Source organism: Diadema antillarum, unplaced genomic scaffold, assembly GCF_040938485.1.
Source record: "Diadema antillarum isolate AM-2024a unplaced genomic scaffold, OU_Dant_1.0 scf00000071, whole genome shotgun sequence".
Taxonomy (NCBI): Eukaryota; Metazoa; Echinodermata; class Echinoidea; order Diadematoida; family Diadematidae; genus Diadema; species Diadema antillarum.
The window spans coordinates 3,578,161-3,650,249 of NW_027270960.1; the positions used below are offsets into that span (position 1 = coordinate 3,578,161).

General features: G+C 37.6%; 1 protein-coding gene across 1 annotated transcript; it reads left to right on the top strand.

Annotated features, from left to right (window-relative positions):
• The first annotated feature begins 23,077 nt into the window (after positions 1-23,077).
• Positions 23,078-52,308, top strand: LOC139716985 (nose resistant to fluoxetine protein 6-like). The gene is made up of 16 exons (XM_071628503.1): positions 23,078-23,126; positions 25,010-25,249; positions 29,064-29,203; positions 31,296-31,377; positions 31,728-31,815; positions 32,448-32,635; positions 34,108-34,287; positions 36,139-36,235; positions 41,709-41,801; positions 43,820-43,991; positions 44,844-44,923; positions 46,455-46,565; positions 47,486-47,618; positions 48,276-48,477; positions 49,791-49,933; positions 52,038-52,308. The coding sequence occupies exons 1-16, from the start codon at positions 23,078-23,080 to the stop codon at positions 52,146-52,148; spliced, it is 2,109 nt and encodes a 702-aa protein (XP_071484604.1). The 3' UTR covers positions 52,149-52,308.
• Positions 52,309-72,089: the final 19,781 nt, after the last annotated feature.

The following is a 72,089-nucleotide window of genomic DNA, read 5'->3' on the forward strand; positions in this document are numbered from 1 at the left end:
ACATCCAGGATAATGATCACATTTAATGGTTACTTAGCTTTATTATTGGATTCAGAACGCCCTGTCATGAAAATGAATGGCTTCGAGTCAATGCTGTTCACTGGACAATGTCACCTTATCCGCAATCACCGATGTTGACGCTCTTCTTTTCATTTTATTACTAATATTATTATAACCAGAACAGCCGAATAGTACGGATAATGGCATCAATGATGCTTCCCTTCCTTTCGTCGTTATTGATTAACAAGATTACTGCAGCCGAATACGGATGCGAATGGGATCAATATTGGCGCTCTCCTTTTCGTTGCTGTTGATTAACAAGATAACTTCAGCCGAATATTACTGATGAATGGCATCACTCTAGCACCAGCTCTCATGACGGGCCGACGACTCGAACAATACTGTCAAAGTCCCCTCCGAAGGGTGTCAAACACTATTATATTACTGTGGGGAATATTTCCAGTAATTGGACGTTCGAAAGAACTCAAAGGACAGACTCGAAAGAATGACCTTTAAGTCATAATGTTTGAATCGACAACTGGTCATAATTATCATATCATAATTGTTGCTATTATCTTTTATTGATAAAAATTGAACTTAGACCTGGCTTAAGAGTCACAGTATCAAACTTTTCCCCGTACGTCATTCTTTTTTCTTTTCTTTTTTTTTGGTAATACTACACGAATACTCCAAGAATGTTTTACAAGATGTTCTGTCCTGTCTTCAAGTTCTATTGCAAATGATCTCGAAATCTGGATTATGAACATGGCATTTTTGTCACACGAAAACCAGAAGGACGTCAACTCCGCAAGCTTTACTCGGAGTCAACATCGCTCTGGTTTTCAGCTGTAAAAATGGTATTTCATTTCATCTTTCAAATATGCGAGAATTAACATGTTCTACAGAGAGTTAAGGTATTATTTTGGAAGTCTGAATAATATGCTATTTTAATGTTTTATATTTTGATATTGTTGTATATGGCAAATGTACACTCCAAAAGGATAAAGTTGATATATTATATAAGAAAACTGATATGCATAAACCAATATCATGTTATATCCCAAGCTATGCAGTTTCTTCGTGTAGACATTGTAAAGAAAAGGATTAATGCGAAACCGAACATAATTATATACATGTAGATTGCTTTCGATGAACTTTTGAAAGTTTTGTAGTCATAGCTAACTTTTCGTTATTTTTCCTTGGAGATGTTATATCTCGGCATTCTCTACCTGCGATACTTCCCGATGTGTATACCACTACCCATTTTATATTTCTGTCTCTCTATATCTCTCTCACTTGTCTTTGTCTCTATGTTTTCTCCCTGACAACGCGCTAATTTCCTTGTCTTTCTGTATCGGTCTCCTCGTTTGTTTCCGAGCTAAAAAAAAAAAAAATCCTATCCGTCTAAACATGTTTCCCCACTGATTTTCCCTAACAATTCCCTTCTTATTCATCGAAGGAAGAAACCGCCAAGGGAAATTTCCTCTCAACTGAGAGGCAGAAATCATTCTATTGTACAAGGACTTTGTTTCGTTTTTATATCTCATTCGGTTGATATGCAGAAGAAATAATGATCGCAATAGAATCAGCTTCACCAAAAGTTGGAGTTTGAATTTAAAATGATTTCTTACTATCGCGAATTGTTGTTTGTGGATGTATCATTTATTGAATATGAATGTGTGATGGTGACTTATTAAATGACATTTCATAAGAAACTGTTACTGCAAACACATTCCATGACTCGCTAGTACATTCTGTACATATAACTACTGTATGTGTGTTGTCTGTTTTTTTTTTTTTTTTTTTTTTTTTTTTTTTTTGCGTGTTATCCGGAAATTAAAGACCGGGTAGCGTGGGGACTTATGGAGTGGGAAGGCTGACTCCGTTCGGATAATATTCGAGAATCTCCGTAACGAATTGTGTATAGCTTTACCACTGATCTCTATGTAAGTACACACACAGCCGAAGAATATCGACTGGAGCCGATCATTACTGATGAGGGTTATCGTTGACTTGTGCTATTCTTGGTTTTTCAAAATACCCCGGTGGGCAGCGAATTAATTGGGCAACCCATGAATCCCCACTCTACCGCGTCTTTAATATCTGCTCCGAAGGTTATACCGACCGAATGACTAAGGTCATAATATACAGTATTCCATTTTCGTATTTACTTTACTTGAGTAAATTCAAGTTCACAGAACATACAAGTTTTAGTGAAACTTTGCCAAAGGATGAAAATATTATGCAATCTTAAATTTTTACACGTTTTCATGAAATGCTGATGTCGGCCAAAACTGCATGACTCGAATTATAAATAAGGTGAGAATGTTACCGTCTCACCATCTTTTTTTACGTTTCTGAATGAAAAATCGATTCAAATTTCCTTTTTTTTTCTAAAGGAAAGAAACTGTAACTTTCTCTATGCCTTTACGGTTCCATGACATTTGCTCCCTCGACAGTTTCTCCAATGATATTATACATGTTAAGCCAATTATAAATTCTACCCACAAACACATCCCTAGCCTTAATCCTAATCCTCGCATTAAACTGAATCTAAAACCTTATCACAACCCTACCCTTAAGTCAGTGGAGAAAATGAGACCGGAGCATTTGTCGCAGGAGTAGATGTCGTGTCACCTGCCATTAGAGCTACTGTACATGATTATAATTGTTAATTCAATGATTCCGAAGGATAAGTTTCTTCTTTTCAAAAATGAACTTTGGAAAGTACAATCATGGGGCATTTATAAAGCAGGAAATTTATATATATATATTTTTTTCAATTTCATGATACATGTCAGTGTGACAATCTAATGTAAATGGTCATAATGTTTTTATTTTCTGTCCGATTTTTAAAGCATCTACGTGTATCTCTATTGTGCTTGTTTAGTCTCAATCTATTTATGAAATTCAACTTGAACACTGACTGGAGTTCCATTAATTATAATTCCACATCATGGTCCGTTTTGATAAACAGAATAAAATTAATCTAAAAGAAAACGTATTAGATGTCGGGAAAGGTCAGAAAGTTGTGGAACACTAAAGTTTTACCTTTTTTTCGAGCAATGACATTAGTAGAAACCACATAACCTATTATGGGTGGAGGATGAGGTGATTACCAAACATATGTGATATTATTTTTGGCAATGGGACAAATGATATTCTTCTCAAAAAAAGATGACACATATTTGGATGCCACCTCATGGAGACAGTACATGTTTTTTACATCATTACTAATTTACTGTATTTAATGCCAAGCTTTCGACCTTTTGACGGTCTTCTTCCGTGCTCCTGGAATTCACCATAACGAAAAGCAACCAACTACAACCAGACTTGAACAAAATCATAGTAAAGCACTAGTAAGCACAAACAGAAACAGCAATATGACATAACTTCATCATTGTGTGTATACTACTATTATCATTATTATATATAAAATATATATATATATATATATATATATATATATATATATACATATATAGATATACATATGTGGTGTGTGTGTGTGTGTGTGTTTGTGTGTGTGTGTACAATGTTCATTGTAAATATGGGCCTAAAATCGAATGAAATTCAATTAAAGAAAATCATAAAACAAAACAAAATGTTTCCACTAATTTCATCCAAACCAGCATTTTCGTCAAAGCAATTCCCTGTGAAGTTCTCATTTGATTGCTCTGTAGTTTTCTCTTTTATTTGAGCGTTTGACCTGAAATTACACACATGTAATTACTGTGGTATGTGGGAGTGCAGACCCACTTTTTGTAGTTGTAGGATGGTATGAGTTGTCGTGGTGACAGGTTTTGTTTTTATTTTTATTTTATTTTATTTTATTTTTCTTTTTTCTTTTTCATGTAGGACCTATTTAGTTATGTAAATGTCATTTGTTGTAATTGTTACCTTGCTTGTATGTGTTTACAGAGCCCCCTGGAAAAAAGTATTCGATTACTCTGGGGCCAACCTGTATAAATAAAACGAAATAATAATAATGATAATAATAATAACTTGAACACAGTCTTGACCAGCACTTCACCTCACATCCGGGGATTTATTTGAAACTCGTTTCTAAGCACTTCACGATGTCTACACAGCTGAAAAAAAGAAACAAATGTACGTGCAGTTGTACTCTTGCAATGTTTTCAAGACATTACCCCATCTTCATTACACAAGCTATAGAAGTACATGAAGAGTTTGTTCGCAAAAACCAATAAGTCCATATTTGCCAAATGGAGATATTTGCGATTAAAGGTCAAGAAAAATAAAGAGAATAATAAGAAAATGTTTGCTTCTTTTGACCATTACTTCAAAATATACCTTTATACGTAGTGACCAACATATCATTTAAAAGGTATTATTTTGCACTTTATGACAGAGACCGTACTTCAAAATCTTCAAAAATGGACTTATCGGTTTTTGCGAACAAACTCTTCACATGTATATATGGGTTTTTTTTTTGTTGTTTAATTAATTCTGATCTGCCATAGAAAGATGCATCACAAATATGTTGTGTACTTGCGAAATTGGACATTATTCCATGCGGCAGAACTGTTCAATATGACATGACGTAGTAAATGGTTCTTATTACGTTAGCCATTTTTTTATTCATCATGATTGCTTCATATAATATGAATTGTCACTCCCACTCCATGCATTTTATACTGTAGCTCGCAAATCGTTTTGGCACCGCCAGTGGTGAGGACCTTACAGTTATTGTTGACCCCGCGATCTGGCCTTAATCCTTTCTACAAAGGCATGAATAGACTGTCCGGGAATTGGCAACGTTTATCCTCGTTGGAATTATCCCCATTCAGTTTGAGTGTGAAAATTCACATATTCTTTTCTATGTCTGAATAAAAGGAAAATCCAAACAAACAAGCTCTTGCGTAGATCGGCTACGGTTATCCAAGAGCAGATGAATACTAGGCCACTATTCTGTTCACCAGAAAGATAATAATGATGAAAGCGTTGAGTTTTTGAGGTCAGGTCACAATGGAGGTTCTCTACGCAAGCGAGCGCGGTCATTTCGCTCCCCCTGCAGACCAAGTCGTGCCTAATATACGAAACACGTATTCGGCGACTGACCTCCGACAACATAGAACAAGTGGTACAGCCAGTGCTTGGATATGTATAACAGTATAAAATGTCAATGTATACGTCAATGTTACGTCAACGTATAACAGCTTCTTGGTTGACCAAAACATGGTTGGGACCTAGTCATAGAATCCTGCAAGAGCTGCTGTCCTCCATGTTCTTGGTAACCTCTCTTTATCGGTGTTACATCACAGAAGACGTGAACTCTTTCTGTGCCATTAGGGACTTTCAACGGGTGCACGTCACGAGACCGATACCCACGAGTCATACAGCTCACAAGTCAAACAGCCCATGAGTTATACATCTCACGAGTCGTACAGCCCGTTAGTTCGACACTAAGCTAACAAGGCCCACTAGGCCGACACATTAAGCCCTGTGTTGTATCTGTTGGCCTCGTGGGCTGTTTTTACCTGTGTCGAAGTCATAGGCTTTATTCGCCCAGTGTTGAACTCATGGGCTGTATGACTCGTGAGCTGTATGACTCATAGACCTGTTTTCAATGTCGAACTCGTGGGCTGTATGACTCGTGGGTGTCGGTCTAGTGGGATGACTCCCTTCGACAATGTGTAATAGGGTTTTCTGTACCAATTGACACTCGAAATACACAAAGGATTGACAATATCGCTGTGTTGGTTTGCATCTCGTCTTCAACACTGAATCATGATTACTCTATCAAAAATGATACGAACACATTGTTGACTGCAAAATGATCATTTGCATCTAATGAATGTGTAAAGAATGTGTAAGAATGTATGTTTACACATTTGGAGGCAATTACTTCCTGGAACTATTTCTTTTTATTTTAACTGTCATATCACAAGCGGTGCACCCATGAAATTTAAGCTGAATTATGTATTTATTTTGGAGCAAGCGCCATGAGCACCTGACTTGGCGGATACCGGCGCTATACAAGACTTCATCATCATCATCATCTGTTGTTGCGGTTCTCAAAGTTAAATAGTGTGTAATATCTTCCGGTAAAAACCATTGGGTATGCTGTAATATGTATTGCATAGTGACAATTCGATCTTGACAGCAACATTTTGTAAGTACCTATAATATTACTATTTTTAAGGCAATGGGGTCGATCGAGCTGATTTTACCATATCACACATTTTCCGTAGACACCTGCCCAAGTATACCAGGGACTAGTCTTCAATGGGTTAAGTCCCATAATTTTCTTATTTCGATGTGTAATTTTAATGGAACGTTTTCCACTTTCTTTGTTTCACTTTACTTCCTTGTTGTTGTTTTTTTAAGCCAACGAAGATTGGAATCGCACTTTAGATTCTGTCAATGCATCGCTGTGTGTTGTGCTTTTGATTTGCAAATTGTGAAAGACGCGCTGAAACTCTCCCTCACTTGAACGTTCTACAACTTCATATCTCAGTTTAATTCTGTTCAGAAGATTGAACATTCTGAACGTATACTCAGAACTAAATTCAAGCAATAGAATACTTCTTTTCAACGCCTACCAACTCAGACATTTCCAATTTTCTTCACCCTCTTCCCCTGCAGTATTTCCACGAAAGTTTTCCTTGCCAGTACTCACAGGACAATAATAAGTTATGTCATGCATTGATTTCTAGGAGACTACATTGTTATCTGTAACTTGCTTTCTGCATCATTTGAAGTACATCCATTTCACACTTCGATAATATTATACAAACTTACACAAGAGTTATACGTCATTTTGGCATAATTATGACAAGAAATAGAAGACAAAGAAGGAACGAATGAGCTGGGAGAAAAGGAGAGATATATAAAGAGAGAAGGAAAAGAAGAATAGAGAAATATGAATATATTGATAGAGAGAAAATAGACAGAGATGGGGAAGGGAGGGGAAGAGAGGGAGAGAGAAGAGAGAAAAGAGAGAGAGAGAGAGAAAGAGAAGTTGTCCGCCTCCTAATGAAGGCACTTCACTGTCCATCGATTTCCAGACGCCCGAACCAAACCGCATGAATGAGTTGTCTCCAGACCATGAGCTAGCGGCTAAACTCCACTAATTGTCCTCGATGAGCCATGAAATGTAAGCTAAGCCAATACATTCCATTCACACGTTATTCTCATGTCCAGCCTGCATGAACTACGAATATCCTACGAATTCGCCATCCAGTACGAATAAAGAAATGGTCGCTCCTTTCATCATCGTCACTTACGTACAACTGGGCATTGTTGACGATTTTATTTTGACAACAAACCCAACGTCAACTAAACAAAGTAGTATCGCAGTAGACTGGGCATATTTGTGTGCTAGTGTGTGTGTGTGTGTGTGTGTGTGTGTGTGTGTGTGTGTGTGAAATGATGTTTGCTTTACTTTCCAAAGACTTTAACTTCTACAAGTATCAAAACTCTTAGGAATGCTAATGATGTGATGAGATGACAATGATGACGTTTTGTAATTATATAGATAATTTCGTACAGTATATTCAAAACTATACTGAGATATGTAATGTATCGCAGATGACGTTCTAATAACCACTGCTTTGGTGTGACCTTCCTCCCCAACATTTCCTTTCTATTCCCTGGTTTGTCATCATACTCTTTTTCTTGTTTGTGGTAGCTTTCACTATGTCAAACTGTAACGCACAAGCATGAGGAGTTCGTTTTGTAAATAAATCCACGGGATAATCACATTTCATTTCACGCTTAGAGTCATCTTGCCGTCTGGCTACATTTCGACGTCGCCTACGTAATCATGGCCGTATGATAAGGTGATCCGAACGAGACGACAACAACAATGACCACGACCTTCATCGTCAATAGCCTGATTATGATTGTAATATATTATAAATAATATTTTATTCTGATGGCCTCACTGGCGAAAATGCAAAAAAAAAAAAAAATCAACGCAACAATGACGAATCAATTATGAAATTAATCCTGCAAATAGCATGCCCATTTTATTTTTGAATTACACTTAGGCCTGATATTCGGCATTACATACATGCCTGCCCCACTGAAATAATCATGACATCATAATTATGTTGCATTAGTATAATTCTTATCTATTTTGGAGAATTTCGTTTTTGGCCTTGCATCATATCTGTCGCTAGGCTACGTACTTTCAGATTTTATTCAGAGAGAAAGTTACGTTCATTTCCGGTGTAGAGTTATACGGACAAAAACGAAATGCTCACTAACCACTCTTTTCGGCAATGATAATGATGTTAAGACGAGGATCTACATAAATCTCACTGCACCAAAATGTAATCAAGCATGTCACGAACCCCTTTCTTGAGGTTGTCTCGAACAGTGAGCATTATGCCCCGGTATACGGGATGTAGTGAAGAGACAAAGGGTACCAGGAATCGATACTAAAGTGAAAGCCAGGCTTTCAACTCTCCGCCACTTTTCACCTCTTTCCGGCGTGCGACGAAGAATGCCCCAAAGCACCGAATCGACCAGCGGATGACACCCCTTGAACCAATGGCTGGACAGCTGCTTGTCTTGACCATCACTTCGAGGTGCAATGTCCAGCTATCATCACCCACGGTGACAGCGGAAAGAATTCATAATATCTCGGGAGTTCGAATCGAACGAACGATTGCGTCTCCAGAGTTTGTGCTTTCTTCACTTTAAGTTGCTGTTGTTTTTTTTTCAATAAAGGTCATTGAGGGAATTTCCGCCCATTCATTACAGACCAAATTACATTCTGTATAGTCGACGAGAGTGGCTAGTGAGTGTTGAATCTTTGAGGAGTACGCTCTATAAAGTTGGTCGGAACAGGAGCGCAATGCGCTACGAGCTGATGAGGCTGAGATGTATGGACGCCTTTGGAACTTTGGAGAGTTCTGCTGCTGAGTCACCAGAAAGACAAGGATATTATTCTTACACCTCCTCAGAGTACTCCGTCCTCGCAGGTAAACTTGACTTGACTACTTACATTTTGTACTTAAAGTTATCACAGACGTAACCCAATGTGATATCAAATGAAGTTTATTTTGTATCATAAACCTGTTTATTTTGTATCATTATCAAGGCATTGAAATGAAGTCAACATTAGCCATTTCAAGTATAATAATATCTTATATTTTGTATCAATAAACACGACGGATTCATTCAATCGAAATAAGGACATCGTACATGCACAATCTGTAAATCCGCTATTGTTGATATTGATTGGGTAAACAGTATAAAGCGCCATATAAATGCAATTATTAATATTATTATTATTATTATTATTATTATTATCATTATCATTATTATTATCATTATTTCATTATCATTATTATTAAACATAATGTAATTAATTTACCTATCTAAAAATTCACCACACCTTTATCCCTAAAGACCTATTGATTATATTCTGCATGTGTAACGTTTGTAATTGGGTGTATACAGTAGCTGCTTTATCATATCCCTTTACCATGGTCCATGACATAAAAAAGTGTTCTCTTCATCAAACCCCTTTATCTCCATCACTATCTTTCATCATTTTTGTATCAGATGAATAATGACACAGCAGTCTATTGTTTTCTTTTATTTTCTTGTAATTGTTGATATTTGTTTTGTTCGTCAAACTACAGCTGTACTATTGCTTTGAACAAGAGTATAGATATCAGCATACTAGTTATACTACACGATGTTTACAGCGCCATTCTTACATGTCCATCGTCTCCTATATTCGTTTGACACTGTACCCCTTCTCTATCCCTGACACATTCTATGCGTGTAAACAGCATTCGGACCTGTTTGCTTTCTCAAGGTGATGGGCTGTTGTGCATGTCAGTGCGTGCGTGCAGTTTCGCACATGAGCGTTTACCTTCCTTCACAATACCACCATTAAACTTTCTAATAAGGATGAACAAAAGCTTTCCGTTCACATAGTCGACGATTAACTCCTTTTGTCCACTTATCAAAACACTTGCCCCTTCTTTTGCTTTCGACACCCCCCCCCCCCCCCAACCCACCCTCATGCATTGTCCACAGATAATGGTCTCCGCCGTTCGCTCGGCGTCTGCAGCGGCTAAGATGAGGCTGGACGAGAGGCGCGAAAGTATCTTCCGAGAAGCTGGCCAACTTCGCTCAGAACTGGTAAGGAAGGACTGTAAGAACTAATCCTTTGAAGGCCCTTTTGAATGATTACGGGCTGAGAACAGGGACACCAGTCAAAATTTGAGTGATCAATTCTTTGTCAGATTGAGCAACTAATTATAGGTACGGGAAAACGATCAACGCAGTATAAGATATCTACATATTCAGTTTCCACAAAAACGTAGCCTTTTATTCCGAGACGTTTCCATTTTCAATGCCACAAGGAATAATGTCAGTGAGTTTCTCTGACATCACTTTCATAATAAATACGCCATTTTGCATGCTTCAATTTGCACAGGATGTTACAAACATCCTCTTTTAAAACGCTGCTCTTTGAAACGACATGAAGAATATAACGTCAGTTTCTAATGACATCCATTATACATCATAAAAAGCCTAAAGATTTTCAGTGTCCACAATATATTTTGGCATTTCTCAACAAACCTATAGCTCTTCTTGAATGACATGCACAATTTAAAGGACGTGTCGATATCCACTGGAAACTGATGTTTTAGAAAAGTAGGGCCTATTTTAGGAAGGAGGAATAGCTGGTGGTTTATTTGGGCAAAGACTGAAATAAACAGCTGCACGAGGGCAAGACGGCCTTTTCTATGATCACTCACTTCTTAATTCGTAAAAACAAACAAACTCGTTTAGGCTTATAGTGTTCTTTATGTCTAGTTGATTAAGTACAATGTATTTCATTGAATCACAGAGAGTTAAAACGTTGTATCACTGCAATCTAGATTGCTCTGAGAATGTCAGGAGAGTCTATATAGGGCCTAATTCTGTCTGTGGTGTGAAGAATATACAAACCTCTTCGTGGCGAACAACCCTTGAAAAGATATCAAAAGCAATCATGCGGAGTGGTTCTTATGTACAGTGTATGTTCACACTTATTGTGAGTTGCAGTCACTTGATTTATCAGTGCAACGACTAACTGTTCACAACTTAAGTTTGATTCAATTAAAGCCCAGTCATGCCAACTGCTATTGAAATCTAGGCGTGTTCTACATGTATATCTGATATAATCACAAGCAACAAATTAAACTGATCACTGGATTCGAACGCTATGCAAGCTTACTCTGGATGACAACATTGATATAGTTTATTATTTCTTTTTTTTTAACTTTTATGTCAAATGATCAAATATTAAAACATTTTTATACCTTAATAAATACGCTGAATCAGACGGCGTTACGCACATCCAAATTATTTTATATCCAATGGAGGAGAGCAGAGCATTTTACCTTTCTTTAGTGTGTGTTTGCTTTCATACAGCGGATTCATGTACTGTAAATTAAACCTAATACAAGTACATGAATAAGCATCGCCGGAAGAAATATCGTATTATGAAAATATCTGCTCTTTTATTAAGAAACGTCACTTGCAATCACATTCCTTGCTTCTTCTGTTTTAATTCACTGGTACACACTTGATTTATGTCGTGTTATTCTTACATGTGTTTTAACTTGTCTGTTATCTCTCGGGTTTTTTTTTCATTTTCCTTTCGTCTTTTCGGTTTTTTTTTTTTTGCGCTGAAGAACACTGTATTAAGCGCATTACAAATGTAACGCATTACTATTACTATTACTCGTCGCTTTACGATAAACATGTTCTCTTACGAATGCCACCGATTAAAAGTACGACAGTGAACAGGTGAATGAGTTATCATTTATGACGCAGGCAATATCAGCTGTCTGTATCCTGTTGGGGTTATGAGAAGATATGATGTAGCCGATGTTACTATGCAACGGCATAAAGTGACTGAGTTATATCGTTAGGTCGATACTCTACCGTGTTGAGACGCCTTCAATCTCCATGGTTGGTTAGTCTATCGAGGACACATTAATCTCCATCATATCGCGCTCGACGTAATGGAGCGACTCCTCCGCGAACAAGCGAGTTTTCTTTGCCAGATCTTTCCTCCCTGCTGCGATATTGTCGCCGAGTAATTATCCTAATCGATGGCATGATGTTCTCCCCACTCCAGCCCCATCGACTCAGGTTTGGTGGATGGGTATCTATCGATCATATCTCTCAATCCAACTGGTAAAGTACCATTATTTCATGACGCGCCTTCGATTTCTTATTCTGTCTGTTCAGGTGGATAACAGGATTTTTACGACTTCAAAAATCGATTCAGTCTTTCTGCCAAAAAAGAACGAATACTGATGCACAACGAGTGCATTGTCGGGAGAACTGGAAGTTAAACGTTAAATTTCATCATTGGTCCATCTTGGCGTACTCCTTTGTAACTTTTCAATATCTTGGTGGAGAATTTCGAATTGACAGCAATTATCAGTTAAAAATTTGGCAAACAGGATTACGAAAGACAAGATTATCTAATAGTACCCAGTGAAGAGCTCAAGAGAAGATGTTTGAGAAACAGAGGTATAGAAGAAGGAGAACATGACTGAGAGAAAAAGACTCAACGTGTGCTTTCATCACTTTCCTTCTGATATTTCATTGTAATCAAATATCAATTTCTGATACATGCACCACATCGCGATCTAGCCGATCTTATAGTATCATTAATGTCTAGAGAACGGTCATACACTGCAAAAAGTCCGGTAATAAATAGTGAACACCGAGCTGGTGTTAAATTTTCGGTGCTCATTTATGGTGTTAAATTAACACCTCCGGGTGTCATTTCCAAATTTTAAACTGTTTTTTGAAGAGTTTCTCAGTAACTGCACTTCTTGTTGATTTTTAATTGAAACAAGACGATCAAGAATTTAACATTAAGATACTAGATTTTTGAAAAAAAATATGAAAATAAATTTACACCAAAGTAACACCAGCTGGTGTGGTCTCTTATTGAAGCTGGACGGGTGTTAAACCATTGATATTAACACTAACAAATATCAAATCAACACCATGTGGTGTCATTTTTGAATTAACACCAGTACAGTGTCAAAATAACACCAGGTACAGTGTCAAATTAACACCACGAAGTGTCAGGTGAACACTTTTCAACACCATCACAGTGCATTTTTAACACCTGTGGGTGTGGTCCTTTATTGAAGTTTGATCGGTGTTAGATTTAACACCCGTGGTGTTAAATCTAACACCGATGTTTTACAGTGTACCGTAGCTCACAGATAGTTCACAGAGATCATCCCAATGAATCGTTACCTATTCATTGTTGTGTTTGGGTGTTGTTGTTATTTTTCCGACACAGCTCGTCATTGCGTACCTGTTACTTATCAAACTAGATATAACAGAAACAAATTTGTTTCATCTTTCCACAAAACATATCACGTAAGAAAATTAAAAATGATCCTGAGTATGCAATAGCTGCCTGTACGATGAAATTACAGGTAATGAACGAAATAAAAACATGTGTAAATTGTTGATTCGCAGTTGATTCTGGGCATTTGATAGCCTTTCTTCTTTTTTAGTTTTTCTTGTATGTATATTTTCGTTCATATTCTTTCTTCTTTTTGCTAGTCTTACGTCCACCATTCAAATTATCACGTTCTTGTTAAGTGTATACACGCTACGATCTTTGCCATCATTTTTTTTTTCAACTTTTGATCATTCATGTACTTATTGATTGATTGATTGATTGATTGAAACCAGCAAAAAAACACTTTCTTACAAGGAAGAAAAAGCGTTTCTGGTCTTGCTGTTTTCCAATGTCATTAATTCATGATAGTTTTCGAAAGTGATACATAATTATGAATAACCAGCAAAATGTCATATGTTGTCTATATCTGGCAGATGATAAAAATCCGAATTTGCGCAGCCTAAGCATTTTATGGAGTGTCTTCATTCAAATGCTGTCTTCTCCGCCCTCTCGTATATAGAATGTGAGGTCATACCATAGAATCAATGGATGCTGAATAAAGAGCCTGTATCGATCCATTTTCCTCACACGTTGGTCACGATGGCTGAAATCAATACACCTTGAAGAATGAAACACGTGTGATGTATCTATTCAAAGGAGCTAGTTTTGTTATGAATGAAAAAAAGACTAAAGAAAACATGATCCTTGAAGCGACAAGACAAAGCAGAACAAAACAAAGAAGATTCCTATGATCAAACTTTTGCTAATTTAATAATTTTCTTCTTCCTTTCGTCGTTTTTATATCCCCAGTGACATACATGTGTATTCATGCTTGGAGTGTCAGGTTTTACTTTTCTTTTTTTTCTTTTTTTATTGTAACGCACAATATCATCGTGCGGCACACTGTGCTTCAAGATCACGTTAACAATTGCACAGAGTATGTCATTTTCCTTACCTCTAAATAGTTTGAACCTGAAAATAGTGCTTGCCGGTGCTTCTCAATCATATGTAAAGAAACATAGATGCATAATACGTAGGCCACATTATGGAAAGTTTCCATCGACTCAGCTCAAAACAGAACACGACGTGCGCTTGACATGCTTCTGCTCAGTTGATTCAATGATATTGAATGATGAATATATACATATACGTGATTTCCGCATGCAATAGCTTTATCTATTTCTTTATTTCATTTGCTTAGTCCTCTTTATGCTCCGCAACCTTTTCATTGTGCCAAATTTTCTTCCAATTAGGGATACCTGTAACCTGTTCATATTTACACAGAATTAGGGTTCATCATTAAATGTCGACAAATCATTTTGATGAAAATTTTTAAGAGAAACCATGATCTCTTTTTTTTTTTCTTACCAGTACGAACTTGGCATGCACGTGATGTTATTGTTAAATGAGAGATAATTTGGTTGAAATGATACAGATCTGTATGCCGTATGATGGCAATAAAAGTCTGATGATTAAGCTTAACCCGTTGTCTACCGGAAACGGGTGCCCCTGTTTTAAAGCAGTGGGAAATCAAGTAATCCCGGAAGCAATGGGTTAAATGCCAGCTTTATTGTAGAACATGCATGCAGAGGAACCGTTTAAGAATGCACAGCACTCATATGATGAAAAGATGTATTCTGGACTTGAAAACCTCTGTTGAAATTCACGTCCGGTCCTTTACTGCTGACATGTTGTCATGACTTTTTAAACTATGGTGGCAATGATAATGAAGATCTTATATAGCAATAATCATTATCTTAAAGTCACAAATTCGTCAGTCCAAATCTTGGACCCAAGACAACGTGATTGCTCCGACAAGAGTCTATACCAGTAGACAAGGTTCCTTAGATATAATACTATGATTGCTTCACCTTGTAATGTAGGCATGAAAAGCGCACGGAATACAATTGAAACATCAGGCTATCATGACATACACCACCTAATTAGATATCGATTCTTACTCGCGCATAACCTCCTTTTCAGACCCTGGCGAAGAAATAAAATAATTATGTGCCTAAAGTAGTACTGCAGATCCGTTTTTTTTTTGTCTGTTGTCTGTGTAAAACATTGGTATACATGGTCTTCCAGAAGCAAGCATAGGATTCCTGGCCGTTGTATCCTCATCCTGGTAATGTCATTTAGGTATGGGGAGGGTTTATTTTTCTACTTCGGTAACGCTCTGGCACAGTGCGTACTGCAGAGTTAGCTGTAAAATAACGCCACTTCTAGTATACTATTGTTATTCTATAAACCAATCTTATAATTCATTCCTCTTCACTGATTGTTTAAAAAGTTTGTATACTTAAATAAGATTCTATCACTGGTCTTCTGTCTTTAAGGGTATGAAATTTCACCTGGTTGTGAATAGAGCCATGAACATTATTTTATGATAATTTTTCTAGAAACAAGTGAAAAAAAAAATGAACTGAAGTGGATGCAACATTATCAGTTTGTAGTACAACGCAGGGTGATTACAGCCAGGTGAATTGCTTTGAATTACATAATTCATTAGATGTAAAGTCACAGCATTTCTCTGCTACTTCGCTTGAATTCTTTCCGAGGAGTCACTCAGATTTCATTGCTCTCATTAACGAAGACTTCTTCTTTTATCGGGGGAATTTTCCATGATTTATTTTAGAGTGTTTCATTATGCCTTTTCATGTGCAATGTTCCCACGGTCGACTCAGTCAACGGCGTGCCAAGTTCGCATATTTCGCTAAAACGCACAAACCCGCCCAATCCAATGTATATATCGCTAAATGCCACAGTACAATGAAAGCGTCACTTGCGATTCCATTCTTTTCACATGTAGCTTACATTATGTGGTTATTGAATACCAAGCGGTGTTACCTATATGATTATGATTTTTGAGTAAATTTTCAGTTTCTGTCACTGTTTTGTGTGCAAAAGTCATGCCTGGACAATAATGTAACTACTGGTAATTCAATTAAAGATTTGTCAAAAAAAAACAACAACAACAAACCTTTCATCAAAGCATAGCTTGGCATTTTCTCCACAACTTTGCCTATTACTGTCATGTCAAGCGTAACAAAAATCCATAAAAAGATGCTCAGATTAAAAAAAAAAAGAGGTTGTTTTCCAAAAGTATGTATACGTTGCCGTCTCAGAATATTGTAGCACACAGGTGCTTTGCAACATGCCGCGTAAAGAGTTAACGATGCTTATATCTAAAACCAAATTTTAAAGAGGTCACATCTTATTTCGTATTTTGCTCCAGGAAAACATCAAGGATGCACACCGACTCGTCAAGAAGGAGATTAAAGGCATCCGACGAGCGATGGGGCTCTTGGTGGTTAGCTGTCGGAGCCAGAACAACGGCGAGAGAAGCCGCGAGTCTCACAATCTTCAGTCCAACTGCAATCAGATGATCAGATTACCGACAGAGTTTAGCCAGAACATCGATATGGAAGCAATGTGTACCGACATACCCATGCTGGAGCCGCTGTCTGATGATGACATGATTTTTGGTGAATATGACGAATATGATAGTCCGCCTCCGGATGAAACATTCCGACACATGTACCTACAGCGTCGGCAGAGCTATCAGTTTGGATCGCCCTCTCCAGAGCGCGCCGTTTTCAACGCAAAGCGCGTCAGCCCAACTCGCGCGTCTATTCACTTCGACAGAGACTTTCGCGTCAGTCCGTCTGCCGCCGGCACAGTCCATGGTCGAAGATCTAAGCTTGCCACGATGCGCGAAGACGACCATGACGATAGTTCGTACATGAGCAGTGAAACCGATGTTGAAACGGACTATGCTGGCACGGAGAGTAGCGAAAGCCAGGATTTGAGTCCGCGCTCGTTTGTTCACCACATGGATGGAACTTACGCTCATTTAAACCATGGACAGGTGCCCCATTCGAAACGACGTGGTTCGGCTGGTATGATAGACGCGGAATCTCTCCGCTGGAGCAGTAGTTACGATACGGATACCAGGCAGTTCGCTCTCGAGTCAATAGCCGAGTACAGAGTGAGTTTGAGTCGAAAGCATCCTCCTGTTTTAAGGCGTGGCTCAACGCAACCTAACCTATACGCCTACAGCCGCCAGACAACGAGCATGAAGGGAGCAGCAAACTCAACAAAAAGGCATCACACAGCGCCGCCATCACCGGCCGATAGTTCCAGGAGGTTTTCGTTCCAAATTCCGGCGACAAGCAGCAGACATGCTTCGACGTCGCCGAAATCCTCGCCACGACAGACAAGGAGCGCATCTGTGTACGCCCAGCAGGAACTCATCGGCTCGCCACTGACCATGCGGAGAGGTTCGGCGGCTGCAGCTGCGGCGGCCGCTTTCACGTCAAGAAACTATCATCTTGAACGACGAGTCACAGAAATTGTCTGAAAAAAGGGAAAGGACACTCAACGGAGACACATCTAGACTAAAAATTGCAATTACATTGACAAAGCACTAATATTTCCGCAGTCTAGTTTGTCTGAATACAAACAATGAAGGCTGGAAAAGCAAACAAAGAATGGATAAAGATTAACGAATGATTATTGTAACATTAGGATTCGGAAGGAGTTAAACTATATTAAATAAGAGTTCTTCACGACGTCATTATTTCTAAAGGATTAAACTTTGATCGAGCTATAGAAAACAACATGTTTCATAATTAGGCCGACTCATGGAACCCAATATCACTTGTGTTGTTTCCTTTTTCGTGTCAAAAGTTTCTCTTTTATTTTCTTTGTATGATTCACCATGTCATTAACTCTGCGATCACATCAATCTCTCTTAAAGTACACCTGTACAATTGTACCTCACGAATACTATTATTTCCGAGATTAAAAACATTTACAAAAATGTCAAGCGTGGTTGTAGCCATTCACCGTCATTAATGTTGAAAAATGATATGACTCGGGTATTATAACATAACTTTCACCCTAAACCTGATACACTGCTGTTGTTATTTCGTCGTGGAATGTTGATAGGATTATGTCGTCGGTTGAGAATGATAAGGGTGTTAAGTTGTCGCTAAACCCATAGTGTTCAAGACAAGTTAACGCCCTTCTCATTCTCAACAGACGATGTTATAAGATGAGACAGTGCAAAATCCGATTATTGATCTCATTGACGCTTTAATTACAAAATGATTTGCATGTTGTTGTTGCTGTTGTTGTTTTGTTTTGTTGCAATGGAGCGATAAAATTCTGCGTCCACGACAGATCATGATGTGCGTCTCTCAGCACTGCTGAGAATAAGGCATGAATATGTGCTTTCCGTGCAGTAACCACTGAGGGCGCTCGACTAGAAAAGTAAAGCTCCATGGCTCAGCCAACGGTCTCTTTTGGATAGTCATTATTCCGTGTATTGAATTCTGCTGATGTGCAACAGTTCACAAAATTATACGAGTGCTAAATCAAAACATCTTTTGCGGCTTGTCATTATAATTGTTGTTTTTTTTATTTTCTTTTGCGTTTTCTGCAATCACTGATCCACTCCTTACATCACCCCTACCCCCCCCCAAAAAAAAAAATATGGATATATACTGTAATAAATTTCATGCCTTACATAATGTCCTCAACAAGTATCAAACTTCAGCTGAAACACGCATCACTTACCTTATGATTTGCATTTACCTTGACTAATGCACAAATTCAAAATAATAAACAAGTCTTAAAGAATCACGGTTCAGACATTATGGTAGCAAGGCCCCCAATGCTACAGTCGTATGTGAGAAAAAAAAAAAACAACTCATGTCCGGGTTAAATTTCACTGGAGGAAAAGAACCGTGAAACGGTATTGTATGTAGCCTGTGATTCTGTATGTGAGCTGGTGCATCTGTTACAAGACAAGTTGCCTACATTAATAGGGTGTTGTTATACACGTTGTACCTATTTCAACTGATTTCACTATTAATAACATTACGAGGCAGGATAGACTTTTTGAGCGCTGGAGCTCAGTGGGTACGGAAAGAAGTAAAATTAAGGAATCCTGAATGATATACCTATTCGGATCATTGTGACGGACGCAGGACCGGAATTAAGGTATTTTGATGTCTGTGGGCCTATACTGGTCGTGGGTATGAGATTCGAGCATACAAGGAGTTACTAGGCGAGCTTGGTACATCTACGGCTTTACTTACACCCTGCAGTCAGGGGGTTGGTGACCGTCGGTCTTACTGACTGATGCAAGCGAAACATATTTTTTTTTTTTTTGTACTCCATACAACAGGTGATACACTGCATGGCTCATTCTTGATCACGGTTATAGTGTGGGGTCCTTTTGCTTATCACGCATTGGGTAGGCATAATTATTTGGATATTCTGTTGGTGGCCCCTCTCTTCACAATAGCAGGGAGTTTTCGCATCATTGAAGTTGAATGATTAGAATAGAAGCCGAAGATCGAAATAGCTGCGCGTTATCAGGCACTTTTCTATACAATGTATCATAACCGGGTCATCAGGCATTTTTCTACAGTATACTACGGTGGATTGTATAACCAGTATCATGCTTCTGCACTGTTTCCGTGCTAGTAGTGCTGTCATCACGAGGACTTTCATTGCTTTGTGCACAAAAAATACAATGAAATTCATGATGTTCCGTGGATAATTCAGCAACGTCAACCCTTTAAAGGTCGAAACTGACACTTTCATCATCGTTGCAAGGTTATCGCAACACAGCAAAAATTCTGATGCAAAGAACAAATTGCATTTCAATTTTCGATTTCATTTCAAAAACTTAAAGAGAACTTTAGTGTAGATTAGAAGATAAGCCAACCGGAAACTCCCCGAGGTCATTTCAGCTAGTACCATCACGTCATTTCATATACACATACTGTAGTTTCTGCTTATATCAATGTTTTCAGAGAAAAAAACAAACACGTGAGACTGTAAATTTCCACATCCGGAATATTTAAGTTGATTTTCACGAAATATCTACCAATATCCCTGCTTGATTTTGCAGTGTTAATATCAGTGCAAAGATCAAACTTGGAAATACAAAGAGCAAGAGATTATTGCAACTCATTCGTTAAAGTCCAGGGCCCCGTTGCATAAAAGTTACTATTGTGGTAATTTTGCCATCCAATGGTAACTACCATGGAATTCTCGATTTTGATTGGCTATTGAGTATTGTTACCATGGTAGTTACCATTGGATGGGGAAGTTACCACAATAGTAACTTTTAAGCAACGGGGCACAGAAATATTTTGCCCTTGGACAACTAACTTCCTGGCAGCGCAGTAACTTCCTCCATACACCATTGAACTTTATTTATGATTTACCACCAACGCTCCTACATGCGTTGACGTATTGCGATATAGGTATAGTACTATTCTGTTGCATGTTTGCGATCTAGACCTACCGTATCATACGAACACGGTAAATCCTGAATGTGTAGGGATATTATGCTAACACCCTTTGATGGTAGTCATATATATATCTATGTTTTCGAAGGAACCGTTCCATGCATGTATACCATATTCAAGAAGGAAGTAACTGAAGAGGGCGTTTCATAGCATAATCAGGAGTTGGTTTCATGACATTTGTTCCTGCGACAATAATTGCTCCCACAAAATATGTGCACGCTAAGCCAAAAATGAATTCTACCCTCAAACATAACCCTATCCCTGATCCTTTGATATGACCACATCAAACTAAACATAAAATCCTTTCACAACCCGAACCCCAACGAAAATAAAACCAGCGCAGTTGTCGCAGAGGCGAATGTCGTGTCACCATGGAGTTCCATAGCAAGTCACAGAGGAAGTATTAGCAAGGGTAATTATTATGAGCAAGAATACGGCGAGGCTATCGACCACCATGGTTGACTTCCCATTATGAATAATAAGATGTCACGTAAAATACCGCGTTCGCATGGTTGACTTCACACTTTGAAATGGTGGTAATATTTCCTCAGAGTGCTTTATTCACTGAATATGTTTGGAGTAGCGCTCTTGAACCTAAAAATCGCTGTGCTATGATAACTTGAAAGAGGCGAATCCAGGAATTCCACAAAGGGGGAGGGGGTGGGGGGGGGGGGTGGGGTGAGAGGCGCACGCGTCCCCCGGCCTCCATTTTTTTCTTTTTATGTCATTTGGTTTAGCAAAAAAAAAAAGGGGGGGGGGGGCGCCCGCTGCTCCCCCACCTGTATCCGCCACTGTATGTAGGTTATAATATATATCATGTATATATATATATATATATATATATATATATATATATATATATACTATATACTATATGTATATGTATATATATTTATATGTATAATCATGTAATTCTGTTTTACTGAACTAATTTGTTGATCTGACTGACGTCTGTGAAATGCACGCAAACGCTTGATTGTAGTAGCATTGTAAAACTCAAGTGTTTAAAATAATCATAAGGAATAATCGTTTTCACTCTAATAATCAACTTTTACAGATTGCACTCACGAATGTAGGTGTGCGTCATTGTCTGTATAACGAGATACGAAGTAAAAATGTGACCACTCACATGGGTTTTCGATACAATACAAAAATACACAATGAAAGATGATCACATGGGAAAAGATGAAGTCACACGTTTCCAAATGTCTGACAACAACAAGAAAAAAGATTTTTACTGTAAGTTTATGGTGCAAGTCATAAACACCAAAGACGACAATCAAAAATGAAAAAAAAAACAACCAACAACAAAATCTCATGAATAGAATACTAGTTTTATAGACCTACCAATAAATTTGAAAACTTGTGATTATCATATCTACATCTAAGAACACTACTACACGAGTGTAATCCAAACATCACTCAAGCTTTCAAATAGACAACCCGAATGGATTTCGGATTATATGTAACGCACGTATTTCGACACCAGTAATGGATTATTGATGTCAGTGTTCACCTTTTTACAACTATGAAAGGAACGCCGAGGTACCTAACAGGGGATGTTTCCCTATCGAGACCCTTTATAGAATACACTTGTATAATATCGTTCAAAAACATCATGATAATGCAACAGGAAAACACATGATAATGGCTTTGCAGATATGTCGTTCTTGAAGGAAGGTGTTGTCACTCGTAATTGGACGATTCTGCAGTGATCAGACAAACCAGGGAGGTGAGAGTAGTTCTCTCACCTTCCCAGTGGATAACCAAGGAGATATGTGATTGGACAAGCCATAGCTCAAGGTACATGTTCGTTGTACTTCCCAAAACGTGTATCGTCTGCATGAGATATACATCAGTGATAATACACACGCAGTTTACACGTAATGCCGTTGTTGCTGTTGTTGCTATTGTTTGATTTTACTCGACCCTAAACCACGAAAAGACTCCTGTCCCTATTGACCTCGAGTTATTCACTCGTCGAATCTCACGGCTAGACTCGCACACGAAGGCACTCTTCCGTAACTATTCTATACTACCACCTAGTCTGGTTTCCAGACCCTTTGCCAACTGCCAACGAAGTCGCCGCCCCGCGACGAAGTCGCCGCCTCTGCCGAAGGCAAACTGCGCGACAAAATCAACTTAAACTATACTAGTTTTTGACGTTGAGGGCGTCAATATCATGAATAGCGAAATAGTATGGGCAGAGGGTCTGGAAGCCAGACTAACTACCACCATGAGAATGGAAGAGCTAGACGCTCAGACGTGAAAAGCAATGTTGTACGTGGACATCCCGCCCGCACGTACTGGCAGACAGCAGTGAGCCATGGTGATGCCGCCGTGTAGAGGACTGGGGTACCGACGCTCCGCTGGAGGTAGGTTACACTGATTCATTTCGAAGTGCGGGATATTATGCTCGTGGGGGATTGTTAGGGTAGAGGCCTGGTGCTGTGTGAGTCGCATGCGGTGTATTAGGCATTTTGTCAGTTGAAACGATGTCTTTTTTAGAGAGCTTGGGTCCTTTTAAAGCGTGATCTGAAAGTACAGCAAAGAGATTATAGAAACTGAATACTATAAACTGTGTGTAACATACCTTTGTGAATGTAGCCTGAATTTGCACCTGATTTAATACTATCGATCACCGGCCCCTAGACCCTCACATCAGCACGGCGGGGAGACGTGGATTGCCCTGTAACGTCTGGGTTCGCTCCACAGAGCAGACACCACACAGAGAACTTGCTTTCCGTTTCACCACGGAGGTTGAAACCTTCCTGGTTTCAGCTCCTTACCCTTCACATGCATAATAGGGCCTATGGGATGGGCAAGTCATAAAATCCTCAGTAAGTTGAGTAACTATGTAGCATGGTTCATCTCCAGACCAGAAAAAAAAAAAATCAATGGAGACAATAGGGTGGACTGCACGTTAAATAAACTTGTTGATGTGTGTTCTTATCCTGCGAGTGTTACATATGTGAAGTTATGGAATGATATCCGATCTTATCAGATCCGATCTTATCAGATCCGATATTATCATATAAGTATTATCTTTAACACAAGATAAAACTGATCAGTTGTTGCTGGCATTGTATATGATGGGATTAGAGTTATTATGATACTGTACTCTTACCTATTATATACATAGTTTTGTTTTCTCGTCTATGTATATTTCAATTCTACTGTGGTTGTTTGTTTGTTTGTTTTTTTGTCTGCACGTGTCGTTATTCCTACTCCTTTTCTCCATTTTGTCTTCATTTGTGTCAGTGACTTTGGCTACCTGTGATCGTGCACCCCCCCCAAAAAAAAAACAAACAAACAAACAAACAAACAAACAAACAAAAAACGTCAGACATGGCATTTTTAGTTCAGGGCAAATCCTGATGAGCGGGCATAATACCCTCTCAGCTTTCAAATAATGTATAACTCAGTACAAGTGAACCTTCCAAACCTATAATGGAAAATTTAATTGGAAACAGAGCTTTCACACTCCAAAAAAGTATAAAATGACAAAGAGGTTTTCAAGTTTAAGGTCTATCCGAGTGCTTAATTTCACCAAGCTGTGTGCTGTGTAATGAATGGGAAAAGATTTCAAACTAGCATAGCAATCATAATGACGGGATGAGATTATCAGATTTAGCTAAAAATTTTGCACACTCCATCAGCACATTCTGTTCATGACTATAAAGCGAACTTCCAAAGTAGTACAGCGTCATCCTTTAAAAGGTTATTAAAGATGAAACTGAAGAGTGCGTAAAGGGTTCGTAAGAAATGAAAAGGGACATCTGAACCGTACGTAATCACATTAGTCTACATAAAAGTGCTATAAAAACACGTTTTGCAATTTCCATTTCTGATTTTGATTTTGTTTGATATTGTATAACTGTGTAATAGATTTGTGTAGGGTGTTGTTTGCGTCCGCTGTACCTTTCATTGAGATAATTATGTAATTGTGATGCAAGATGTGTTTGTATTGTCATTATTATTTTGGTATAGCGTAACGTCAATGGAAATAAAATTTCTATATCTGGCATAGACCAATAAAGATGATTGAATGAATTAATGAATTTGTTTACACCCTGAACTTTGAATCATATAGAAGATTAGGTATTTCTGTTTCAGAAAATATACAAAATTAGAGATTGACTATATAGGCTGGTATACTAAACCTATTTTTAGTCCTATTTTGAATCGAGGTGTGCGACTTGTTGTTTTTATGTTGCACGGTCTCATTTGCCTCCTGTCGCTTTATTCACTATTGTAGGAGCCATCGTGTTCCTCCTGTGCACTGTGTTGGTGGGGACGTCTTCTCAGATCATCAGTGACAATTCGTTCTTGCTGGTTTCCCGTCAGTGGGATTTCTTCCTCGAAAGCAGCGGGGTGAAAGGGGTGAAAGGGGTGCAAGGGGGCGACATACTTAGAGCGGCGCTGAGCAATTATTCAACCCCGTGCACACAAGAGCTCGAACGCGCCTTCGCCGAGGGGGGAGCGAAGAGAAATACGAGTAAGAACGCAGATTCCGTAGCAAGCAAATTATTGTATCTGTGTGGTTACAATGCATTCATTTTCTATTAGTCATATCTCCTTGTTCCCTTGAAAGCTCAGGGTGAGTGTTCCCCCTACGGCAAACAATACTCATTCGTTAACACTACAGCTTCCTAAATGTTCACAACGAATGAGAGTACATTATTTGCAGACCAAACATACAATAGATCCTTTTTGAATGTCAATATTATCTCTCCTCTGTCTGTAAGTCTTTCTTTCTTTGTCTTCTTTGTTTCTTCTTTCTTGCTTTCTTTCTTTCTTTCTCTCTCCTTACGTCATGAACCGTGATCATTCTCAGTTTAAGCAGGGAGGTGGGAAACAGACAGTGGTGTGATCGTTGCGTGCACTTTGGCTGATGTATAACCACAATCTTCAAGCTGGTTTCTAGAAGTACCCCCTTTACCGACCGAGGAAAATGGGTTAAGATTTTGACCCCATATCACAGGCTTTTAGAAGGGGAGCCATCAAAAATTACCTCCCTATTTTAGGGTTTTGGAAGGGAGGCCAGCAGAATTGCCCCTATCTCATGCTTTTGGAAGGGAAAATTACTCCCTATAGATGAAGGAAGAGTGCTGAGGTAAATAGTGTCTACAATTTCAGAACCTGCATGGACAGGAATACATTATTTAGAGACGTTCTCATGCTGAGTGTACCCGAGAAGATGTACTTCCTGCAGCACTTTTCCTTCACTCAGGGTCCAGGCTTGGATTTCTACAGATAGACATGTCTGAACGATATTGGGAAATATTTGTAAACTACCCCCTGATTATGAATATTTCGGTGGAAATAATGAAAGACCCCCTATTCTAAGGAATTTGGTAGATTTTTCCCACGAGTTGAGCCCCGATACTATGCCCCTTTCCCGAAAAATCGGGAACGCGCATGCGGTACAGATGACCACCAGATTGTGAGTGGTGAGGGGGAGGAGGAGTGGGGGTGTAGTTGTAATGTATACTGGGAAATCATCACTCAGATATTTTGATATGCGACATGCGTGTATCTCCCTAACACTATGAAGCAAATATTTTGATAGGTTGATTGTTATTTATGATCTATTTTGCCCCAATTTTCGCACATCGTTTCATTTCAGAGTAAACATGGACAGTAACGGTAGACGGCATGATTGTGCATTTATATATTGAGATACAAACTTTGTCATATTTTGAGGTTTGCTGCTCCCCATCTTTGCTGTTCATACAAGGGCAGGCTAGTCTGAAAACGCACCTCAGCCAAATAAAACAGGGATTTGGAAAACAGTTCTTTTGTCAGTGAAAAAAAACACTCTTACACATTCGTCATTGTCCAAACATCTGATCAGCTGGCGACGGTGATGATAGGATGGAAAAATAAGAAGACATTCGTTCACAGTCCATTATTGAGTGTAGTAGGTCCATGGTCTACCCATGGTCTATACCGATAGTATGTAGTAAGCGTATTCTAACACGAAATATCCTTCATTTTGTAATTGCCACTGTAGAAAATGGCGTTTTATTTAGTCGCCAGAAGGGATAAAAATATAGCTGTTGCCCTTTCATTGAAAGACTAGTTGTGACCTTGCATCACAAAACCAACAAAAAGTCGCCAAAGATGGATTTTCAGTTAGGGGCAGATTCTAAGCTTTAAAATGATGTATGACTAAATTCAAATGGACTCTCCTAAAACCTATCTAAATATTGGAAAGAAATCACACGCTCTGGAAAAGTGTGAGCTGAGAAAAGAGGCTCTGAAGTATAAAGTCTATTCGAGCACTTCATCTGTACCAAATCGTGCAGCTGTGTGATGAATGGGACAAAATCCAGGCTGTAAGCCACCGGAACAACATCAGATTAAGCTGAAATAGAGCATGCTCTATTAATTAATACATTTTTTCCACGATTAATGCCCACTTTCAAAGCAGTAGCGTTTTTGTTTGTTTGTTTATTTTATTTATTCACGGTTAAAAACACATACAGAGTGTGCCCGCATTCAGCTAATAGCTGTTTTTCAGCGAGGCCGTGATATACATTAAAACAATAGATAAAAACAATGAAATACAATTAAACAAAACATAAACAAGATTGAACACATTTACAGTATTGAAAGGAAGAAAAATACAAGGAAAAAAAAAACCAAGAAAAAGAAACCGTAGTAACCATGTAGTGACATAAGAGGACATAGGTTAATATTCAATATCTACATGATGAAAGAAGAGAGCCGATATTTTCAATTTTACAGATCTCTTTACCAAAAAATTTCAAATCTGTTGTAAGTCTGAGATTGTTGGGCAATGTATTAAAAAGCTTTGATGCATGATATAATGGGCTAAGTTGAAGAAAATTTGTGTGAGGTCTTGGAAGAGCAATTTGTGAGTTAGCATGACGAAGGGCATAGCCAACATCACTATTGAATTCGATCAATGAAGATAAAACAGGTGGGCCGAGATTATGAAGTAAGTTAAACAGATTAACCAAAGCCTGTTTGACCCAGTATTCTTTCAGCTGATCAATCTTGAGGGTTTCAAAGAGAGCTTCAGTGTGAAATCTACTATTCACTCCAAGTACAGATCTTAAACATCTATTTTGTAAAGTCTGCAGCTGTTTTAACCGAGTTTGTCGACCATTCATCCAAATAGTGCTGCAGTAAGTGAAGTGAGGCTGGATTAAGGTTTTGTAAAGTATTAACGCTATCTTTTCATCAGTGAACTGTCTTATTCGCTTTAAAGCAAAATACATCTTTAAAACCTTTTTAAAGGTTTTAAACGTTATCCTTTCACCCAAATTCTGAGATTTGCAAGTGCACAGTTGTAGAAAAACTGGTGAAAACACACTTTCCCATTCACTTTATGATCCCAAACTTTAATAGCGGTAATGTAGAAAAAGAACGGCTCATTCTAAAAATAAGAAAAACCTCAAGATTTTGATGTCCTCAAGTAAAATCAAGGCGTGCGCTTTTGTTGGTTTTGTGATGCACGATCACAGTCAGTGGTACTATTTGGATACAGTGCAGGCGAGTAAGGATGATATGGGATGGGTTCGTCTTGCCGGCTGAGTCCGTTTTAGACCGCTTTCTTCTATTATACTTGTGGCCTACGTTAAAAACGACAAACCATCCAACATAGAGTACTTAGTCCTGCATGCGACTCAGAACGAAGAGTTTCATGGCAAAATGGGCTAAGCGTCATTTTTAAACATTCTTATGATAAGTCGATCATCATCAGATTGAGATTAGTAAAACCCTTAGTGATACCTCAAGTAACATAATATGTCCCATTTTTGTATTTTTCTCCTTTAATTGTAAATATCGCAACTCAATTAGAATGAAGTTACCGCTTTCTGCGATAAAACTTTTCAAATAACCTTGTCATCGTCCTGCTTTGCTATCACTCGCATTACCCGGTGTAGTTTGCTTTAAAAAAAATTAAAAAAATCTCCCAAAAGAGACGTAATGCTAAAATTATACGTATCTGTAACTATACGTCTCTGGCGATCTACGCCATTCAGAATAAAATCAGTTCTTTTCTGTCTGGTCAATGTAGAGAAGGTTCGATACGAATTACTATTTGTGGAATGCCTTTGTAAAGCTAAGTTGGCATACATTTTATCAGAGAAACTGAAGAAATCAGAGAGAGAGAAAAAAAAAAGAGATGTTATGATAGGTATATAATGGTATGTTTGCATCCACAACCATTTTGGTTGCGGTAACACAATATAAGAAATTTCAGCAACGCTATTTTAGCATGTCAAGCACCTTTGTAATTATTTGTTTGGTGTGCATATCGTTTGTTTTTGTTCTAGTTCTCGATGCAACGGGTAAACCCAGCGCAGGTGTACTTCTGGGCTCTCTCTCCTGGCTGGGTGACTTCAGGCAGTGTAAAGATGCTAGCAGTCTACACTACTGCCTCGCCGATATCAAACAAGAGGGTGGGAGCAGCCGGGTAAGGGTTTCATTTTAATTTCATGGAACGTATAGAAAATACTCCATTTGACTGCGGTGTCCGATGAGCGCGCGCGTATGCTGAATGCATGATATATTGCGGCTGGGCGAGCCAGTCGCAACATCATGCGCGTAATGCGTGCGCGCATGGGACACCGTCTAAACGGCGGATTTTGCTGCCAGTAGGGTGCTTCTTAAAGCTGTTACGAACGACTTCCGAGCGACTGGTGATCATTTCTTGTGCTGAATTACTGAAATTCTGATAAGTAAAGCATATCACAACTGATCACCCGTCGCTCGTAAGTTTTTCGTGACTTTACGAACAGCTTTATGAAACAGAGGCCCAGGTCCGATCGGTCTTTATAGTAGCACTCTTTAAGTTGCAGCAGGAAAAGAAATAAGACCAAAAAAAAAAAAAAAAAAATAGAAATAAATGCAACCAGTGTAACAATTTCGGTCGATTTTTCGTAATAAGTTGCAATAGCAATGTCATACGAACAAACTGACCAATAAACTTCAGGGGCCCGGGTCTTAAAACTTGTCATCTGTGACAACTGTCACATTTCTATGACAAATTTTTAGCCAATCAGCTGCAAGGATTTCAGTAGCATCTTTTTCTTGAAAACCCTATCACAAATTTTTACTAAACTTGGCAGGTAGCATCCCTAGTGAGATAGAATCACAATTCCATCAAATGGGCACCATGCCCCACCTGGGGGCCCCCAGGGGTCTCACCCCCCCCCCCCTCCTGTAAGGGATCTTTACAGATTTTCTCTGGAACCATAAATTATTGAGCTAAGTTGATACAATGAGTCAGTATACTGTTGGTGCCCTCCCCCACCCCACCCCCGTGGGACCCAAGGAAGCGGGATGAGATGGGGGGGGGGGGGGTCCAAATGCGGGCCTAAATGTTCGTCTTCTTGCTGAATATAACATCATGGATTTTCACCAAACTTGGCAAGTAGCATTCCCACGGGGATAAGATCTCAAAGTGTTTGATTGGGCACCGTGCTTTCCTTGGGGGCTCAGGGGGTCCAAACCTCCTAAATTAATGAATATTCAATAATATTTTTCTCTAGTTCTTATCAAAAGTGATAGGGCTTTAAGTCTTTTTCCCCCAAGCTTCATAATCCAACATTCTATAAAGTACAGTGTATTCGGCAGGTATTTTCACCAGTGTGATGGAATATTATGTAAACGGACACCATGCCCCCACTCTTAAAGCTACCCCCACCATAAGTTTCCAATGTTCTCAGGTAAGAGGCTGCAAGAATGCATGGAAGGTGAACTAATGATACTCAGGTGAGCGCGTGACCCCCGGATCTCTTGTTTAGAGAGTATGGACGATATCTTAAAATTTCCATTTTGTTTTGATCAAACACAGTATTCTCCAGTCTCAAATTCTAATATCTTATCGATTATCATTCTAAATACATTCAGCCAGGAATAGCATGATGTTTTACACTAAGAAAACAAATGAATCGAATTTTCGTTTTAGCATGATGTTTTACACTAAGAGAACAAATGAATTGAATTTCGTAAGTTCTGTGTTGTTGTTTTTTTTGTATAATGGTTATGATCTTTGGAACATTGGGAGGTGATGACATCATCAACTCACTCATTTTCATGTCTGTTTTCGCTTTTACCATTCAATACTGTTACAATTACTGTTATCATTTTAAGTTTCATAACTTCCTCAATTTTTATCCGTTTTTATCACATTGTATAAACTGTCGTGCTTGTCAAATATTATCATACTCTTCTAATTCATGAAATTCTTATTTCTTGATTATTATAAATTATTACATTTTTTCAGACTCCCTACTGTTGTGGAATTTCCCTTTAACAGTACCTTGAATTTGAATGAAATCCAATCGGAGGAGAAAAAGAAAATGACCGATCATTTCCTAACATGACTTTTGCATTGTTGTACGGAGCTTACACTGAACGGTCGTTATACTGAAAGGGAGAATGTTATATCCACTTGGGGATATTATCAATGTAAAGTCATTTGAAATATAGGGTAGCATTCACAAAGGAGCACATTTAGTAGTAATTCGCTTTCTCTTTTCCCATTCTTTAACTTACTGTAGCTATCCCTTTCTGTAAAATGGGGAGTATGCGTGCCGGAGGAATGTTCAGAGATAGACATCAAAGACATACTACTACATGTTGGTAAGTCTGTAAGCTTGTTTGCTTTATGTATGTTTATAATGTAACCAAGAACGTAGTCCCATATTTTGATCTCGGTAATGTACTTGCGCGCTTGATTTATTTAAGAAGTCAGTCTCTCGTACTTGCGATAAAAATCTAATCCGTCACTAGATCAATCGACTTGTTCAGAGATTTCCTCAATCTTAAGACGATTTGTTTCCTCTTAGTTGATTATTATTTTTCCAGCGTTAATTCCCTCAACTGTGTATTATAATCGGGTTCTCTACATTTATGGCCAGGTTTAGGGGATAAAGGAGATTCAATTCTTGTTTGTTTGCTTTTTATCTCTTTCTTTACTTTTTTTCTTGCAGGTAGGGAAGTCTTCCCTGACATACGAGCTCAAGTCACTTGTGAATATACTGGAGACCCCACAACAGACGCTGGGTTTATCGTTACTCTGTAAGGGTTATTAGATTATCCCACCCCGGTGTATATCATGATAATGATAATAACCATAATAATAATGATAATAATAATCATAATCATAATCATAAGGATAATGATGATAATAATGATAATAATAATAATAACAATAATAATAATAATAATAATAATAATAATAATAATAATAATAATGATGATAATAATGATAGTAATGATAATAGAACGAAATCTTACAAAGCGCTCATTCTACTACAAAAAGATACTCATGGCGCTTTGGAACAGGCTACATAATATATCACGTTACAACAGAGCATCACAGAAGGTATAAGACAATGAACAAACAAACAATATATACACACAGTCATATTTACTTACATACAAACGTATATGTATGACGTATGTGTGATATTTTACGTGCCGGTGATTTTGCTGCTCAATAAAATAACAACTCCAGCAATAACGGAAAAAGAAAATGCTCGCTCTTACGGATTTACGGAATAGAGCATTACAGAGGAGTAGAAGCAGCCCTAAGGAGCCAAGAGGCTACCCTGGATAAAGAAAAAACATTATTCTTACCCTGGCACCAACTGGTTTTAGTAGCCATCTGGATCGAATAAAAGTGTCTTTCTTGCTGTCCACCTTGTCAGGATTGTCATCTCGCTCATATGCCTGTTGACTCTGTGCGCTACTGCCATCGATTTCCACCTGAGCAGGCGAGCTATCCAAGAGGAAGAGGTTCCCATCCTCCAGAGCAGGGTGGCTGAGACCAAGGACGACATCCACGAACACAGCAAGTCTTGTAATGTCCCAACTGATGGAAGCAAACTTGAATTAGGTAATGTATCTCTGAAGGACTGTCCAATAGTTCAGGCCCTGGTTCGTAACACTCACATTCATTGCCGGGTTTCCAATATTATTTACTCGCCTTGATAGATAAACCCAGCATTATTTCGCCAAATGTATGAACTTTCATGTCCCCCCCCCCATTATCAAAAAAAAAAAGAAAAAAAAAAGAAAAAAGAGGAAAAGATAGCGCTATTGTCTGTCGAGTTGAGCAGTCAGTTTGTGAAATGTTATAAGCATGATAGGTGTGCTATTGATTGTTATGTTGTGGTAAAGCTTTGACATTTGAGACCTTTTTTCCTGCAGGTATTATGATGAAACATTGTTCCTTGGAATATCCCCAAATTTGAATTTTACTTCAAATTCCATTCTCATATCCAGGTTGAAGATCTATGTACAATGTATCCCTTATCATTCCCATTGTTAAACGTGTCAAACGCCTGCATAGGGAAATGGTACAGCAATACCTGTGTATCTCGGACAGATTGTGTTGTTACAATTGCAAAACAAATTGCATTGTATGATCACCAGCCTCAGTCTGAATACGTGAAAATCTTTGCAATGATTCAGATGCGATGCAACAATTGTAACCTCCCATACAGTGCTATTTACTTGTGGTTGGTTCAGTTTTTTTTCCACAATTATCCAGCAATAATTATGTTATGATATTAAACAAAGCACCTGTTTTGTCATGTTGATCTCTCGTGCAACAACTATAGATATAAGTTTTGAAATCATGCAATGACATTGTATGTAATCTTTAATCAGCTCGGGATTATGTGTTATTGCTGACAATCATGTCATACCCCGTGTTTGTTTTTATTTTCGTGGCCGATAGTCAAGCTGCTCGCGTCTGGGAGAATTAATCGTTGTAACTTGGTATTCTATAAAATCTGACTTTTTTATCGTTAACGCAGACTCATCTCTTTACCATCTATGTGTAAATATGTATACACTGTATTTGAAACTTTCAGAAAATGGTTAACAAGTCAATGTTTAGCACACACTGCTTCGCCTTTTCAGGACTTCAGTTCGTGCTAGCCAATTGCTAGCTAGCGCTACTCGTATCACTTATACAGTATGTATATACCCGAATACCCGCCTGCATGCTTTTCTGACTGGCTTGATGAATCGCAAGCGATGGGATTTGTGACGCTTAGTTCGTGCTTGCCCGTATAGGCTCTACGTAGTTTTTGCCCATCGGCAAATTGAGCCATGGATTTATGACGTAATTGGAATTTCGTCCATTGCATGAGAATTTACTACCGTCTTGGAATTATGATACTATGAGATATCTCACATTATGCCCAGCATGCATTTAGACACATGATTCATTGTGAAACTGAGAACGAGGAAGAATGGCAAAGTATTTGTGAACATAATTATTTGAAAAAAAAAAGATACTCCCTTTGAGTCAGCCATGTGCTATTTAGAGTTTACAAATGATTACTATTGTCATTCCAGTTCTACCGACTTGGAAGCGGATCTTCCTTTGCTTCTCACTTAAGAAGTCGATGTCTTCTCTTATGAACACTTCCGGGTCAAAAGACGACATTCGATGTATCCACGGGATACGGGTCATCAGCATGTTCTGGATCATCCTGGGCCACTCGTTTAGCTTTCAGCAGAAGAGTGACGCAATAGGTGAGAGACATACAGCTTGGCCAACTTTTGTCCCTTTGAAGAACTACAGGTGTATAGGCATTGGTTCTTCAGCAACGCTGCACACTGGCACTTGTCCGACTGTCCCTGACAAGTAAAAATCATTTTCGGACCAGGGATAATTTTTTTTTTCAGGAATGGGCTAGTAAAAAGAAAAATGAAAAAAAAAAAGTGGGCATTTATACTGATCCGACGGACGGGCCGAACCAGTAGAAAAATGGGTTAGTGTGCAGCCTTGCCTTCAGTCAGGATTCTGAACTAATCTGAGCTTTCTATCCTCGCATTGTATTTGTCATGTTGTACACCTCTCTGACCAAGGTTACGACTATCGGATTACAGAGATTAACACGTAAAGCGGTTTCACCCCAATCGAACAGCCTTTATTATGTGTGTGCACACAAAAAGTGATAACAGTTTCCTTCGAACCTTGAAAAACTATATCCAACCTGAATGTGGATTTGGAAGGACGCATTTTTGTCCTTACTCTGTTTTAACACACGCCAAATAAACAAACACAGATAAGCTCGAAATCCAAGGACAAAAGCTAATAATCTGCGGAAGGCCTGTGTGAGATGTAATGCAAAGCTGAAAGTGCAAACATTGAAAAACACCTCGATTTCAGCTAAGAGGGCGCTGATCTCATGATGTATTTTATGTCCGAAAGAGACTATAACTTTATAGATGTATTATTCCAGTTTCCAATTTCTTCCCATTCAAGTTTGCTTTGAATTCCATAGATTAAAATATGGATGACAAGGCTCCTAATTCCCCCTTTTTTTGACAGTATAATGTAATGAGCCTTTTGTCAAATTTCGCACGATTCCCGGACTGCTTTGTTCAAAAATCTCATACAATTTCATAATTACAAGGAAAAAAAGTAATTGTAGCTAGTTTAGTACAAGACATCAATAGCATTGGTTCAAGAGATGAAACTTGTTCTTTCTATAATTTCTTATCTGGAAAAGGAAGTGAAGTGAATGTTCAGGTTTTGAGTAGACTGGACAAGACGTTAGTCATGATATCATCACCCCAAATTGTATTTGTGATTACCACCTTTACCACTACCTTGTTATAAAGTGGGAAACATTGAAGGTAAGCACTGGTTTGTTTGTTTGTTTGTTTGTTTGTTTTGTTTTGTTTTTTTTTTGGGGGGGGGGTTTACTTCTAGAATTTTCTACTCTTTGTTTGACTTTCTCAAACTGCTGAGAAGACTAGTCCAAGTATAATCTGGCAGGTCTTAACGGGAAATGCGTTTTATAGCAAATTAAACCCACCCTCAACGGGTTAATCAAATCTATCAAACGGAGTTGCACTTTATAAAGTTGTCCATGAATAATGTGTCACCTTGGAAGACTAAGATGGCAGTAAAACCTATGAGTTTCAGGTAGAAGCCCAGAGACAGTCACACCAAGCAAGATAACTAAATGAATAGATAGATAGATAAATGAATAAGTTAATGAATAAATTAATAAACAAATGAGTGAATAAAATAGTGTTATATATATATATATATATATATATATATATAAATATATATGTATATATATATATATATATATATATAGAATATATACTATATATTTATATGATATCCATGTATTATACTAAGGATATATATTTAATAAACATTACTGAATAAACAAATAACTAGATTACGATTAACCAATTTACTAAATAAGTAAATAAACAAAATTAAAAATGAACCACCAAAACGACTAAAACCAACAAACATGAGTATAATAGTTCCGAGAGGAAAGGAAATCCATCTTTGAGCTGACAATTTCTTCTCAAGTCCTCTAAAGCTGATATCATTTTTTTTTTGTTCCCTTCCAGGTAATTCGGTTTGGTTTATCACCGTTCAAGCCAAAAGGTTCACCTTTCAAGTGGTATTAAATGGTTACGTCGCTCTCGATTCCTTCTTTTTCATCGGGTAAGATAATTATGAACGACAGTTTTCTGCTTTCACAAAATAAGTTTTATTAAAAAAAAATAAACATGATGAGCATTTCACTGCCTCCCTGAGCTCTCTCTCTCTCTCTCTCTCTCTCTCTCTCTCTCTTTCTCTCGTCAGCTGTCTCTATTTCAATTCTGCTCCTTTTGCCCGTAATAGGGAGCTTTAGATTTATGAATCAGACGTTTGAGAGGACGATTGCGTTTGACGTTCTCCTTTCTCCCTGCGTCGTGCTCAAAAATAGGGAGTTTTCGCAAGCACGACGCGGCCGGGAGTTGAGCGTGCTGTGTACAAAATTTACTTCTGCGCATGATCAAATCCGAGAAACATCCCGTCCTGGGGAACACAAGTACGGTACTCGGCCAAAATCGCGTTCGGTCCCGATGCTGGGCAGGGGATGAGCCCAGCCAATTAGCGATCTTGTCCCCACGCCTCCTTCCTGTACAGGGAAGCGAAACTGCATAGCTATGGGGACGGGAATCCGAGTACAGGGACTGTCACAGGTGATTGCTTCCGCGTATTCTCGGTCTTCCCGTCGTGTAGTGAAACTCCCTTTTAGTTTTAGATTACACTGGGACGTAATCTGTAAAAATAAAATGGCGCCCCTAAATGATCCTTGCTTCAATTATTAGCTCTCTGCATCATGAATTGAGCGGACGTAAAAACAGCCCAGAACGCGCAGTGAAAACTAGACTACGCAAGCTATAATAAGGTCGATTTTGATAAGCGCTTTTGCGCATGCACAGAGCAGGGGAGTTTTTTTTTTCCTCTAAAAGTGCGCTTCGCGGAAATCTAAAGGTCCCTTTTATTATCCTGGGTTACCTATTAGGATTGCATCTTACCATAATGTCCCGTATTGCCAATACCCTTCGTTTTATTTGACGACTTTTAGCACAAGAAAGAGACTGCGTCTGATTTGATACTTCCTTCTTTTAATATTTAACATTAAAAATGATTTATTTTGTGTGTGTTTGTGTGACATACATCAATTGTTCATAGGGAGTTTTAGATTTGTGGCGCGGACATTTGAGGCGACGCTGAGCTGGACGTTCTCCTCTTCCCTGAGTCGTGTTGAAAAGTAGCAGAGACGCTGAGACGCAACCTATAAAAGATAAATAGGCGTCCGCGATATTAGTAGAGCAGATAGGCCGAAAATTGTGCAAATTTTGACTAAAGCATTTCACCAGTGTTAGTATATGTTATAGGATTAATTTTAAGATCGGGAGGTAAGTCTGAATTGACCTCTGATGACCTCCAAAGGTCAATGACCTCAAAATTTGATAAAAATAAATATTTTGCATCATTGATGAATGTTAAATATGGTAATGATGTACTAGAAACTCATTTTTGGTTATAGTGGAATTGTCTTCATGTTCCATAGAACCCTGACAGGTTTCTACCTCTGACCTCTGATGACCTCCAGAGGTCAATGACCTCAAAATATCAGAATATTGATATTTTCTCATTGATTAATGATAAACACGGCAATGATGTATACTAAAACCATGTTTGTTTGTTTTTACAGTGGAATTGCCGCAATGTTCCACCGATCCTTGACAGGTTTCTACCTTTGACCTCTGATGATCTTCAGAGGTCAATGACCTCAAATTATCAGGTTTTGATATTTGGTGCAATTGGTTGATAATAAACATGATAACGATGTCTTAAAATTCATTTGTGTTACAACTGAATCGTTTTCCTATCCGTCAGATCTAGGGAAATTATTTACATGTCTCTGCCTTTGACCTCCGAGGACTGTGACAGGTCAATGACCTCAAAATATCAGGATATTGATATTGACGTATATTCAATGGTTAACCGTATACCTGGTGTGCAATCATGCATTATGCTATTAGCATTTATGCTACAATAGAAGTGTCTGCTTATCCACAGAACATTGGTCATTACCCTGTGTATATCCAACTTTGACATCTAAGGACAATGTGAGGTCAAACTTTTAGAACATCAAAATTTGTTTAGGATTGCAAATATTTATGTTTGGCTTGATTTGTTTAATTCTAAAAGTTTAATCATGTACAAATCACGCCTTGACATTATAATCAAAGCATGTACGTATATTCCACAGAGCATTGGTTCATAGTAAAAGGTCTCAGGAATGTGAGCGGTCGATTACTTCAGAAATGAAGCTTACGTGTCTTCAGTGATGGCAGTGACGTCAATAATGTTTGGGTTAGTAATGCAGCCTAGCTTGCATGAAATTATGTGCAACATTATCTAATTTGCACTGGACAAAATTTATACGCTTAAACATGGAAGGTGGGGAGAGGAGTACCATATTTTGGGTTGATGCTTAAGAACAGGTATATGGCAAAGTCATCCGTAGGCGTTGTGGTATAGAGCGGGATCTGAACATCTCTCACGAAGAGAGACTTCTCTTTTCTTTTCCCACTAACAATGTGAAACAAACTATTGTTCTCTTCAAAAGATAGCGTGCCAATTAATCTGTACTTCGGTTGGTGCTCTAAACAAGACATTCCAACCCACCTCAAGCTTAGATATCCGTAGGCGTTGTGGTGTAGACTTGATCAATAGAACGAGACTTCTCTTTTCTTTTCTTTTCCTCACTAACAAATAAGTTTAGCGAGAAACATAGAAGCATTCGCACATACTGTTTACATTTTTCATCACATGCATTTAACATCGGAATTTTCATGTACAAAAGTTCCCTGGAATTTTGCCAAGAACTTTTCAACACAATACATGTTCAACAGAAACCATTTGGTTCATACATAATTTGATTAAAGGGGCCTACTTATTACCGTCCACGTACTCGATCGAGCAGTTTTCGTTAAAGATACAAGTATGTTTACAAGTCTGCAAACAGTAGAATGATTTGCCCCTAAACAAATCAGACTACATGTCTTGAAATGTCTTCAAACGTAAATTAAATTCATTCATCTTAAACGATTTCTCTCTTATATATGATACTTGTATTCCGCGTGTTGGTACCAGTACTGAAAAGATGACAAAGTAGGGTGGTAATGCATTTCAGTCCAACAGTGCTATTTATTCAGACCAAATTTTCGACGAATACATTCGTTTTCCTCAGGGTCGACAATGACAATTGTCATTATATATATATATATATATATATATATATATATATATATATGTTTATATATATATATATATATGTTTATATATATATATATATATATATATATACATATATATACATATATATATATATATATATATATATATATACATATACATATATATATATATATATATATATATATATGCGGGACCAAGCAAAAAATTGCAAGTATAAAATTGCAGGGATAAATTCTCGCAGGAGGGCGACCTTCCAGCTCAGAAGATCATTTATGTTTGGGGATCAAAGGGTAAAAACTCGCCATCTTGTCATTCCCCGTAATTTGGCGCGGGACTTTGGGGATGGAGAGCCATTGGAACTGATCACTAGCGGGGAAAGTAGTCAATAGCTAACTTATAAATTCCTATGACCATAGAATACCAATAGAATATTTTTTGTTTGTTTTCAAAACCCCCTCTTTGGAGAGGGGGTTTTGACAAAAAAAAAAGGAAATAGCTGGAAGAAATATAAACGTTTTCATTAACTTCAAGAAGGGGAAAAATACTGAGCATATTGACGTCACAGGGTGATTAGGAAAACGAATGCAGTGTTCTGTTTTCTTTTACCCTCTATTCTATTCTATTCTATTCTATTCTATTCTTTATTTTATGTGCTAGTAGCCATGTGGGCTACAATTGTAAAACAGATACGTTTGTTTTGTACATCCTCTAAAGATCACCAGAGGTCAAAGGTAGAGCACTGTCCGTGCTCTTTGGAACATGAAGACAATTTTATTGTAAAGCAGATATGCTTGTTTTGTACATCGTAACCATGTTTATCATTCACTAATGACACCACTGATCAATATTATTATATGTTAAGGTCATTTAACCTCCAAAGGTCACCAGAGGTCAGAGGTAAAAATCTGTCTTTGCTCTTTGGAATATGAAGACAATTTCATAATTGTAAAACAGATATACTTGTTTTGCACATCTTAACCATGTTTATCATTAACTAATAATATCACAGATCTGTGTTATGGTATTTTGAGGTTATTGACCTCTAATGGTCATCAGAGGTCAAAGGTAGAGACCTGTCAATGCCCTGTAGAATCGGAAGATTTGTAGTACAAAATCAAATGCATATTTAGTGCAGCGTAACCAAGATCTAGGCCTATCATTCACATGTGCCTCCAAACATCAATATACTGATATTTAAAGTTCATTGACCTCTGGAGGTCATCAGAGGTCATATCAGACTTACCTCCCGATCTTAAAATGAGTCTTATGGTATGTACTAACATTGGTGAAAGTTTCATGCTTTAGTCAAATTTTGCACAATTCTCATGATTTTGAGGGCATAACTGCTCTTACTATAATTATGATCGGTGCGCAAAATAGCCCTCTATGACGTCGTGAATTGAGCGGACGTAAAAGTAGTGAAAACTCTGGCGCTCCGCGATTCTGCGCATGCTCAGAATAGGGTTTTTTTCCCTCTGAACGTCCCCGTCACGAAAATCTAAGCTCCCTAATATAAAGAACATGACTCCTTGAACGATCAGATGTCACGACATTTGCTCCGGTCTTACTTTTCTCCCGTCTTACTTTTCTTCGGACTTACAGGGTTAGGGTTGTGATAGAGTATTGTCTGTTGGTAAAGGTTGTCATGGTTATGTCTTGGAGCAACATATTTCGGGGGAGCAACTGTCATGGTTCCGAACATTCAATTTAACTTGTTGTTTCTGATCAATACCAATAGCTGTAAAACATGCGCTAGCATACATTCGAATACTTTGAAATTATTGTGATAGAAACATATTTTATTCATATATCAAGGTCCACGGCATTGTAAAGGCCATTAAGCTAATACGAATGTTGTTTTATCACTTTGATCTTTTCCTTGCGATTTTGTGTCATTTTGGATTGTTATCACTTCATGATATCCAAACCGTGGCTTTCTTCCTCTTCGATACTAGTATTCTTTTCTACACTTCTCTTCTATCTAACTCCTCTTAGATATCCAAAAAGATGAGTATACGTTGCTAGACTCAATGCAGATTCATTTTTGTCCTAGCTACCTAATTTAATAGAGATTGGATGGAGACTGGAATGCTTTTAACAAAGATTTATACGTGTGAAGTAAGAAATCTATTCGAGTCAGGTTCCTTATACGCGTGTGTACCGGATTTTCCCTATGTATTCACATTATCAAGAAGAGATGTTTCGAGAAAAAAATCATGATAGAAATGGCTTTCTGCTGTAACTATTGGCCGATCGGGCTAACGAATAGTCGTGAAATGATGCAAATGTATTATGCAGATTAATATTGCACGGGTGTTAGACTATCATCATTTTGTGGACATGTACGTATGCTTGTCTTTGTTATCATCTGCAGTGGTCTCCTGATGTCCTACACCGGTCTCAAGTATCTGAATAGACGTGCTGGTCGAGTTAACTGGCTTGCAGCGATAGTACACCGCTACTTGAGGTATGATCCAATGGCTGTGTGTGGTTTTTTTTTTATCCCCCCCCCCCCCCCCTTGGACAGCTGTTTCGATATTACACCTTTATTTATTGAAGTAAACTTGAAATGAAATGAAATGTCATTTAAACTATAATAAAATAATGATTGTTTTGAGTGCTCGTCGACAACTGAATCATTTTGGCGCTATAATGCAAGAATTAGAAAAAAGAGAGAATCATCTTGGAGCTAGCCATCTTATACCCCCGTCACACCAACCTCCTCGGCAGAATGAACCGGAATGCCGTTGGAATGAAAATTCTTCCTACCTTCCTTCATATTCGAAGTGCATTCTAAAAATTCTGACGACATTCTGTGCGTCCCAAACATTCGGACCATTCTTGTGGCCAGCCCGAATATTTTAGGCATGCTTAAAACATTCGAGGAGCATCCGAAGTGGAGAAATGAAGATTTTTATTCGAAGGGTATTCTAACTGGACTCTGATCGCATTCTAGATATTCCTACGGCATTCTAAATATTCTGACGGCATTCTAACAGCATTTGAAACAATTTGATCTCATTTGAGGGCGAATCGGAACGGTGTTGCACCTCAAATTCTGCCCAAATATCTAAAATGCTCAAAATTAATGCTCATACAATTACCCCCAGTTAAATACTGGTTAATGAAAAGGTTGGAGTAAAGATAACGATTAGGGTTAGCTTTAGGGTTAGAGTTTGGGTTAGGGTTGGGATTAGGTTCAGGATTAGGAGTAGATTTAGGGTCACGGGAAGGGTCTGGGGCAATTGCCCAGGGGGTAACTAGTCTAGACACTCTCTTTCAAGTAGGTCTTGCTGGAGGACAGCAATCTGTAGCAAAGCAATATGGTCCAAGGATGATTGGGTTGAGACTGGTGAAAATCACCATTTTATACGTTATCGGAGATCGTTCTGGCGGCTTTTTTGACACACACGGGACATTCGTGTTGCATTTTAAGTACATTCTAAGTGTATTCCAAATTTTTGGGATGCATTCTGTTTGAATTCGTGAACATTCAAAGTATATTTGGTAGCCATTCCTGGAACGTTCTGACCGCATTCGAAATGAGTTTATACTGCATGCGAGACGCTTTCCGACTATTAGACCTCGGGCAGCAATCGAACCGCGCTCGTGCGGCATTCGAAGTGCTTTCTAAAGATTCTGACCCCATTCCAACAATATTCTGAATATTCCTACAGCGTTCTAAGTACATTCGAGAGGCGTTCGAGAGCTAATTCATTCGGAATGTGCAAAAATGATTCGAAATGGATTCAAAGTCCATTCTAAGTACATGTACATTTGTATACGAACAGCATTCCCTACCAAACTGTTAGAATTTGAAATTTTCTCCCGAATGTGGCACGAATGTGGAAAATCTTTAATTCCGGCTGGTTCTGCTTGATTCGTGCTGATTCCGAATAAGTGTGGCGGGGATGCTGGGGATAATTGTTCCAATTCTTGTGGAATTCATTTAAGAGTACATTATATGTTTATTTTTGTGTGAAACTCATTTGCTTCAGAATGGTCTTATATTTAAGTAATGTGCATTTTAAAGGTTCCAGGGTAGCATGCCTGTCAGTGACGGGCATGCTACTGCACAACTGCACAATACTTGAATATGAGACCATTCTGAAGCAAATAATTTTCACACAACAGTAGATATATAATATACTCTTAAATGCATCCCACAAGAATTGGAACAATAATCCCCCAGCATTCCCATTGATTCCCATTCATCAGTTACTATAGCCATCCCCTTTAAGTACTACTCCAAAAAACATTTTTGAAAAAAAGGATTTTGAAAAATACTTTTCAAAAATCTTTGAAAAAAAATATTTCAGAGATTGATAATAATTTTGTGGTCATCATAGCCTTGTTTGTGTTTGTTTTGTTTTTGTTTGTTTTGTTTGTTTGTTTGTTTTGGATTTTTTTTTGTTTGTTTTTGTATCTCTGGCAGAGTGGTAAATGTCTTGGTTTTGTTTTGTTTAACTTTGATCTATTGCCCAGGATAACACCTTGCGTCGTTGCGACCATACTTCTCTATACATTCCTGTACCCGTACATGGGGGAAGGACCTAGCTGGCCCTCCAGAGTGAAAGATACGGAGTCCTGTCGCCAGTGGTGGTGGACTAATCTTCTTTTCATTAATAACTTCGTGCCTTCCAATATATCAAATGGCGTAAGCTCCTCAAACTCTGCGTCTTCGAATAGATTCTTGGCACCCCCCCCCCCCCTTTTTGCTCCCCTAGATTAGCTGGGACTCCACTCATAAACTCTTTATCAATTCACAGATTGGGCTACTTTCTTCGTACGCCTGTGCTTGCTAAAATCATCTATTGCGATATCTTCAAGTTACATTAACGTAAACCAAAAGAGCTAACATGCACATCAGCTCCCCTTTTCCGTCGTCAAAGGACATAAATTTTGAAATTCTATTCTATTCGTTTGTTCATGTTTATGGTGTCTTCAAAGTGAAGTATAGAGCATTGCTGTTAAAAAAAAATGTTCTTGAAATCATTAGCAAACTATGAAATAGTTTTTATTCTTTACACTGCTTTGGAGGGTTAAGGGACTTTCGGTTGTACTGAATGTAGTGATGGTTTATTCTTTCTACCTGTGGAATTTTGTGAGATACAATGAAACAAGACAAGTGTAAACGTGCACGTTTACAAATGGAGTATAGACCTGATTTTTGTCCGACTGCATTCTTTGCTACTCATGTTTCACACCAGAGATGCATCCTGACCACGTTCCAACCTTTTATACATTTGGTGATTACATCCTGAAATAGCTGTCTTGATACACCTTTGCCCTGCTACATAAAAGTTTGAATCCAGCATAATTATGTCAGAAATCAAACGTACGCCTCTGAATACTCAACTCTGATTGGCTGATGCCTTACTTACAATTTATTTATGTTTTTATTTATGCTTGATTTCATCTTTTTATGCAACAGGGCCCTAGTTTAAGAATGATTTAGGCCGGCTATAGATACTAAGTGTTTATGATATTACTCTGTGTATTCGCTCAGTGTGTTTCGTGGACCTGGTACCTCGCAGCAGATATGCAGTTCTTTCTTATCGGCATCCCGATCCTTATCCTTCTGTTCAGGTGAGTTTCTTTTATAATAATGCAATATTTTTTTCGTTGTCCTTTTTGTTTTTTAAATATAGGGCGTACGCATCTTTTTTCTGCATCATGACTGTTTTATTCATTTAAGGATGTACATGCGTGTGCGTGAGTGTGTTTTTCAGGTTCAGTTTTGTTTGCAAAATATGAAAGGACATTAACTCCAACTATTGAATAAAGTGTAATTGTCTATCCGTAATATTTAATAGGTGGGAAAAAATACGTTGTATACGGTAAAGATCACACCTACTCGAATTCTACGCAAGCCCACAATGCGTCCCATTTCCTTTTAAGAGAAATGCATCATGATTAATGCAATTCAAAGTATTCATGTTAAACCTACGTCTGAGTTGTGCCAGATATACCTACAACTTATGCAAGTTAAACGTGCCCAGAAATACCCAGACATGGCAGACAATGAGTTATTTCCTCGACTCTTCTTTCCTGGTGCAAATAGGCCAGTACTCGTTTTACTAGCATAATGCCGATCTACAAATCACGCAACTTATCATTCTTTTCTTTTATACCACGCCCTCATACAAGAACCTGAATTGTCATAACCTACCCAGTTTCACACTTTATGGTGTTCTTTCGCACAACCTCTTACTGAAGTATACACGTGTGTGCGCTATAAGCGGTTGCATAATACGCTCTGTTCGTCCACTCACAAACTGGTTGCGAGGGACCTGCAGCCCTCCAACCGGAACATGAATAATAATACTCTTTTCAAAAGCGGCTGATACACGTAGCCACACCTCAGTGCATCTCAAACGTACCGCCTAAATACAGTACGGCCGTCCTGGTACTAATATACAGTGAAAATGAATGCCGCAAAAACGATATCGGTCACCATGCAGTCTCGTGAGACTTCAGTATAGTGATAACGATACCCATAATTATGGAGACTTCATTACCCGTTTTAGTAACTTGGTGGGGATTTCATTTGACAGACAGTTTTTACATGAAAATAGGTAGCACTTTAATATTGCTAGAGTAATAATAGAAATTAGCTTGATATTATATGATATAATTGTTACGTTACGATTATTGGCGATCTTGAGAGTCGTCCAAAAAAGTGTGGTTCGCTTACTGCATCTGCTACGTGCAAACGCAGAAATGTGACATTTCAATTGGTGCTGGGTGTGTTATGAACTGTGATCCACACAACTGCTTACAATATACCACCGGCAACACTTACTTGTGTCAAAATTCGCACTTGCTGTAAACCTGGCTTTACGGGTTTTATTTTCTTTTTTCCCCCACTAATTACAGGATACTGTAACAAATTCCTCAAAACAACAGTGTGATCTTATAATCAATACAGTAGGCCAATGTTTAGCACACGAATTGATATACATTTATATGTATACATATATATGCGTGTGTATGTTTGTATGATATTGATATGGATTTTTATGTGTGATAAATCATTTTTGTGAGTTGAGTGATTCTTTTTTTTCAGATTTGATTATAGTTATTAAAAAATACAAACATTTGTGGATTTTCCTCCCAGAATGCCCAAGATTGGAGGCGGAGTGCTGTCGATCTGTCTAGCTGCGACGCTGGCCACGTCAACCGCAATATGTGCTATCAGAGATTATCCACCTATTCAGATCTTAAATCAGTTGAGTATACACCGGTTCTACGTTAATTTTTAGGAAGATACTTCCAAAATGTTTGATTAACTAATTATAAAGGAAGATATGATATGAGAATCAAAGATGATTTTACACTGCCTTAAGCCAGAACCATGCCATTTATATTCTATATCTTTTTATGGACCCAAAGTTTGGAATGCCATTCCGGTTGAAATAAAACAGAGTTTATCGCTGAGTGTGTTTAAAAGAAAATTTAATTATAAGATACAAATCAGTATGCTGAAATTGTGTAATAATTCTCACCAGTGTGTGTGTTGTGTGTGTATGTGTGTGTATGTGTGTGTGTGTGCGTATGTATGTTTGTATTGATTCTTAAAGAAATGTTTTCAATCAATATTTTGATAATTTATGAATGAAATAGTATGGGGACAGGACTTTTACGTAAAGCCTAGCCTTTCGGTCTGTCTCCGAATACTTTCAAATGTATTGTATATTCGTAATGTTATACAGATGATTATTGTGATCATTCTTTTCCTTGTTATAGTATGGTGTTGTCTATTTTCTGTATTTTTCCTGTGTTTTTACTGAAAGTGTTGAATAAATCGAAATCGAACATCGAAATCGAAATCGAAATCGAAATCTAATAGAATGATGATAATCTAGTATGTTACCTGTGTGTCTCGTGTCATGTTTTTCTTTCTTCATTTAGCTATATTCGTTATTACAATAAACGTGCTTTATCTGGGTCTCGTTAGTCATTGCCATTATTCAGGCGCATATTATATTATTATTGCATCCGCTTTCAAAAAAAAAAATAAATAAATCCGGGAAAAGGATATTAAGTTAGCACGCATGCGGTTGCAATCTCAAGAATGATGCAGATTATGTTCATACTGCTGGTTGTTGATAAGTATATCAGTGTTTTCCGCCTACTTTTCTTCTGCAGGGTTGAGCATAAGCCTGGCTTGTTTTCATTCACCGTGAAACCGTACGCATGCGCACCGGCATATATGATGGGACTCGCGATGGGGTACTTTCTTCATCGGCGGAGACAAAGCCGGAATGTGACTCTCCACCCAGTAAGTGCATGTTCGCATTCTAGAAGTAATCACTGTGATTGTTCCGCAAGCTCCAAGGCTGTGCCGTTCAGGGAAAATAGATCCGGCGACAAACCTGGTCCCTCCCACCCCTTCTACATCCACCCCCTCACACACGCTCCCTCCCATTATGTACATCCATGTTTTATCAGGAGTCTGTAGTATTAGTAGCACACACACACACAAAAATGCATTGTTTTAAACCCATAGTGAAAATTATGAGAATTAGATCAGATTTATTGACTTAATAAACATAGAGTATAATTTCCAATGCCACAATACCAGCGATGAGACCGATATATGAATGTTATAAGTTTCCAAGGTGTTCGGGTGGAAATATTTTCTATTTCAATTATGATTATTCAATTATATTTGAGACAGTGGTAGATCATTATTTTAACTCAAAAGCAATTGTGCAGCAGAAGATTTCATTCGTTCTAGGCATTTACACAAAAGTGTAAATATAAAAATATACAAGGAGATGGAAACTGTACCCAATCTTTGCTTCTTAGAAAGGCCAAACACAAGGAACTTCTTTTTAAGTTCATAAGGGTAAACATTATGAAAAGATACTGACCCACATGCATATGCACGTACACAATTGATGAAGTAGGACGCATTATCGTTGTTGTTTTACAGGCGCTTGTACTACTTGGATGGCTAGTAGCCAGTGCTCTGGGAATGACCATCACTTACGGACTATACGGACTTTTCGACAAGCCCGGGTACGAAGTCGGCTCCCTGACCACGGCCGAAAGTACTGCCTTTGGCGTCCTCCGTCGGCCGGCATGGGCCCTCGCCTTGTGCTGGGTTGTGTTTGCTTGTCACTTTGGCTATGGCGGTAAGTAAAAGATGCATGGTGGCAATGCTGAGAGTGAAATAATGTATTTATTGATGAAAAGAATGAGGAGGAAGAGGAGGAGTAGGTGGAGGAGAATATTCCTGGAATATTAAGATATAATACTGCCCTACTTTGGCAAAAGGAAGCAAGTGACATCGAGTACAAATGCTACAAATTAAGAAAATTATATTTTTGGGTAGGCCCTTCAACATGGAAATTTGTGAGGAGGAATATTGTCGGTATTCGTGCAAGTCATGTGGTGACGCATTTATGACAATTCGAAGAATTTGATATTTCCGTAGAAACTCATTATTATGTAACTTACTTCCTCATGTCAAAGTATAGATTTGTAACAAACATAAAAACTTGGCAAAAGGAAGCAAGTAACAATCATATCATAAGGATGTTACTTGCTCCCCTTTGCCAAAGTATTTTAGATTGTGTGTAAATATGAATGATTTGGCAAAGGGAAGCAAATGACAATCATATCATGAGGTTGTAACTTGCCTCCTTTTGCCATTTTCCCCCTGCAATTTTTGTGCACTTGCTTCCTTTTACCACCTGAATATCTCAGAAATGGGCTAAAATTGTAACTTCTTACTTGGATTTTCAGTTTAATAGAGATATGCCAAATCAATAAAGAAAGTCAATATCCATGAAAATGTCACTTGCTTCCTTTTGCCAAAGTAGGGCAGAATAGTAATCCTTCATCAGTTCATAGCAATGATGGCACTGTGGTATAGTGAATTAGACTCCTGACTCTGAGACCTAGGTCCCGAATTCAAGTCCTGCCAAGTGCTTTCATCTTTGAACGGATTTTTTTTTTTGTACCCATGATGTCCCTCTTGACCATGTTGTAGAAATGGGGACCTGGTGATACTGGTGTATACCAATGATAACTGTGCTAATATTGGTGAGGCTACACAGGGTAAATAGGACCGTATTATCATCATCTTTAAATGCTTAAAAAGAGTTAGGAATACAAAAGCGTGTAAACAAAGTGAATTCATGGAGGAAAGAGACAAAAGGGAAAAAAAACAAGACCCAATCTGAATCTATCGCTCTACCGGTCTAACATTTTAATATAGGTATTCGCAGATACTTCCATACATAAATGTAGGGTCCCTCTGACAAAATGCGAATGATTGTAATAAATGATTTCTATCATGCTAATGATAACACAACCATTGATTTTTGAATTTTTTTTTTTTGTCATAAAAATGTTTTGACAGGGACATAAGCAATTTGAAGGTAAACGGTTCTTTGTAACGAGCAGCTGTCCTCTCCTTTTCGTTATAAACTATGAAATACAGGTGTGATAAACCATTTTCTGTCTTGGAAGTTCTGGGCGCCTCTATCAAGATTGACGTTTTGTGCCTACCTGCTGCATCCAGCAGTTATCTACCTCTACACGGGAGAAGTCACTTCGGTTTATTACCCTGCAGTGATTCAACAGGTGAGTAATAATGAAGAAAACATTGTCTTTCCTCTCTGTTAGTTTGTAAGTTTGTGTGTTTTTCTTTTGTTTTGTCAGGGCCAGTCATTTTCAAATGTATGACTGTATGATTGGCACAACACAACCACAACAGTAACAAAAACAGAACAAAACAATACTTTCCGCAAAGTGGCAAAATCACAGGAATGGAGAATGGGAGTTCCAATGGGAGTGAGGTTCGTTTTATCATCTCAGTCAAGTCATCATTTCTTCAAACATCAAACAATTATGTATTCATTTTGTTTTATGAAAGAAAAATAATCTGTTAAACACAAGTCCTCCTCAGATGTTGCTCTTATTGTTCCGTATATACCAATATGTCTATTATCTCTTCTGCATTCTTACCGGGGGTATAATTACGTATATATATATATGTGACCGTGCACCTCAAAACGAACATAAAGTCGCACACACTGATTTTGCGTGAGGACTGAAAATAAGTGAAATGGGTCAACCTAGCCGAACTTGACTTTTTCATATTTTCTGAAAGAGCGGATCTTCTTCTACATTATGCTTGAATTTGGTATCATTAAACGGGCAGGAAAGTGTGTTTTTTTAGCAGTTTATCTCGAACATTTTTGGTAGAATAGTGTGATTAGGTGTGTCTTTAGAATCCCTTTTACATTTTTGAAAGACCTTGTCCACAATCTTCACTTTCAACTCTAATAACTTTTGAAAGGATAGGGCTACTGATTTGAAAGTTGGCATTAATTATGGACAGAATGTGTTAATGAGGCATGCTTAATTTCAGTTTAATCTAATAATCCCTTCATTGTTGTTACTCCGGTGGTTTACTTCCTGTTTTTTGCCCCATTCATCGCACAGCCAGCACGGTTTGGTAAAGATTAAGCACTTGAATAGACACTGTACTTCACAGCCTCTTTTCTCAGTTTACACTTTTCCCGAGTTTGTGCTTTCTTTCCAATATTTAGATAGGTTAGGAGAGTCCATTTTATTTGAGTTATATATCATTTTAAAGCTTAAAGTCTGCTCTTTCAGAATATGGTCTTAACTAAAAATTCATGTCTGGCGACTTTTTGTTTGTTTTGAGGTGCAGGGTCACATATATTTTTTTTTTGCATTATATTCAATCCAGGTTGTATTTTATCATTACTCTTACATCGTGGAATCCAGTTTCCTTGCGTCCACGATGGCACGTGCTGTAGTTTTTTTTTTCCTTCCTTTTTTTTCCTTCCAAATTTGATTTCATGTCAGTCGACATTGGTTCCTTTTATTTTGTTTTATATCGGTTTGTATAGCTTAATCCATTAGTCGCTGTCTTGTGTATTTTCTGAGGGTCCCATATCGTACAAGCTTTGCTTCTTAGTGGGACCCTCCATTTCCATCCCCATCCTTAGTTCACTTGTATTATGCATATGTATATATATTTTTGTTTTTTAAATTGTATTTTCTTCATCTCTTACTCATTTTTATATGTATTTTGTTAAATCGCATTTTGCTATTATTACAAATATCCTCTGCATATACATTGTACATAACTTCTCTGTTTGTTTGTTGGAAATTAGGATAATATTGAATCTTGAATCTTTCATGTTCATCGATCCACCTTCAGGTCTTACGAATTTGAAAGTTTGAATAATATGTAATTATGTGCACACTTGCAAACTTTTCAGTGAGTGTGACTCTACACACTTGCAAACTTTTCAGTGACTGTGTGACTCTACACACTTGCAAACTTTTCAGTGACTGTGTGACTCTACACACTTGCAAACTTTTCAGTGACTGCATGTGTTAATCTGACTTGAGTGACTTTGTCGATAATATTATGAGCGTGCACTCTTAGGCTATGAGACACATCATTCAGTAGCAGAAGGAAAATTTGAGCTCATATTTTTGTTTTTCTTTTGATATCTGGATGTAGAAGTTAGTAGTAGTAGTAGTAAGAAGTAAGGAAGCTGGATAATCATAAATTCTGAGATTGCACCATCAGAGCATCGTTCCTTCAGAAAAGAAAATTGTACAGAACAGAGATGCAGCTATCCATTTCGCTATGATGCCGATTTGCGATTTCATCGTTATCCTTTTGCACTGTCTTCATAAACAGAGCGTTCTGTACGCCGGCTTTGTGACATTGTCCTACTCAGCGGCGCTGATCATGTGCACTCTCATCGAAATGCCCGTGTCAAGTCTTCAGAAGTTGTTGATGAGTCGCTAACACACGTCACAGTTTTCACCCTGCACCGTGAAACAACAACAAAACAGCAGCAACAACAACGACGACTACGACAAAGACAAAAACTCCTGGGTCCCGGACGACATGATATGTTCTGTTTTGACAAGGGTTTAAACATCTTTGGAATATTATATGTGTTTGATCATCAGTACATACAGACCCGGTAACAAGGTTGTAGATTTATTCAGGAAAATAAGCTGAGACTACGAGGTCCTTGCTACATTTTGTGCAGTGTCATGTCCGTTCTTCGCCACTGCATTTTTGCGTTTAGGGCTACACTAAACAGGTAGATTTCTTAGATTACGTGGAAATTATTCTATCCTTATGTCGTGATTCACTTCTTCCCTTAGCTCTTTGTTTGCCGCCCTCTGTTGTTCAGTCTTTTGCCTTTTATCTCTCTCTCTCTCTCTCTCTCTCTCTACTTATCAGTGATTGATCAGGTGGTTTTTCATGAGGAATTTTGGCATACATATCTTTTTTTTCTCACCATCTGTCACAAGCTACTGAAATACTGTACTGTATCTGCTTGGATGAAAACAAATTTGTGTGGAAACTTTGTCGGATAAAACGCTTCATGACACGCCCACGGGGGTTATTTCATAAAGGGTTTTGTCAGATGTTCTTCGGACAAACTGTTGTAAGCTACTGAAATCCTTGCATCTGATTGGCTGAGAGCAAATTTGTGCAAAAAAAAATCACTGCTGTCTCTAGTTCGTCTAAAAGCAATGATAATTTAATCATTATTGAGGCATATTGTCGTGCATGACCTGCTACGATGTGTGCGATGTGTCTCCTCTTAAAGTAATGAGAAGGCATGTAATTACGTGTTCACTGCTCAGGCTTTTCTTATATTCTGACTGGTCAGTTGTCACTATACGGACGGTAGTTCCCTGTAGATCATATTGGTAATAATATCAGAGGCTGAGATATTATCATTAGATGCAATATGCCATCTGAAGAGGTCTGCGGTTCTAGTAGCTATTGAACTTAGAAACACTGTCTTTCATCTTTTTAAGTTGTTGTGCCTTTATGGGATCCACCTGACATCACATTCCATCCCTGTGTCTATGATGACCATTCGCTGAAGTGATAAGTTTTCACGTCACAAAGTCATGAATTGTTTGATTGAAATATGTATCTTTTTTTAAAGTCGTTTGATTATCATTTTTCTTCACCATTAAACTCTACCCCTCGAAAGTAATAATCATTGGTTATGCATTTTCGTGATGTCGTCAACATTAAGATCCGCTGAAATAAGCATTGCAAAACCTAACGGTGTGACAACAATGACTAGCATACTGTGTTACGTAACAATGCTTATTTCAACTTAATTCCAGCTAACTTTACTGTTGGTGACATCACAAAAGGGGCTAAACTAGTTTTTGAAGGAAAGAAAAGACAGATGGATAACATTGTACTAAAATCTGTTATACATATTTTTGAATTTGAAAGTGGCAGAATTTGTGATTCTCGTCTGTGCGATAACGGTTTCGATAACAATAATTGAATATAAGAAAATCTAAAGATAAAGTAATTGGTCCCAGAAAAAAAAATATATTCAGATAATTTAGACTGAAATAAAAATGTATTCAGTTCATATTCATAAAGATGACTGTAAGGCATCAGTAAGGTACGCAAATACAAAATAAAATGAAGATATACAACCTCAACTTTTGGATTACAGTCGCAAATGACGTTGTGACGGATACACCAATTTAGGTGCATTTTTCAAGACTGCAAATGAAATTTTTAATAGTTCCTACCAGTTAAAGAACAAGTGTGCTAAAAACAATAAAGATAATGGATCAAGTGTATTCCGCCCTACCGTGGCTCATGTTTTAGTATTTCAACATTGTCGCACGATTTTATTTCTGCGATCGATTACGTTTAAATTCTGTACAATACTGAATTAGATCTGTTAGCAAAATGTAATCCAGTTTTCAAATAAAGGTTTTGAATGCACATGTAATCTGACAATATTTGAATAGGTGCTCCTTGTAACTGTTAAAAAATACTCTTATGTAGCCTTGTCCGAAATTGCTGAACACTCCAGTATAACAGTAACTATACCTGTAGAAAATAATAAATTGAACATAATTTACAAGTTACACACTTATTCTTTTCTTCTGTACTGAATTACATATCTATACTGAGAATGACTGGCTGTAGACTATTAAAAAATATAATGTAATTTGATAGATAAAGATTCTAAAGCAGCAGATGAAACATTGTTGATGATGAAAAAATAAAATTATGCTGTGACATTTCATAAATTCAGTGTTCAACAATAATGTACTAAGACTGGACCACTGTGATATAAGTTTCAACTCACTATCGAAAGCTGACTCTAAGAAATGATTTATTACTTTCTTTATGTTAGATGACGAATATCATCTGTACTGCAACTCATATTTGTTAGTAAGTGATGAAAATAGATACCTGATTTTTTGTTCATTGACAAATGCTTAAGATATGCAACAAGTGAATGAGGTAAAGTTTAAGCGTGTAATCGATGATTGTATTTCCAGAGATAGTATTGCATTTGTTTATCCAGTATGTTATGTCGTTTGAGTCATAGGTATGTGAAATATTGTTTATTTACATAAGAATAATAGGATTGTTACCATTTGATAAGCTGAATTACACACCATGTTTGCTTGATATTATCTTTAGACATCATGAATGTGCAACTTATATTTTTGTACTTTTCTACTCAATTCATGTACGTTTTCAAGAATTTCGTAATACATGTACTTAATATCTCTCTCGGTGATAGCAAGATGACTTTGTGCAATAGCTGATTTGATAGTTCCTTGTTGTTGTGATTATGCGCACTCACTTAAAAGTCAGACAATAAAAAGACCTCTTATATGTTTCTCTTTTTTGTTTCCATGATAGGACACATAATACTTTTGTATGTCCTTTCACTATCAGTACAACGTACTTGTCATTCCAATCTTTGTGCATACAAAACACATGTAAGGAAATTATCAGTGTCATCATTAATTGCACGTTGTCTATGAATGCTTTTTTGTTGTTGTAGTCTTTAGAGAGAGAAATACTTGTTCAAGTTGCCTGAAATATCCTCTGGCAGGTGTTCAGATACATCATTACAAAAGTACACCTGAAGTTACACGTGATTGTGTGACTTGGAGGCGGGGCTATATAATTGACGGGTGGGTGGGGGGGGGGGGGGCTTCCTGTTGCTGCATGGCCTCATAAAAAGTTTTCATTCATGCTATGCCCACTATCCGTTTTCCCCTTCAATCACTGCAATACATGTTAATATGAGACCTTTTACAATTATTCAGCGTACTTACCACGAGGTACAATTGTATATGTCATGATATAGCTTCAGCATACCATTGCTATATTCCCAAAGTATTATGCCCGTCCGTCTCTCTTTCTTTCAGTTGCTCTTTGGTTTGTCGGAGTTTTATTTATTCATTTATTTTATTACTCATTTATTGTTTTTTTATTTATTGTTTTTTTTTGGGGGGGGGGGGGGTTTCACTCTTCCTTTGTAGTTACATCAATAAGTATTTGTTCTTTGATATATGACTAGCTATTGAATCCATTTACTGTAGACGTAATGAAGTTTTAAGATTTATATTTGAAATGGATCAGTATCGAAAGGCCAATGGCCTAACAATGTGTTGTAGACCTACAATTATATTCCTTCACCCAACATTTCAACTTCCATGCCAATCTCTTTTATGCTTTCTACCCATAAATGATGTGCTTGCCTTTATAATTAACTCTCGATATGTAAGGATTTTTAATTCAGATGCCTGTATCTATGTATTTTTATTGAGTTTTGTGGAAATAAACTTGAATTTTCTAAACATAATTATTGTCTAAAGAATGGCACAATTTAGTTCAAAGCCTGTGCATTTTATATCGTTTAAAAATAATGAAGAGTATTTCATTTCTACAATGTCGACACTGTTTCCCAGGCCTATCTACTTCGTAACTTATACAGATTTGACCATTTGCATCAAGTAATATACCATTTATACTTTTGCAATGTAATTAACATTACAATTAATTAGCAAAGCAGTTGAAATTACAATGTAATTTGCATGTAACAATCTTGAGCTGGAGGAAAAAGTGATATAAACTGACATTTGTGCAATATTCTATGTGATTGGTTATGAGTGTGTTAGAGTTAAGAACGTAAAATTAATGTCAAATTTTAATCGACAATGCTTCTGTCGACACGATTAATCGGGTGCAGGTCACAAGTTCGATACCAACAAATCATAACAGTTCATGAGTTCGACACTAAGCAAACAAGTCCTACGCGACCAACACATTAAGCCCCGTATTGTAATGTCGTTCTCATAAAGATAGTGTCGACATTCACATTTTTTCTATGTGTGACATAATCCGGCCACAAGAACATATTAAAACACAAAGAACATTATTTAAAAGTATAAACAGCCAGACATGAGAGCGAGAGAGAGAGAGAGAGAGAGAGAGAGAAAGAGAGAGGGAGCAACAACACTATCTCCTGCCTAGCGCCTCCCCAGAGTATTTTTATATCGCAAAGTGTAAGCAAATTGAATGAATATGTATATATATATATATATATATATATATATATATATATATATATTAAGTATATCCTGCAAGCTTGGAGTCAAAGCACGATTCCTGTGTTTACATTTCCGTTAGTGTGGTTCATGGCTTTCGTACTGGAAGTAAAGCGGAAATAAACGAAATAAAAGTAAAAAAAAAAAGTCTGAAGACGATATGCTTTAACTTTACTAGTCTTTCGTTGTGAAGGCTTTCATTTCTAGATAAAAAGGGAATTCCACAAAAAAAAAATCATTTTTCATGAAAATTACACATTCCATCAACTTGATAGGCCTACGTACTGAGATACAATTATGTTAAGGATAGTAATTATTCCCCCTGCTTTCTGAAAGCGGTTTTCAAGTGCTCTTTCATTATGCTAGAAAGGTGAAAGCATGTTGAATGTTGAAAGCATGATGTCATGAATTCAAGTAGTCTCCTCATCCAGCGTTTCCAACACCAAACCTTTTTAAAATTCATAACTTTTGCATCGATTGACCGATTTTCCTCAAACTTTCACTGATGTGTTCTACTAATGTTGCTGCTTTCACTCAATCCACATTTCTCCTTGGGTTTTGGTTACCTTTAAAATGCATAACTTTTGAGTTGGTTCTCCTTCTTTAATCTGACGTCAGTACCTGATGCACTGCCCTCACCGTGACCCTGTCATTTCCTGCGATCCACTCTGTCCGTATACTGTGTGTGTGTCTAATCCCTCAACTTCAGATACGGAAATGCCTGGTAAACTGATAAGGATACAGTTCAGCAGAACACGCACCTGACAATATTACAAACACAGTATAACGGGTAACTGGATGTTTGGTTCTATCTATGAAAGACGGAATTAAAATAAAGATATTACTTGACCGATATCCAAATTGCTATGGTGATTACGAAGGCATGTCCAATGGTATTTGTGTACCAGAAAGTAGAAACACTTGCTGTTTCTATGTAAAGTCTGCTGAAATATATGTACCTTCAATAAGTGTTGCAGGATGATTATGTTAGCCTCTTAATTTTTCTGTTTCATTCTGAGTTGTCTATAACTTCCTTCCTCTCCTGATGTAAGAACATTTCACGACATCTGTCAAACTCATTTTCACAATCAATCTGTAGTTTGAGATAAGTCAAATAAGAGGTGATGAGTGCTGAACTTTGTACGGTTACCTACATATTATGTACTATTCGACTTTAACCTGCAATATGGCAGTTGCCACCAACTAACTACGTGCCCTTCATTCTTTGGTCTTGATTGTGTTTTATAGAGTGTGACTGGTTGTGTCTTTTGTTATCGACGCATTACAAGGGACTGCCGATGTTTCATTGTTCCATATTATGTCGACCAGATGTGCGCTTATGTTGGACCAGACAACTAAGAAGAATCTAAGCAACATCAGTTCTAAATGTCAGGCCAAACCCGAAAATCGAGTTCTAAAGGTAAGGATTATAACTGCGGAAACTCAATTAACTCCGTATACCACATAGCTGATCATATCAAGCCGTGCACTGTTTATTAGTTGTATTGTAGAAGGGTCGCTTCTCTAAAATCGCAAAGGTTCCGATCCGTTCTCCTTTTCTCCAGAATAATCATAAGTTTTGTATTTCATCATTTATTCTATTTATTGCAGGTAAAATTCATACGACGAATGGTCCTGATGTTAATTGGTAATGGAAACAAGAGTGTCAAGGAGTTTGATTTTCAATGAAGTGTATTGAAGTCGTTGTCAAATTGGGAGGCCCTATCCCAGCTAAAGTGCAATGTATAAATGGTGCTCTACGTTGTTGAGTATTGACCACAATCGTATACTAGTACTTTTACTGTATAGACGTGGTTATTGTGTCTCATGACTATTAGCGACAGACATTCATGTACTAACGTTCATGAATACTGAGAGGTAGATTAATGTGTCAGTTCAAGGATAAAGTGTTAGATTCTTGAAATTTATCTCATTATGTAATATTGACATATTGTACCATATTTTTATTATTTTATGGACGGAATACTGTAGGTATTTATGGCTGCCTAACAATTAGAATGAATTTGAAAGTCATTGTATATCGATCAGCTCGTTCTAATTTTCTCCGGGCAGTGAAAATAAGAATGTCACTTTGATTATTTTGAAATTCTCCTGTAAATTCTGGAGCTGGTGACCAGTCAAAACATTCCAACAGTGATAAAGGGGACAAAACTAGGCCTATTGTGTTTATTTACTTCTTACAGTTCATTTGTGACACATGGCATTATCGCATTGTATTTGGAAACTTACATGTAAGTGGCTAGTTTCTTTGATCTCTTGTTTTTACAGCATATTTTACGTGAACACAACGCAAGTTTAGATCGTGTCTGTTTTTGTTTTTGTTTTTTAGAACTCCACTGTGATACACTTCAGGATGTCAGTAGGGAAGTGAATACGGTATGTAGGATATTTTCTACTAATTATCTTATCCGTTTGGATCGAGACAACGCCACGAAATTCAATCCACAAAATTCGATAACAGCTTGCTAGCAAAGGTGCTCTTTTGGAGAGAGAGAGAGAAAGAGAAAAAAAAATGTAAATACTATTGCAGAAGGAAATCATTTAAGGAAATGTTCCTAAGACATAGGACTAAATCGTTTATTGGATATACAATGTGAAAAAAAAACGACACTGGAACAGATATGCTACATCGCAGTATGCACAGGCAAGTGAGCAGAAAAAGGTTCATGTAATTGTACCAGCAGAGCATGCTGGTTTTAAAGTCACTAAGATAAGCATCTGTGATGTAATGATTATTTATTCAAGTAATACTTACATAATAGTGTATACATAATAGTGTATAAGTGGTGCTTGCTAGCACATCCACTTGATAGCAATTTTTGGCAATATCAATAGAAAAGGGGTTGTTAGTATATTCAATGCAAAATAATGAAATATATGCTGTCCAAAGTGGCATCATTCTGGTCACCTGATCTACACAAGTTCATCCTTTGATTATCCATCTCCAACTGTTACCTGGACCTCGCACTAAAGACACACTACAGACAACGCTCTTTCGGGGCTATTGCACCCAAGCACTGGAACGATCTACCCATTCATATACGACAAGCCCCATCAGTAGAATCGCTGAAGGCATTTTTTAAAACTCATCTTTTCCCACATTGATTCCTTCCCTAAGTTAATGTGCTGAGTGTAACTTAATTATTGTATGTGTTTATTACTGGTATACACGTTGATTTATGTCATGTTATTCTTACTTTTGTTTTGACCTGTTATCTCTCATTTTTCATTTTGTCTTTTCCCTGCGGTGCGCTTAGAAACATTGTATTTTGCGCATTACAAATGCAATGTATTATCATCATCATTATCATTGTTATTATTATTACTATTATTATCATTATTATATTTTGTTATCATTATTATCATTATTATTTGTTTGAATATAACTGATGAATTCTATAGTGAGTGTTACGTTGAGCAAGCTTATACATTTTGTCACCTAGTGGACTGCCTAACAGCCTAATCAACTATTAAAACGGAGAAAGGCCATGTACCCATGTGCACACGCAATGAGCTAACCCCGAATGGGCTTATGTAAGTGTATATCAATGCACGCGTATTGCTTTTTTGTAGTTATTTTGGTATATGTCTCTGTTATTATCCTTGACTAGGTCCGATGATTGTTCTCCGTATCTCGGAGACCTTTTTTTTCCAAACTGTTATTGTATTACTAATACTGGTGTGACTTTGTTGGCGTTGGCAAGTCAGACAGGACTTCCCTATTTTGTTAATCGCCCTTCTTTCAACTGCCTTCAGGTACTACAGAGTGTCAGTCGTCTCAAAAGACGTCATTTTGCGGCCATCGTGAGTGTGTTGGATCGATGTGAGAGCGGGCTCCAACAGCTGAAACCCGCCAATGACGGCAATGCGAAGCGAAAAAGCAGGACAAGCGTAAGATAAAAAACGGAGTATAACAAATTATCACAGCGATCCACAGAAAGCTAGACCGCCCTATAAGAGAGACTGACAAAAAATATAGAATATGAGAGTTAAAGGGTGTGTACAGTTCTGGTCGAGGTGAAGATTTAGCTTTTAATGTTTTCTGAGATATTCAGAAACCACTCTATGAGATGTCGAATAGCATACAGTTCTAAGGGGTATCAAAAGTTTATTCAATGAAAATCGGTTTTGAAATGGCTGAGATATCCAAAAACAACGTGAAACAACGTGAAAGGCATGCCGCCTTTTATTATTAGCACTTTTTTTTATATCTCAGCCATTTGAAAACCAATTTTCATCAAATAAACGTTGAATCCTTCTTAAAATTACATGCTTTTTCATATTTCATAAGAGGCTTTTCATTATCTCACTCAGGAATGTTCAAAACATGAATCCCTACCTCAAACAGTACTGTACAGTCCCTTTAAAGACTGGAGAGTGAGAGAGATAGAGAGATGGTGGATAGAGAAATTAATACAATTATTTCAAGAACATTGATCTTAATGGACTGTTTAAGGCATCGTCAGTGAAAAATGTAAAGCAGCTGTTTATCATTTTGCCGGGTGCATAATACGAGCTCGACACCCAAGAGTCAAACAACCCACGAGTCACGCAAGTCATGAGGCTGACAGCCCACAAGCTAGACATTAAACAAGGCCAATTAGCTCAACAGCAATTAAATAAGGCCCACGAGCTACATTGCCCACCAGCTCGACACTTAGTAGACTTGCTAAGGGGGTAAACGCTGCATTTTTTAGTACAAATGTCCTACTTGGCACAGATGTTCCCTAGGGCAATTGAAAAATTTTCATCTAAAGAGACACTCTGTATCCATGCAAATAAGCCTTAATTTGCATATTTATGCAGAAATACACATAAAAATTATAAAAAAATACATGTGCATCCAGCAGAAATACCTAATTTGGTAGAAGTAATTTATAGAGTAAGTAGAAACAACTCCTGCAAAAATTCATTTCATACCTATGTAAATAAACATAGAATTTGCATAATTATGCAAGTTATTGTGCAAAAATCTGCATTTTTGAAAGAATTCCTAATCCATTAAACTCTGGATCTTGTAGTACAAAGTTTGAACCTGGGAAGGATGTCCCTTGGCTCAAAAGCAAATGATTCATCTAAAGAGACAAACTGTCTCTATGCAAACAACCTGCTATTTGCGTGATATGCATATCAATACCTACACAAGATAATCAGAACAAACAAAATGCAATTATGTTACAAAATGTCTTAATGAATGGCTTTGAAGTAATATCACAACAACACTTTTCAGTTACTTAAATTGTTTCCATATTATTTAATTAACTTAGGCATTTTATGCAGAAATTATGTAAATAAGTATACAAGACGTGAAATTTCGAAACATATTGATCTTTGAAACAATTGTTACTATCAATTTTCCCTCATTGCATAAATGCTTTGCAGGGTGGGAAAAATAGCAATCGATAGTGACACTCTTTAAATATGATTATGCAAAACAGTAGGGCCTACATAGGAACAGATGCAAATCGGAACAATATTGCTTACAAAAGGATTGTTTTTCCCTTGCAAACAGTACACAACTGAGGTCATGGTTAGAAAATCATTACAAAAAACACTACCATAGTGAAAGTGTAAATTCTGATTTTCATTGTATTTTGTAGGCAACCAAACGAATAAGAGGCTTTTTACATCAAACTGATTATAAACTTGTGCAAATTATGTGGATATGCAAGGGTATTTGCACATATCAAGAACTTACAAGCTTGAGTTAGAAACAAAGTCTGTTTCTGAAAAAAAAAAACCAAAACGTTCCCTTAGTATACTATTAACTGCCAGGGCATGGAAACTATGCTAGGAAATGTTTACATAATAACATTTTGATAAGGCAATAATTTATGCGAAAATTGTCATGTGAACAATATAGGAGATGTTATACTCTAAGTCAAATAATCTTAGTCTCTGACTTAAAATCAGTCAATTTCAACAATAAATAAAATCAGAAATAATATGTTCATAGCCATAAAAGAGTATATAAGATGGCCTTTACAATTACTAGGATGTGATTTGTCAACAGATTGTCACATGCTACTGTTATTTACGAGGATCGAAAATGTCATATTCTTCCTGGTTGTCATTGTTTTCCCTTGGGATAATGTAACTCCCTGGCAGTCCAAAGAATGTTATATTCCACCACATACCAGCTAATACCTGTATAGATGATCATGACCTACATGATCTTGAAGCTTTTTTCCAAAAGATAATCATGTTAACTGGTTTTGTGTAAAGATGTCAGTGGTTAAGATTTAAAAAAAAAAAAAGAATACACAGGTAAAAATGTAAAAGGTAAGAATGTCAGAGGTTATACATGTGTGCATCAAAATTAACTTTCATGCAACCCATACATGAAATGCGATGACGGTGATGACTATACCATGTCACTGAATTCCATGTCCTTTCCTACTTATCAAGAGGAAACAAAACACTTGAGAGAGGAGGGCTTAACATTTTTCGATAATCAACAAGGGTATCACTATCAGGTAGAACATGCACAAATATGTACTAAGTTTCATGATATACCTTGATTCACATTCAAGATATGGAAGAAAAAGTGAAATATAGCACTTTCATCAGAGCTTTGACCTTTTGACAGGAAATTTCCCAGACAATCTCGATTAGGTATACACGTGTATATTAAGTTTCAAGAAAAATCCTACAAGCATTGCAAAATATGAGGGAAATAGTGAAATTTTGAGGGCCCAATTGACCTTGATCTTTGACCCCTGACCTTTGACAAATGACCCCTATATTCCCTAGAAAATCCCTGCCAATACCAAGTTCCATGAAGACACCTTGAACCATTTGCGAGATACAGTGAAGAAAAAATAAAATTTTAACATTTTCACCTGACCTTTGACCTTTGACCTATTGACCTCAAACTCTCTGGTGAATCTTGTTTTGGTAGTACATGTATGCAGTCACTAACTTTCAAGAAAATATCTTCAGGCATTGCATAGATATGGGAGAAATAATGAAATTGTTGCATTGACCTTGAACTTTTGACCCTAGACCTCTTGCCGATTTTACTTAAAAACAGCTTACTTAATTGCCCCATCATACGTCATCCTTGGACCAAGTTTGACGAAATTTGCTTAATGAAGTCTTGAGTTATCGCGTAAAAGGATACAACTTCTTTAGTCGACCTTGACCATTTACTTCTGGTACATTTGGGTACTAATATGCAAAATATACTAATTAGATGGTATTTGCATAGAGGAATAGTGTTTTGATATTACAAACCATTTCCTTTGGCTAATAAAGGATATGCATACTACTTTGGTAGTTTTTATCATAAAATGAAGTGCTTAGACTTTAAGGAAAACTTTAAAAATAATGTTTTTACTTTACTTTCTTTAGTAATTATGTAAATTAGCTGGTAAAGATGGTTCAATTATTCAAATTCTTTTCTCATTTGATTTCATAGAGTGTTTCTAACGGATTATATCTATCTAGGATGAGATTTAAGAGGGGGTTTCATTGTTTACAAATCAATTTGCATAACTCGCATAATTATACAAATTTTATGTTTATTTACATAGGTGTGACATCAATTTTTGCAGGAATTGTTTCCACATGCTCTATCAAATACATCTACCAAATTAGGTATTTCTGCTGGATGCACATATATTTTGTAATAATTTGTATATGTACTTTTGCATAAATTATGCAAATTAAGGCTTATTTGCATAGATACAGATTGTCTCTTTAGATGAAAAAATTCCAATTGTACTGAGGAACATGTGTGCCAAATAGGACATTTGTACTATAAAATGCAGTGATCACCCCCTTTTTCGCCCTTAGCAAGCCTACTAACTGGGAAATAACGCCCATGAGCTAAAGACACTAGGCAAACATATAGAGGTAAAAAAAAGGCCTACGAGACCGACCTTATGTCACGGGCTTAATATACGCTATGTGGGTCTGTTTTGCCTATATTGTCAAACTTGTGGGCCTTATTTGCCTACTGTAGAGCCGATGGATTGTATTTTTCCTAGTGGTAGGGCCTAGAGCTCCTGGGCTATTATGACTCGTGGGTTGTATGACTCATGGACCTTTGTTTTATTCAATGTCGAGCTCGTTGGCTGTATGACTCGTTGGTGTCGAGCTCGGGGATGACTAATCACTGATTGCTTACCCAACCAACGGTTGGTTTTTTTTTTTTTTTTTTTTGGCATTTGCACCATAATAATATCATCGCTTTAAACAGCGGCCGGATATTTTCCAGATTTCACATTGTCTACATTTTGCACATTTGAATTAGATTTGCTGATTTCATCTTTGGCAGAGAAGACATCAAATATTGTTAATGAGCTAAATATTCATTGCATTTCCAGTGCGAATTCGTTTGTCTTTGTATAATTGACGTGCCAATAGAAATGATTGCACGATATTTTCCGCAAGCAACGTCAAATAACGTGTCGTATTTACCGGTATACTTCCGTATAGTCACTAGTACCAGTATATTTCCGTGTAGTATTTAGAATTGTTAGATTACAACGTGGAGACATTGTGGGGTCTTTTAATACGATATTTCGTTTGTTATAGACTAAAGATCATTAAACATGTCAGACCGTCTTTTTTTTATTGCCAGTGCAAAGTCTAGTCACGTATCTGAATTGATAACACAGAACCTAGAACTAAATATCTTCTTGAAAATTCAGCTATGAAGATCCATCTGGGTTTTTTGTTTGTTTGTTTGTTTGTTTGTTGTTGTTGTTGTTTTTTGGGTGGGGGTTGGACAATGATATCATTGCTGTCAAGGCAATCGACTGTCTGTCCACACAAAATCAGTAAACGCAAATTAGGCTAATTAGGTCATAAATCACTAGCAACTTTGTCAGAGCTTTGGCATCTTTAGGCAATACCATCTTACCGCCAGCTCAATCCGTTTTATTGACCCTCTTAATATACCTTATGCAAATTTAATGCATCTATGAAAACACTTTGAATGATAAGTGATCTAAAACAATGGTGTCTCGATCCCTCAGTTTCAAATTCCATCTCGACTTAATTCCAAACTAAAGAAACACGAAAGAATGGATAAACGAGTCGCATCCTCTAATTAATTGAAAAATTACAGAGGGAATATACAGATATTCTTGCGAGGGACGCCAAGAATATCTAGCAGAAATATTATTAACCCATTATAGGCATTTAAGCTGATATTATATCGAGGAACCAAATCAGTTGTGAAACAAAACAATATGATGAAAATGCAAGATTTTCAACTCCTTGTTCACACTATAGCTGTTCGTTGCTAGAATAAAGTGCATCTAACATTCGCAATATAGTTTTATTCAATTATGTTACCGAATTTTGCTGCTACTTTCGTTTCCTCCTCAATAGAGGTCACCGTGGGCAAATAAGAAATCCCCCGAATCCTGGCCGGACACCTGTACCCCGGAATTCCAGCAACATCCAGACCCTGACAAGCTGGCATTGGCGATCAAAGACCACTTCATCAAGGTCGGTTTTGATACGAACTGGTGATCGACATGCCAAAATTATATGATGATTTGTTTGATTCTTAGTCCTGAAATATGATTGGCCAATCAGTGGTAAAACTCTGAAGAATGTATTTGTTGAGAGGAAAATGGGGTTGGGGGTCTATCCATCGGTTGTCAGAATCACTGTTTGTTGTTTGTTTGTTGTTGTCTCCCTTTAAAATCATCTCTATAAACTTCAGAACCTTAAAGAACTATCGCTACTTATCGCCAGTACGCCCATTCCATTTCTCCCTCACCAGTTGTTTCTATACAAAATTTGTCTGCCTAGGAGCTATGTCAAAGGCAACATTGGTGCTAACATCTAAAACCGCACCTGCCCAAATCTTTTTAAATACAGTGTACGATCATTACCCCCCCCCCCCCCCACACACACACACACATACTTCTTGAAAACTCAAAACGGAGAAAGAAGAAATATTTATGGAGCTAGATTTATAATTCTATCAGAGTAAACTTTTATGTTAAGTCACTGAAGTATAAAATTTTATATCCTGCTTATTGTGTATTCTGTCTAATCAATGTTACTTTGATGGATAAAGAATTTTCAGGTTATGATAAGGTGAACAGTTTCTTTCTGCATTTCTTTAATCTTTACAGATGCAGCAGGGCAATAGAGGAAATCATTGCTCACATACTTACAAACAAACACACGCGAACACAAACACACACGCACACAAAAATGTTAACACGAAAATGTAGGCCTAATCACAGCGTCTGATGTTACTGTAGCTGTTACTCTCCGCTCTGTAGGTAAATTTGCATCTTTCTTTTTCGCGGCAGTGGTTACTTCTTTAGATACAAAGTCATCTTTATTTTGTTTTTATGTTTGTTCTTTTTATGATTTAATGACCTTGAAAATCTATTGCTTATTCACTGTATCATTATCTATGTTCGTCTTCTTTTTGATTGTACACACTTTGTATTGTATATTGACGCAAGGGTCCTTTGCACAGCAGGCCTTTGTTGCTCTGAATGGGACTACCCTGCTTTTAAAACTAGGCAGAATAAAACTTGGGGCTGTTGCATGAAATGTTGAACTTGAGAAAAACTCTGGTAAGAACCGACAATTCAGGTTAGCTTGACTCTGCCATTGACTTTCACACAAGAAAAACTTTGCTACAAATTAACCTGAGTTTTTCTCAGGTTAAAAAAGTTTGTGCAACAGGCCCCTGGTGTTTACATGCATGATGGCATATCAATTGGCGTATTTTTTCTTTGTGTACCTAGATGGTAGCTGAATTGTCTGCCTACCTCCATCAAGCCACGGATCCCGACAAATCGGAGTTGATATGGGTCTCATACGAATCCAAATTTTTCCGAGCCGTCAGGTCAGAGATTACAGAGTTGTATGTGGTAAGTCGAATCTCTCGGAGCTCAGTGGACTACCAGTCAGAACTACGTGCATGGTGAATGTTATGTCTTGTCAAAAACGTGTTTATCTTGTTTCATTGCTAGTTACTGTAAAGATTACGCGATTCATACTGATGCACCAACCTGTTGCACTTCGCCACAACTTTATAATTTTGTCGCCTTCCATTTCTTAGCGAGATTCAACACTACGATAAGGTATAATTGTACTAATGTTAACAAGCTCGAGTAATGTGCATTCGTAGGAAATAGTAAATACATATTGACACGTGATTCAACCTTCAAAGATTGGTGATCAAATTTAGTAGGTCTGAATATAGACGGATATGACGAATCAAAATCGTCCTATTATACAGTTGGGAATCAGGAACAAAAATAAAAAGGGAAAGTACGATAATTAAAAAAAAGGAATATTTTGCTGGATTGCATCCTTATGTAAACGACGCAGCTAGTAACCTTATGGAGACAAGAGAGTGTACGTTCAAAGATTTTATACGACATGGTATTTATGCAGATATGCATTTTCACTGAAGCGATTACTTCGCCAAAAGCAGCATGTTCTTGAGCCATTTCATTTGACAAATACATAACAGCTAGGTATTCAAACTTTTCTAAATTACACTGCAGTTTGCTTACGAGGGAGACGCCAAACTGCTACAGATGCTGCTACCTTCAGCAAATCCGCGAAACATGAAGTTACGGGGAGAATGGCTTGTTGACATCCTGGACCCGTGTCAGAACGACGCCGAACCCGAAGCGATGTCAGACCCTCCAGGTCAACTCGCGTCTACGCCACCTGTCCGGAAAACGGCAGAGATATCTGTCCAGACAGACCCAACCTCATCCGACGACAACGACGAAAACGAAGAGGAAGCATCACCGATTGCTGTCTTTTCTCTAGATAGGTTAAATCCAGAAACATGCGGTCAAATAGTCGAAAGGGAGCCCGGTAATAGGAAAGCCCCGCACCGCACTTCTCAAGCAGCAAGCACTGGTTCAGTGGACAGCAATCACATCAGCAAACAGAGTTCCGTTCTGACCGAGGAAAAGCGAAAGACGACCCATCAGAGAGAAAGACGCTCTTACGAACCTGAGTATGCTTCAAAAGATGACGGATTACTGCCGCTATTCTCGTCAAGCCTGATAGAAGAATTGGATCATTTTTGCCCAACTTCGTCCCAAGACTCCCTCCACGAGAGCAGCAATGACCAACCGCGAAAGCCGGTCAACAGACTCCTTACAAGAAAAAGATCGGACGAACATCCACTCCAAGCATCGAAGAAGAATGATGCCGACTTGATGGAAGAAAAGGTCTCCTTTCGGGTCTTGTTCAGTCACGCTTACTACTACTTTGAGATGGCTCTACAGGAGGGATTTCCGATCGCAAAACTCCGATTACTCGTAAAATGTGTTCGGGAAATCTCTGACACCGTGAAGCGCCGGTTGTCCGAATGTGAGTCAATTATACATATATTTCAATCTGTTAACCCATTCTCCTAGACACTGATAGTCAACTTTCATATAACTGACATGTAGTGTGACATCCAGAATTATACGAGTTTATAGGTATTGATTTTTTTTTTATTCAAACGTGACAGAAATTATTATGATATTGATATCATATAAAGTTGGTGGACGTAAGAAGTCGATTGCGAATCAAATATGAAACTGACACAATTCAACATATTTTAAATCTTGAATTCTCTGATGTCGAAGATCAGTGATGCAGTTAGTCCTGATAGATGTTGGTATATGATACACAAATGCAAGGATAAGCCAAACCTATCTTCGTAATAGGCAAGAATAAAAAAAAAAAAAGATCTTTGACATGAACCAACACAGAACACATGCACCCTGATAAAACGTTTGAACCGTGTGTTTACCTCTGGTTTTTGCTACTTTGCCGTGCCTCCCGTTTCCAGCTTGGGAAAAGAAGGTCATCGGTTCGGACGAACTCCTCCCTTCGGTCATCCTCTTCCTCATCAAGGGCGACCCAGGGAAGACCACCTCCTTCTATCCTCACCTCAAGTTCCTCATCGACTACCTGCCCGATTTCCTCGCCACTGGAGAAGTCGGCTTCACCCTGATGCAGTTTAACGTTGCCTACAGCTATATCCTCCAAAACGATGGATCCGACAGTTGAAGGCCGTAATTGATCATTGTCACCAGCCGTTTACATTTCAATGAAATGCCCTTGTTGCTCATGTTACTTGCTAACCGTGTGTCAGAAAACTTCACTTTTTGTCCAAATTAATGTTTAGAAAAAAAAAAAACGAATGCCAGTGAAAGAGTGATAATGATATGAATCATTATGAACTTCCACTTTTTTTCATGCAGCAGTGTCTTTGGCTGTACTCACCATTCAGATCATATGTGACACTGCACCTCAAAACAAACAAAAAGTCGCCAGACAGGAATTTTTAGTTAAGACCATATTCTGAAAGACCAGACTTTAAGCTTTAAAATGATGTATAACTCAAATCAAATGGACTCTCCTAACATACCTAAATATTGGAAAGAAAGCACAAACTCAGGAAAAGTGTGAACTGAGAAAAGAGGCTCTGAAGTACAGTGTCTATTCAAGCGCTTAATCTTTACCAAACCGTACTGGCTGTGCAATGAATGGGACAAAAGACAGGAAGTAAACCACCAGAGTAACAACAATGAAGGGATTATCAGATTAAACTGAAATTAAGCATGCCTCATTAACACATTCTGTCCATAATTAACGCCAACTTTCAAAGCAGTAGCCATATCCTTTCAAAAGTTATTAGAGTTGAAAGTGAAGAGTGTGGACAAAGTTTTTCAGAAATGAAAAAGGGATTCTAAAGACACACCTAATCACACTATTCTACCAAAAATGTTCGAGATAAACTGCTAAAAAAACACACTTTCCTGCCCGTTTTATGATACCAAATTTTAGCATAATGTAAAAGAAGACCCGCTCTTTCAGAAAATATGAAAAAGTCAAGTTTGGCTAGGTTGACCCATTTCACTTATTTTCAGTCCTCACGCAAAATCAGTGTGTGCTACTTTATGTTCGTTTTGAGGTGCACGGTCACATATTATGATTAAAATGATATGAATGTTTTCCCATGGTTCCCTCAATCCTTACGAACGTATATTCCTCCCCCATTTGAGAAAAGCGCATTCCGCCATTTCAGCATTATCTTGTTTTCGTGTCTGTAAGGTCTACTTTGAAATCAGGATACAACAGATCTATATAACAGAGTTTATCTTTAACAGTATCTTTATAGTTTTTGTTCCAAATGACTGTGTTCTGCTACGTAGCAGTCACAGAGACATTAAATGCATACTGGTATGCTCTCTATAGGAAGTGTTATTACCCATATGATTAAACTACAACGACCTTAAACACTTATGGTGATTGATTTTTACTCACTTATCTTTGTGGTTACAAAGAATGCATTAACACACACACACACACACACACACACAGATATATATATATATATATATATATATATATATATATATATACATACATATATATATATATATATATATATATATATATATATATTATGTATATTCAAAACAGAGACCAAGTTCATGCTGTCTTTCCACTATTTTATTTCGGCACATATATTTTTAAGCGACTCGCTCTATCTCTAGTGTTCTTGAGAAAGAGCGAATCTCTAGAAAATTTGTGTGCCGAAATAAAATGTTGTGAATGACAGCATGAACTTGGTTTCTGTCTTATTTTTGATATTACTGCACCAATTAACACGCGGACTACTTACTCAATATATATATATATATATATATATATATATATATATGTGTATATATTGACTATTATGAAAGAACACACACACTCACACACGATTCGCGTAAACCCCGTTGTTAGATATAGTTTTTAATATAGATTGTTTATGCTTTTACAATAACAATTACGCATATACATGTATATACCGCTGTACTGCATTTTCTTTTGACTGCCTATTATAATGATCATTTAATCTCCGTGTGCCGTTACATATTCGGAGTGGTGCAAATAACGCATCTTTATACAAGCATTATATCTGAAACTGATATTTTCTCGGATGATAGCAAATTTTGACATGGTAACAGACAGAGAGGAAGAAAGATTTAAATATAAATTTCTCTTTTTTTTACGTCTAAGTGGACAAAATGACAAAGTTGACAAATGGACATGGAAATGGACTGCAATCTCCACAGGCATAATACACAGGCTACCCGGTCTCCGAAGGGATAGGATTCTACTCATCATGAGCATTCATCTTTGCTGTTGATTTACACACGTAACGACTGAATTCGTATTAAAGTTGTCCGCAGAGGAATGCTGCGGATTTGACAAGCAAATGACACGCTTCCTGCACAGAGTTACTTACTATACTAGGGAAGTTACGCGCCAGATTGGCGTTACGTAAATTTTCATTTCTTTCAGTAAG

Excerpts from the sequence above, each read along its gene's own strand:
- LOC139716985 (XM_071628503.1), top strand. The coding sequence starts at position 23,078 with ATGGTGATGCCGCCGTGTAGAGGACTGGGGTACCGACGCTCCGCTGGA. Across the intron at positions 34,288-36,138 it reads GCAGAAGAGTGACGCAATAG|GTAATTCGGTTTGGTTTATC; the intron begins GTGAGAGACATA and ends GTTCCCTTCCAG. Across the intron at positions 43,992-44,843 it reads CTTCCAATATATCAAATGGC|TGTGTTTCGTGGACCTGGTA; the intron begins GTAAGCTCCTCA and ends GTATTCGCTCAG.